At 37.7% G+C, this 72089-nt stretch overlaps 2 protein-coding genes and 1 pseudogene across 2 annotated transcripts; 2 read left to right on the top strand and 1 right to left on the bottom strand.

The window, feature by feature from the left end:
* Positions 1–2840: 2840 nt before the first annotated feature.
* LOC119807881 lies at positions 2841–3788 on the bottom strand (annotated as a pseudogene).
* Positions 3789–26155: 22367 nt separating this feature from the next.
* Positions 26156–26556, top strand: LOC119807690 (histone H2A.Z-like). The gene has a single exon (XM_038319783.1). It carries the CDS (start codon positions 26170–26172, stop codon positions 26554–26556), a length of 387 nt encoding a protein of 128 aa, XP_038175711.1. The 5' UTR covers positions 26156–26169.
* Positions 26557–62986: 36430 nt separating this feature from the next.
* LOC119807033 (vomeronasal type-1 receptor 100-like) lies at positions 62987–63904 on the top strand. Its single transcript, XM_038319174.1, has one exon. The coding sequence runs from the start codon at positions 62987–62989 to the stop codon at positions 63902–63904; it is 918 nt and encodes a 305-aa protein (XP_038175102.1).
* Positions 63905–72089: the final 8185 nt, after the last annotated feature.

Here is a 72089-nt window from a genome sequence, read left to right as displayed (position 1 = left end):
ACTTCCAGAGACATCACCATACCTGACATCAAGCTCTACTATAGAGTCATAGTCATATAAACAGCCTGGTATAGGCATAAAAACAGACATTTGGACCAATGGAAACAAACTGAATACCTTGACATTAAACCATACATGTATGAATGCCTGATTTTTGACAAAGAAGGCAAAACTGTTCAATGGAAAAAAGAAAGAAAGCATCTTCAACAAATGGTCCTGGCATAACTGGATGTCATCATGTAGAACATTGAAAATTTATCCATATCTATAAACATACAAAACTCAAGTCCAAGTGAATCAAAGTCCTCAACATAAATCCAGGTACACTGAATATGATATACGGGGAAGAGAGGTAGCCTTGAACACATTGGCACAGGAGACCACTTCCTATATATAATACCAGTAGCATAGATACTAAGAGCAACATTCAACAAATAGGACCTGCTGAAATTGAAAATCTTTTATAAGGCAAAGGAAACCATGAATAAGGCAAAATGACAACCTACTGCTGCAGCCAGCGCAGCCTGGATAGCTGAGACTGGTGGGGGGTGCCGGGATTGAGACAGGGAAGCTTCCTTTCACGTGGAAGAACAGCAACCTTTATTTTGCCCAGCAACCTTTTATACCTCTACTCCTTCTGTGGAGACCCCCCCCCACAAAGAACACAAACATCCTTGTCAATTACAGACCACAAGGAAGTTCTGCTGTGGGTCAGGGGGAGTGAAGGCAGCTAGATCACAACACCTACAAATTGGAAAAGATCTTCACCAAACCCACATCTGATAGAGGGCTGATCTGCAAAATATATAAGAAATCAAGAAACTCAACATCAAAATACAAAATAAACTTATTTAAAATGTGATACAGATCTACACAGAGAATTCTAAACAGAAAAGACTCAAAAGGCTGAAAGACATTTAAAGAATTGCTCAACATCCTTAATCATCAGAGAAATGAAAATCAAAATGACTCTGAGCTACCATCTTACACCAGAATGGTTAGAATGGCTAAGATCAAAATCACATCACACTTCTCTCACTTAAGCTGGTTCCACTCCCTGTTAGCAGCTTTCCTCAGCAGGTATCACATGACTCTGGCATCTCCAACACTCTTCGGTCTCTGAGGCAATCTAGGTTTGACTTTCACAGCTCCACACAATGGCCTCTCTAGGCCTCCATGCAGTGACACCTGTGCCTGGCCTCAATAGCTTTCCTCAGTCACAGAGGCAGATTCCATAACCTCTTTCTTCTAACCTTCATCTAAATTCAGAACCATGTGACTAAAGCTGCCAAGTTCAGCTGCTTTCTGGCGATGTAATATGGCTCCTTATCCAATGACATCTTCACCTGCTTTCTGTTTTCTATGGTTTCCTTCACTGCTTAAGCTCAGATTTCCTAGAACTAACTGACAGTGGGGAGAAACTCTATTCAAAATATAATCTGTGAAACAGAACTCTTATCAGTAAAAGAAAAAAATTTAAGTGGGGTGTGTATTGCATACTTGTAATCCCGAGCTGGAGAAGAAGAGACAGGAGAATCCCTTGGGACTATCATCTTGTCCTATTTGGCAATCCTCAGGTCACTAGGAGACATTATCAAAACCAAGGTGAGTGGTTTCTGAAGATAAACATCAAACGTTGCCTCCTGCCCTCAACATACACATGCACACACATCCTTCATCTGTGCACACAAACATGCATGCACATGTACACAAAAACACACTGTACATCATATATATAAGCAATTTTTATTATACCAATAATATGTGAGTAAGTATTGATGAAGTATGAATACACAGGCAAGTGAAAATTTTATATAAGGCTCATTAAGTAACTGTGGTAAAAAGGGCAAATTTAAATTCACAGTATTTTTTTGGATTCAGAGAAACTACACTTAGGAAAGAGAATTAAACCTACAATAGAATATTTAAACTACTTTCGATGACTGAGAGTAGATTAAATTTCCATCAAAAAATACATTAAAGTAAGTATCAGCAAGGAACATCCTTTGAGCAACCTCAGCATCAGGGAACTTTTATGAAATAAAGTAAAAGGAGACAGTAAGAGAATCCCTGTAGAAATTTCAAATCGTGGTGTATAATAAACTTAAAGGACTCTATAACTCTTGGCAGCAGAAATGTCACAAAAATGTACATTTATAATACCACAAATTTTATCTAAAATATGGAGAATCTTAATTTTCTAATTGAACTATTACAGAGTTTAAGAAGAGTATGATTTTTGGAAAAATTAATTGTGACTGCACCAGAATGACTACTCACAAACATCTGTCCGTCCAGCTCAAGGGGGCGGGAACAATGGCCTCTTCTGACCTTGTGGGCAACAGGAATTCACAATACATACATGCTGACACAATACTCATGAATATAAAAACAATAAATAAATCCGGAAGTCAGGACCGTGAGGAGTGTGTTTACCCATTGAGTAATGTGTGTGACAGAACTTACGGGAGACCACCAAGTCCAGTTGGAATGGGACTGATGGAACAGGGGACTAAACCGGACTCTCTGAATGTGGCTGATGTTGGAGGAGGACTGAGAAACCAAGGACAACGGCAATGAGCATGAACTCTACAACATGGATGGGCTCACTGTGAGCCTTGTCAGTTTGGTTGCTCACCTTCCTGGACTTAGGGGGCACTGGGAGGACCTTGGACTTAACATAGTGAAGGGAACCCTGATGGCTTTTTGTCTTGGAGAGGGGCGGAGTGGGGGTATGGGTGGAAGTGAAGGGAGGGAAGGGGGAGGAGGAGGGGAGGAGATGGAATTTTTTTTATAAAAAATGAGAAAAAAAATAAATCATTCTATTAAAATGAGAAAAATTATCCCTTTTTAAAAATAGTGTGGCACATAGACTGCATGCCTTTCAGCATATTGATTATCCTATTATCAGAACTGATTTGTATCAAAGAAGTAATTGTGGGATAGACATTAATCACAATCTTCTGAACACTCAGGATAACTGGGTCGTACATCCATAACATAACTGCTATGGATGAGATGATGAAATCCACCCAGTACATGACCACAAAGAAAGCCACCAGCAGCAAGATGGTCTGGGTGGCCTTTTTCTCAGGAGATGCTCTCAGGTGGCTGAGGCTGTGAAGATACCTGTGTTGCCTCTGATGTCTGAACAAGAAGATCACCATGTATGCACTTGTGGTCAGCATCACTCCTATAAGAAATACATCTCTGGAGGTTGATACTAGTAAAAGCAGTGCCCTGATGATGTAGTTTATGGAGAAGACTGAGCAGAATTTAGTGACCTTCATCTGGTTGGTCTCACTCACATTGGTAAAAGCACCAGTAGAGAAGATCCAGTGGCTAAGGAATAACAAGTTGAAAGACCAAATAAATAAGAAAGCATAAATCATGTATTGCTTTAGTTTATATTTAAAATTTGCCAAGAAAGAGGTACTGGGACTGATAGTGACAGCCTGGAACACACTCAGGAGTCAGGTGACGCAGATGGAGAGGGCTCTTGTTACCCTGCTTATGTAAAAAGTTGTCTTACATTTGAAGTTGTCCTCAATGTTCAGTGACTCATATATTTCCCAAATCCAAAGATCCCGTCCATTGATGATCAACAGTGTATGAATGAAGGCCAATTGACAGGAGATCATGTCTGTGAACTTAGGTCTGTGACATAGGATTATGAAAGTATAGAAAAAAAGGAGAAACATATTGGCCAGGATTCCAAGTCCAGCTTGGAAATTAAGGACATTGTTCAGTGAGAACATAAGTGGAAAATGTGTTCATCTTAGGAGCATGATATGAAAAAATGAAATTTATGCCCTGGCCATGCTGAAGCATGCATGGGCATCCCCATATAAGGTGGTTCTGTTGACCTTGTCCATTTTGGGTTTCATGGTTTAAATTGATGGTGATGACTGACCAGGTCTCATACTCAAGAGGGCACCAGATCCCAATACAGCTGGTTGTGGAAACTTATTTCATATACCTGAAAAAATTATGGATTATTCACCAAATTTGTTATTCACTGTATATCATCATTCTGTTTTACCTATTTATTCTTGATTAACCCATCTCTTTAATTTTTGAAACTCCACATTAGACATGGCCTATGTTCCTATATACCCTCAATATATCTCCTAGATATACAGCATTCTCAGCCACATCTGACACAGAATGCACACTTTATGCGTACCTAGACCTCATGCCTTAGAAAGTGAATCCTGCTGACTTGACTTACATTGCCTTGTTTTATAGTTAACACTGAAAACAGCAGTGGTAAGAATAGAGGAGCATAATTATATTTGTACAACTGATTAAAATTTATGTTGCTCTGGGGAGGAATCACAAAAAACTACAAAAGAGTAAGGTGAGTCAGTCTCATATTTCATAAATTTAATAAGCTCTATTTTACAACTATCCATGTTTTGTTCATAATTCTAATGGAATCACAGTTGATAATTCATAATGATCCCACTATTTTATTCAGTGGTATATCTATCTCAATTCACCTATTTTTCTTTTTCTTTTTCAATGAAATTACCATTCCAGAATCTTTAATTACAGACAATGATACAGTTGGAGTCTATTAGTGCACTTTCCACACTGTGTTAAGTTTATAACCATTATGGTTATAAATGCTTCTAGATGTCTCCCAGTTTACTTCTCATCCATTTAAAACTTGTGTGAACTCTAATTATGGTTTAAAGAACTAATTCCCAACTGTCAAGGCAAATCTTATTTTTTTTTTATTTTTCAGAGCAGGAGAGTAGTGGGGATGAAATCATTAATAGTATGATTCCTATGGGTTTTTAATCTATTCCTTGTTATTTTACCTGCCTGTTCCTTCTTCCATATTTATATTCCCCTCTTTAACTAAGAAACTTCCATTTTCTCACTTTCCTTATCAAATCAATGGTATCCTGCTGCTCCCCTTTACCTTCTTCCCACTTCCTTCAATATGTACTTCCCTCCTCTCTGCTAAGGAGCCCACTCTTTCGTATTTCCCTGAAAAGATCGCTTGTACCCCAAGGCCAGCTCGACTGGGACTGAAAAAGCATGGAATCAAACCGAACTCTCTGAACCTGGACACAATGAGGGCTGACTGAGAAGCCAAGGACGATGGCACTGGGTTTTGATCCTACTGCATGTATTGGCTTTGGGGGAACCTAGTCTGTTTATATATGCACACCTTCCTGGACCTGGATGGAGGTCGGGAGGACCTTGGATTTCCTGCAGGGCAGGGAAACCTGACTGCTCCTTGGACTGGAGAGGGAGGGGGAGGGGAGTGGAGGGAAGGGGAGGGAAATGGGAGGTGGGGAGGAGGCAGGAATTTTTAATAATAATAATAATAATAATAGTAATAAAAAATAAAAATAAAAGCCAGGCGGTGGTGGCACACGCCTTTAATCCCAGCACTCGGGAGGCAGAGGCAGACAGATCTCTGTGAGTTCGAGACTAGCCTGGTCTACAAGAGCTAGTTCCAGGACAGGCTCTAAAGCTGCAGAGAAACCCTGTCTCGAAAAAAACAACAACAAAAAAAAAATAAATAAAAACAAACCTAAATGGTCTGTGTTTAAAGATTTCTTTCTATTAATAGGACAGTCCAAAATAATATTGAGTCAATCTTTCCCTATTGGTTTTATCCTTTTGTGTTAATTTCATATTGTGTCTCTCTACCACTAACATCATGGTTAGAAGATACTCAAATGATTATATTTCATAAATTTTGTTCATTACAATAAAATGACATAAACTCCTCAAAAAAGATTGCTTATACCCTGTTATTCTTCTCTCCATTGCTACCCATGAACAACTCATCTTAAACATGGCCCCATTTTGCTTTCCTGATATCTGTTGTTTAAACAGGCTAGATACATCTGCAGATGTGGAGCTAGGAACCCCCTACAAAAGAGAGCATGTGACACTAAGAAAAACATTGCTTTCAACACATTGTGACAAATATGAACTTGCCAAAGATGACCTCATATGGATCCTGTTTTAGAATCTCTGTTTTTAAAAGAGATTCCTTACCCTGCAGTGGAAATCAAGGGCCCCAGTGTTCTCTTATCTCACCAACACACAAACAGTTTTTATAATTTCAACAAATAGTCTTAGCTTTGGTGCTTTTATAAGTTATTTAACCTGGTTGCCAATATGATTTTTTTTATCAAATTAACATAATTTGTTACTTTAAAATCAACTTGGTACTAAAGAACTAGAAAACTTATCAACTAAGATTCTTGTGAGAAAGAGTGGCCAACTGTATTTTCAAGTTCACTTGTATATTCTACATATATGTGCATGCATGTATATATAGAAGTAATCCAGAAGTCAATAAATGATACCACACTATATCATCCCCATGAATATGCCAACAAAAATCATACATTTTACATATATACATTATGTTTTCTCTTCAAACCTTTATATAATTCCAGGCAGTGCTGGTGCACACCTTTATTCCCAGCACTTGGGAGGCAGAGGAAGGCAGATCTCTGTGAGTTTGAGGCCAGCCTGGTCTACAAGAGCTAATTCCAGGGCAAGCTCTAAAGCTACAGCAAAACACTGACTTGAAAAACAAACAAACAATCAAAAAACAAAACAAACACAAAAAGGACACACAAAACAAAAGCTTGATCTAGTAAAGGCCTAGATTCAGTTTAATTGCCAGAGCCAAACACATGATTCTCCCACAAACTTACAGTTACAGTAGCTGCACAGTGGTGCTCTGTTTTTTTTTTTTAAGTTCTAGGATACAGGCTGGAAAGATGGCACAGTGGTTCAGAGCATGTTTTTCTCTTGCAAATGATCTGGGCTAGATTCCCAGCAATGATGTGGTGGCTCATAACCATCTGTAACTTTAGTAATAAGAATAGATTGCCTTCTTTGATATTGCAAAAAAGAGGTACACAGATGTACATGCAGGTAAAACATGTATATATGAAAAATAAAATATGTAAATATTAAAGAAAGAAAAAAGAAAGGAAGAAAGAAAGAAATAAAATGTGACATTCACCAGCTAAACTTAAATTTACTTGACATATAAAATGTGTTATCTGATTTATTAGGGAAAACAATTAATTCAAGCCTTGGTCTCTAAACTGAAAGAACTGTAGCACATTCCAATTTTAAAATTGCTATTGGAAAAACTCTACATAATAATAATTTTATTAAAAACACCTCTATAATTTATTAATAATGCAATGTATTGTAAATAAAATAAAAAGATGATAATAGATGTTAATGATGATAATTGAAATTTTTTATCTCAAGGCTATGAACTTAAACATCTCTACTTCACATCCTTTGCTTAGTAAATATTTGTCACCTACAGAAAATGATGCTTCTCCTCATTCTTTATGTGGTATCATTCTCTGGCGTGCACTGGAGCTGAGACTGGACCAGAAAACCACAGCTACCATGGCTATAAACTGAGTTGACAACATACCATAGACTGAGAAAAGACATTCGTTTTATCTGAAAAAAATGCAGTGCTTGGGTGTTCACAATAGTTTAAGTTGTACTTAGTTGTAAGGACTAAAACAGAAGTATATTCATAAACATTTGTAATAGTACAAATGCCATCACTATTAAAGGGATCCAGATCAATAGACTGGGCAGGCAGCAGGCAGCTGTCTGAAGAAACGTGCAACAAAAGAAACAATGATCTGTTTCCTCGTAGCTCAACATTGTTCTGAGAAAAATCACTTTCCCCCTTCATAATCACATGATTTGATTTTAGAGAAGTCTTGTTTTAGGAATTTATGGTAGTCTTTGCATTCTTCTCTGAGGAGATAATAATATAATGAATATACAAACATATTAGATCAAAAGTATCATTTTCATTTTAAGTTTAACCATATTTAGTGAGCAATGACCTAAAAGCAGTGTGACTGCTCAGAGGAAACATGGAGTGATTGTGTGACTTTCAGATGACAAGATACATGGTGTTGGCTGATGTACTGTCCACTGTCAGCAACATTAACAAGTCTTTGGGAATCTCAGGAAGATGAGGACCTTAGACGCTCAAATTAGGTCCATGAGCGGATCTTTATGAAATGATATGCCAGTAGGAATAAAGAGTGATTACTAATTAAAGGTATTAATTCATAGCACTGGCTTCATCTCTTAAACAATTTTAAAGTATCGGTTACTCTTTAGAAATTGAATAAAACTCACCAGCAACTGGAAGCACACACAGGCTCACTAGAACTTTGCAGTCTCACACTTTCAAGCCCGTTCCCCTGTGATGAAGCAGCAGCAGCAATGTCACTGCAGAGCCTGGGGGGAAGCAGTCAGACCCAGAGCTCGATCACAAGTCACATGATGGAAGTGTGGGAAAGACATAAAAATGTTCACTCGACCAGCGTGTGTGTGTATGTGTGTGTGTGTGTGTGTGTGTGTGTGTCTGTGTCTCTCTTTCTCACTCTGTCTCTCTGTCTCTCTCTCTGTCTCTCTCTCTGTCTCTCTCTCTCTCTCTCTCTCTCTCTCTCTCTCTGTGTGTGTGTGTGTGAAATGACTACCTGGAGTAAGAACAGATCAATAGCATACTGTGTGCTTCGGCTTCTGTCATGAATAAATGAAACAGCGTTGAATGAAAGCAGAGTTATATCAACTATATTTCTAAAATAAAATCTCTACTTCCTGGATGACTTGACCAAATCCATGAAGGTCCTGCCTACTGCATCAGCATCAGTGTAGATTCTTGAAGTGATTTGGACAAAATAAATTGAAAAATTTTTTAATGTTTGCAAACATAAATTCATGCTTCCATCATTTGGTTTTCTTGGAGTGGATGCTCTGTGTCTAGTGATTAAATGTCATTTATTGACATCGTTTGATTCCATTTTTAAAACAACAACTTTACAATTCCACATTATATAATATATATTATAATATATGTTATATATTATAATTTCACTGTATTTGTGTGTGAGAGAAACAGAGATAAAAGAAGAAGCTCAATTTTAGTTCAGACTGACTGCAATCAAACTCACGAAGCTCTTGTCTTAGATGCAAAGAGCTGAGTTCATAGGTGTATGCCACCACAGCTAACTTCACTATCCATTTGAGTCTCTTGTAAGTGTTAAAATGATATTACAGAAATATTAAAATGGACTTATGACATTCACCAGCTAAACTTAAGTTTACTTGACATATTTTCTGTATGCATATTTTAATCAACACTTGTATTTTGAAATATTAAAAAACTTTGGGTATTTTGACTTTAAATAATTGGATACTAATCAAGAACTGAAAATATTTCCCACTGCTAATGAAATTCTTACTCAATATTATATGAGTAGCAGTGTAACAATGTTCAACTTAGAAGACTTAACTATTGCAAAATAATTCATTATAATTAAACCACTGAAACTCCTACTGAAAATACTCACTTTACATTTTTGTAAGAATAACATTGAAATAATTTATATAGTTTGTTTTCTTTTTTAGGAAAATAAAATATGAAGAGAAAAAATAATTTGATGAAAAGTAAAGTATGAGTCTAGATACTTTAGAGATGACCAAAAAGATCTACTTCATTAGAAATTATTACAGTAGAATAAAAGAATCTATGAAAAATTTCAATCTTATTAATATAATGTTAAGACCATCTTACAATTTATTAAGTCATGAAATGAAACTTTACTAAGAATTCCTAAGTATACACAAACTTAACAGAACAGAAAATACTGATAAACACTAAATTAGTTAATATTTGTTGCATAGTCCTGATGAAGTTTTATATAAATCAATGCATAGTTTTGAGAAAAGTAAAAAAAGAGAAAATATAAAATTATATATATATATATATATCTTAATATTATAAATATACTCCTGCAGAACAATGAATGTGTGTTTTTGTTTCTCACCCTCTAAGCCATTTCAGGTGTTTTGTGAGAGGGTTGTAAATTTACCACAGTTGCCATTAGCAAGAAGGAACCATGTTTATAGAATATTGAGTACACTAGCAGGAGAATCCATAGTCAGATATGTGCATTAAAATACTCTATTTGGGGTCACTTTTTACATAGATATGAATGAACATTTACTGTAAAAAAGAGATTTCATTGTATCTTCATTCAATACATAATACCCATTGATCACCTTCACCCTGTTAGCCTTTTCTGTCTCTCTATTCACACTTCTTCTAAGCACTGTCCTCTTTCGAAAAGGCCACCTTCTACATCACATACCTGACAATCAGAAGTTATAGCAAGTGAAATCTATGTTCTTTTACAAATCATTACACTGATATTTTATGTCTACAGACATTTGTTGTGTTTGCTATTGATACAATTAGGCTTAAAAATAAATTCCAAACAGAGAATTCTCTAATCATTTTATTACAGAAAACCACTTACAGGTCTCACTATTACTGTAGAGAAAAAGAAACGCTCACCTGGCCGGAGCTTTGATAAACATCCATTTGGAATGGGGCCCTAAGAAGTACTTATAAGGAAGAAATGTCATCAGCTGATCTCTCTCTAGACCCATAATTATCATGTCACCTGGAAAGAGGAAAGTTCTGAGCTTGAGGTTGTTAGAACGAGGTAACATTAACTGGAAGAGTGAACTTCTCTAATTCCAGGACAACACTAGAGAAGGAGCACCTGAGCTCTGGCTTTCCCGTGTGTGAACTCTTCTCCCCAGTCCCTATCTGTCTGTGTGGATTAGTGGATCCCTGTCCATCTAGACAAAGCTAAAGTAAAAATAACATCACATTCATAAGAGGTAGAAAAACAGTTAATTCCTCAAGGAATCCTTCCTGCTTCCAAAATATTCCGTAATAGCCTCCACACTTACTTGACAGTGGCTTCATGACCTCACCAAGAAATTAAAAGCACTTTTGCTAAATTTAAGAAAATGTACATAATTCCATCTGAACTGGTGAGTGAATGCGGACCCTGGGGCAACCTGCCCTGGAAGAGAGCACAGACCCACTACCCCCACTTCCCTCTGCAGGCTTGTGTCAGTTTCTCCCTTCCCTGTGTGTCTCCCAAGCTTTCCCTAGTGTTCTCAGGTGTCCTGCTCCTGTTCTAAGGCCATCTACCCAGAGGAGTCAGACTCTGGCCTCCAGGCAGGTCTGAGGATTCCTGCAAGGGAGTGCGGGCTCCTTCAGATTGTGCTGCCAGGTTCGCTGTGTGGTATTCCATCCTGCCCTGCCCCCACCTTGGCCCTTTTGTCTGGGCTTTGACCCTGGGCTGCCTGGAATCCCTGATCCTGTGCCCTGACATTCCATCTGAACTGGCCATCCACCCAAAGTGGTCAGACTCTGGACTCCAGGCAGGTCTGAGGATTCCTGCGGAGGGGTGCGGGCTCCTTCAGATTGTGCTGCCAGGTTCGCTGTGTAGTATTCAATCCCGCCCTGGCCCCACCTTGGCCCTTTTGTCTGGGCTGCGACCCTGGGCTGCCTGGAATCCCTGATCCTGTGCCCTGACATTCCATCTGAACTGGAAGAGATAGGCAGGCGCCAATGCAGGAGCTCCTCCAACAACATGAAAGGCAACATGACATCACCACAAGCGAGACATCCCAAAACAACAAGAATTAAACACACTACCCCAGAAGATATAGAAGAAACCGACCTTAAACAGTACTTTATGAAAATAATAGAGGACCTTAAACAGGAGGTAAAAAACTGCCATAAAGAAATGGAGATGACAAACAAAAAGGTAGACGAAATAAATAAATCTCTCAAAGATACCCAAGAAAAACAAGAAAAACAAGAAAAAGCAATCAAACAGGTAAGGGAAACAGTACAAGACCTGATAAATGAAATGGAGGTATTGAAGAAAACACAATCTGAGGGACGACTGGAAATGGAAACTCTGAGTAAACGAACAGAAACTTCAGAAACAAGTATTTCCAACCGAATACAAGAGATGGAAGAAAGAATCTCGGACTCTGAAGATACTATAGAGGAAATAAACTCACAGATTAAAGAACTAAACAAATCTAACAAATTCTTAACACAACACATTCAGGAAATCTGGGACACCATGAAAAGACCAAACCTAAGAATAATTGGGGTAGAAGAAGGAGAAGAATTACAACTCAAAGGCCCAGAAAACATATTCAACAAAATTATAGAAGAAAACTTCCCCAACCTAAAGAAGGATGTTCCTATGAAGGTACAAGAAGCCTACAGAACACCAAATAGACTGGATCAAAAGAAAGCATCCCCACGCCATATAATAATCAAAACACAAAACATACAGAATAAAGAACAGATATTAAGAGCTGCAAAGGAAAAAGGTCAAGTAACATATAAAGGGAAACCTATCAGAATTACACCTGATTTCTCAATGGAAACCATGAAAGCCAGAAGAGCTTGGATAGATGTGCTACAGACACTAAGGGAACATGGATGCAAGCCTAGACTATTATACCCAGCAAAGCTTGCATTCACCATTGATGGAGAAAACAAGATATTCCAGGACAAAAACAGATTTAAACAATACGCAGCCACAAATCCATCCTTGCAGAAAGTAATAGAAGGAAAATCACAAACCAAGGAGTCCAACAATACCCACAATAACTCAGGCATCTAGGGACCCTTCACCAGCACAACTAGAAGAAGGGAAACACACAAACTCTACTACTAAAAATGACTGAAGTTAACAACCACTGGTCATTAATATCACTTAATATCAATGGACTCAATTCACCTATAAAAAGGCACAGGCTAAGAGACTGGATACAAAAACAGAATCCAACATTTTGCTGTTTACAAGAAACACACCTCAACCACAAAGACAGACACCTACTCAGAGTAAAGGGTTGGGAAAAGGTTTATCAAGCAAATGGCCCTAAGAAACAAGCGGGTGTGGCCATACTAATTTCCAACAAAGTTGACTTCAAACTAAAATCAATCAGAAGGGATGGAAAGGGACACTTTATACTCATAACAGGAAAAATCCATCAGAATGAAGTCTCAATCCTGAATATCTATGCCCCTAATATAAAAGCTCCCACTTATGTAAAAGAAACACTTCTAGAACTCAAGGCAGCCATCAAACCACACACACTAATAGTTGGAGACTTCAACACTCCTCTCTCACCAATGGACAGGTCAATCAGACAGAAACCTAACAGAGAATTGAAAGACTTAATGGAGGTAATGAACCAAATGGACTTAACAGACATCTATAGAACATTCCACCCAAATCGGAAAGAATATACCTTCTTCTCTGCGGCTCATGGAACCTTTTCGAAAATTGACCATATACTTGTTAAAAAAGCAAACTTCCACAGTTACAAAAAAATATTAGTAACCACCTGTGTCTTATCGGATCACCATGGATTAAAATTAGAATTCAACAACAATGCTACCCCCAGAAAGCCCACAAACTCATGGAAACTGAACAGTCAACTACTGACCCACACCTGGGTCAAGGAAGAAATAAAGAAAGAAATTAAAGTCTTTCTTGAATTTAATGAAAACAAAGACACAACATACTCAAACCTATGGGACACAATGAAAGCAGTGCTAAGAGGAAAGTTCATAGCACTAAGTGCCCACTTAAAGAAAACGGAGAAAGCACTCATTGGTGACTTAACAGCACACCTGAAAGCTCTGGAAAAAAAAAGAAGCAGACTCACCTAGGAGAAGTAGAAGACTGGAAATACTCAAATTGAGGGCAGAAATCAACAAAATAGAAACACAGAAAACAATCCAAAGAATCAATGAAACAAGAAGCTGGTTCTTGGAGAAAATCAACAAGATTGACAAACCCTTAGCCAAACTAATCAAACGGCAGAGGGAGAACACGCAAATTAATAAGATCAGAAATGAAAAGGGGGACATAACCACAGACACAGAGGAAATTCAGAGAATCATTAGATCTTACTACAAAAGCCTGTATGCCACAAAGTTGGAAAATGTAAAAGAAATGGACAGTTTTTTAGATAAATACCATATACCAAAGTTAAACCAGGACCAGGTAAATGCTCTAAAATGTCCTGTTAGTCGCGAAGGATTAGAAACTGTTATCAGAAACCTCCCTACCAAAAAGAGCCCAGGACCAGATGGTTTCAATACGGAGTTCTACCAGAACTTCCAAGAAGACCTAATACCTATACTCCTTAAGGTATTTCATAATATAGAAACACAAGAGTCACTGCCAAATTCCTTCTATGAAGCTACAGTTACCCTGATACCTAAACCACACAAAGACTCAACCAAGAAAGAGAATTACAGGCCAATCTCACTCATGAACATTGACGCAAAAATTCTCAATAAAATACTGGCAAACCGAATCCAAGAACACATTAGAAAAATTATCCATTACGATCAAGTAGGCTTCATCCCAGAGATGCAGGGCTGGTTCAACATACGAAAATCTATCAATGTAATCCATCATATAAATAAACTGAAGGAAAAAAACCATATGGTCATCTCATTAGATGCTGAAAAAGCATTTGACAAAATTCAGCACCCTTTTATGATAAAAGTTTTGGAGAGATTAGGGATACAAGGGTCATTCCTAAATATAATAAAAGCTATTTACAGCAAGCAGACAGCTAACATCAAATTAAACAGAGAGAAACTCAAGGCTATCCCACTAAATTCAGGAACACGACAAGGCTGTCCACTCTCTCCTTATCTCTTCAATATAGTGCTTGAAGTTCTAGCAATAGCAATAAGACAACATAAGGGAATCAAGGGGATTCAATTTGGAAAGGAAGAAGTTAAACTTTCATTATTTGCAGATGATATGATAGTATACATAAGCGACCCCAAAAACTCCACCAAAGAACTCCTACAGCTGATAAACTCCTTCAGTGACGTGGCAGGTTACAAGATCAACTCCAAAAAATCAGTCGCCCTCCTATACACAAAGGATAGGGAAGCAGAGAGGGAAATCAGAGAAGTATCACTCTTCACAATAGCCACAAATAGCATAAGATATCTGGGAGTATCTCTAACCAAGGAAGTGAAGGATTTATTTGACAAGAACTTTAAGTCTTTGAAGAAAGAAATTGAAGAGGATACCAGAAAATGGAAGGATCTCCCCTGCTCGTGGATTGGGAGGATCAACATAGTAAAAATGGCAATTCTACCAAAAGCAATCTATAGATTCAATGCAATCCCAATCAAGGTCCCATTAAAATTCTTCACAGAGATTGAGAGGACAATAATCAACTTTATATGGAAAAACAAGAAACCCAGGATAGCCAAAAAAATCTTATACAATAAAGGTTCTTCTGGAGGCATTACCATCCCTGACTTCAAACTCTATTACAAAGCTACAGTATTGAATACAGCTTGGTATTGGCATAAAAACAGAGAAGTTGACCAATGGAATCGTATAGAAGACCCGGATCTTAAACCACAAACCTATGAACACCTGATTTTTGATAAAGGAGCCAAAAGTACACAATGGAAGAAAGAGGGCATCTTCAACAAATGGTGCTGGCATAACTGGATGTCAACCTGTAGAAGAATGAAAGTAGATCCATATCTATCACCATGCACAAAACTCAAGTCCAAATGGATTAAAGACCTCAATATTAATTTGAACACATTGAGCTTGATAGAGGAGAAAGTGGGAAGTACTCTACAACAAATGGGCACAGGGAACCGTTTCCTATGCATAACCCCAGCTGCACAGACTTTAAGGGCAACATTGAATAAATGGGACCTCCTGAAGTTGAGCAGCTTCTGTAAAGCAAAGGACATTGTCACTAAGACACAAAGGCAGCCTACTGACTGGGAAAAGATCTTCACCAACCCTGCAACTGACAAAGGTCTGATCTCTAAAATATATAAGGAACTCAAGAGACTAGACGGTAAAATGCCAATTAACCCAATTAAAAAATGGGGCGCTGAACTGAACAGAGAATTCTCAACAGAAGAAGTTCGAATGGCCAAAAGACACTTAAGGTCATGCTCAACCTCCCTAGCTATCAGGGAAATGCAAATCAAAACAACTTTGAGATATCATCTTACACCTGTCAGATTGGCTAAAATCCAAAACACCAATAATAACCTTTGCTGGAGAGGTTGTGGGGTAAGGGGTACACTCATCCATTGCTGGTGGGAATGCACACTTGTGCAACCACTTTGGAAAGCAGTGTGGCGGTTTCTCAGGAAATGCGGGATCAACCTACCCCAGGACCCAGCAGTTCCACTATTGAGAATCTACCCAAGAGATGCCCAATCATACAACAAAAGCATATGCTCATCTATGTTCATAGCAGTATTATTTGTAATAGCCAGATCCTGGAAACAACCTAGATGCCCTTCAGTGGAAGAATGGATGAAGAAACTGTGGAATATATACATGCTAGAATACTACTCAGCGGTAAAAAACAATGACATCTTGAATTTTGCAGGCAAATGGATGGAAATAGAAAACACTTTTCTGAGTGAGGTAACCCAGACCCAAAAAGATGAACATGGGATGTACTCACTCATAATCGGTTTCTAGCCATAATTAAAGAACATCGAGCCTATAAATTTGGGATCCTTGAGAAGATAATAAGAAGGTGAACTCCCAAAAAAAGATATAGTAATCCTCCTGGATATTGGAAGTAGACACGATCGCCAGGCAAAATTGGGAACTTGAGGGTTGGGCAAGACTGGGCCAAGGGAAGATGGGGAGAGAAAAGTGTGAAGGGGAAAACGGGGGGAGCTCGGAGGAATGGGGTGCTTGGGATATAGGAAGGGTGGATATGGGAGCAGGGAAGCATATATCTTAATTTAAGGAGCTACCTGAGGGTTGTCAAGAGACTTGACCCTAGAGGGGTTCCCAGGTTTCCAGGGAGACGCCCCCAGTTAGTTCCTTGGGCAGCTGAGGAGAGGGAGCCTGAAAAGGCCAGTTGCCATAGCCATACTGATGAATTTCTTGCATATCACCATAGAACCTCCACCTGACGATAGATGAAGAAAATGACAGAGCCCCACATTGGAGCACCGTACTGAGCCCCCAAGGTCCGGATGAGGAGCAGAAGGAGAGAGAACATGAGAAAGAAAGTCAGGACCGTGAGGGAACCTCCATCTGGCGACAGATGGGGAAGGTGACTGAGCCCCACATTGGAGCACTGGACTGAGCTCCCAAGGTCCTGATGAGGAGCAGAAGGAGCGAGAACATGAGGGAGAAAGTCAGGAACGAGAGGGGTGCGTTCACTCATGGAGACGGTGGGACAGAACTAATGGGAGATCACCAACTCCAGTTGGAATGGGGCTGATGGATCATGCGACCAAACCCGTCTCTCTGAATGTGGCCAACAGCGGGGGCTGACTGAGAAGCAAAGGACAATGGCTCTGGGCTCTGATTCTTCTGCATGGACGGGCTCTGTGGGAGCCTTCTCAGCTTGGTCGATCACCTTCCTGGACCTGGGGGGAGTTGGGAGGACCTTGGTCTTAGCATAGAGTGGGGAACCCTGATGGCTCCTTGGCCTTGAGAGGGAGGGAAGGGAGGTATGGGTGGAGGGGAGGGGAGGGAAGGGGGGGAAGGAGGGGAGGGAGGGGGGAGGAGGAGGGAAGGAGATGGAAATTTTTAAATATAAAAAAAAAACCATGAGAAAAAAAAAAGAAAATGTACATAAATACACTTGGGAAAAGTAATCTTTCTTACAGGGGCCACAGACTTTAGATGATATAATCATCAGATAGTGAGCTGTGGGCCTGGGGGATGTAACTTAGTTGGTAGAGTGTATGTATAGACATCGTTGTTAATGTGGGATACCATGGAGAAATCAAACCTTGAAATTCTATGCACAAGTTAGTGAGAAAAATCCCAATTCAATGGCAAAAACAAGACCTTCAAGGTGATCTTAGAAAGAAACTGTCCCATACAAAGGAAAGACTCACCCACACATTTAGAAGAAGCACACAGAACACATTAAAACAAGAACTGAAAAGGAAACTTCCATATCATCTCATATTTAAAATGCTGAGGAGACAGAGCAATAAAGGCGCACTGAAAGTTGCAATAGAAAAAGTGCAAATCACGAGTAAAGAATACTTTTCAAAGAATAGCTGACTGCTCAAGGAAAGCTTTCAAAGAGAAAAGATATTGGAATAATACCACCCAAGACCTAAATGACAGCCAACTTAAAATTATATGGCCAGCAAAATTACTGCCATGATTAAAGGAAAAGGAAAAATATTACAAACATTTACAACCTAAAAATAATTTATATTTGACAAACCAAACCTAAGGTATTACAGGAAGCTTTATTTTGGGGTAAGCAGAGGGATAAGCAAAACATGGATACTTTAGGAAGAACATGAACCATATTTATTTAACCATAAAGACCAATGAGAACAGAACAACAAAAATCAACAACATGATGACCAGAGCTAGCACATACATTTCTATAACAATTCAAGCATTAATGGCCTCAATTCTCCTCTCAAAAGACAAAGAGTGATTGAATGAATCCAGAAATAAAATCTATCTGTTGCTTAAAAGAAACAGATTTCATTATGAAGATAGGCACCACCTAAAAAGTATTCCAATCAAATGGAATTATGCAGAAAGAAGGTTTCACCATCCTATTATCTAAGATAATACACTTTGAACAGAAACTGATCAACAGAAATAAAAAGGGAAACTTCATTCTGATCAAGGGATGACTTAACCAAGAAGATATTACTGCCCTAAACATATGCGCACCAAACTAAGAGATACAAAAACTCAAATATTCTATCTCTGTTTTGTAGAATGGAGCGATGGGGCTGTGTCCCTCCACCGGGCTAGCTTTACCCAAAATAATTACATGGAAACTGTATTCTTTTAAAACACTGCCTGGCCCATAGTTTTAGCCTCTTATTGACTAATTCTCACATCTTCCTTTTACCCATATTTAGTAATCTGTGTAGCACCACAAGGTGTGGCTTACCAGGAGAGATCTTAACCTGCATCTCCCCAACTCTGCTTCCTTTCTCCCACAATTCTATTCTGTCTACTCTGCCTTCCTAATTTTCTGTCTCTTAAAGGGCCAAGGCAGTTTTTTATTAATAATGAAAGTAACACAGAGACACTCCTCCATCACTGTTTTAAAAGACAGAGATTAACACTAATCCATTAATAGTAGAAGAATTCATAATCAACTTTCTCCAATAGACAAGATATCTCACAAAAAATATACAGAGAAACAACAAAATTGACTTCACATATCAAATGGACTTAAAATGCCTACAGAACAGTCCACCCAAATACAAAAGAGTACATGGTTTACTCTGCATTATAAAGAAACTTTTCTAAAATAGACCAAATATTGAAATACAAAACAAATCATTAGAAATGAAAAAGACTGAATTAATGTCCTTATAGCATGATTGAGCATTCTTTGGATATATGCCCAAGAGTGGTATTGATGGGTACTGAGGTAAATTGATTCTAAATTTTTTGAGAAATTGCCATACTGATTTCCAGAGTTATATAAATTTGCAGGAATGAATGAGTGTTCTACTTACTCCATATTCCTTCTAAGATAGATAGGCTATCATTAGTGTTTTTTATCTTAGCCATTTGAGTGGTGTCATATGATATCTCAGAGTCATTTTGATTTGCACATTCCTGTTAGATAAAGATGTCTTTTGACTATTTGAGATTCTTTTGTTGAGAATTATCGATTTAGTTCTGTAACACATTTTTAAATGGGTTATCTGTAATTTTAATGTCTAATTTCTTGAGTTCTTTGTATATTTTGAAGATCAGTCCTCCTTCTCAAATTGGCATGTTGGAGATCTTTTCCTATTCAGTAGGCTGTGTTTTTGTCTTTGTGACTGTGTCAACAAGTTTTACAGAAGCTTCTTAGTTTCAGGAGGTCCTTATATTAATTGTTGCTCTCAGTGTCCTTGCTACTGGTGTTATATTTAGGAAAGGGTCTCTTGTGCTCATGCATTGAAAGCTACTTCCCACTTCTATCAGGCTTAGTGTGGTCAGATTTATATTGAGGTCTTTAATCCATTTAGAATTGAGGTTTCTGCATGGGAATACATATCGATCTATTTGCATTATTCTACATGCTGATGTCCAGTTATGGCAGTATCATTCATTGAAAATCCTTTGTCCATTGTCTAATTTTAACTTCTTTGTCAAAAATCAGATGTTCATATATGTGGAGATTAATATCCAGGTCTTTGATTTGATACCATTTGTCAATCTGTCTTTTTTATGCCAATACCTAGCTGTTATCATTATTGTAACTCTATAATAGAGCTTGATGTCAATGCTGGTGATGTCTAAAGGATTGTTTTGATGATACATTTTTTGTTTTTCCATATGAATTTGAGTATTGTTTTTTTCAAGGTCTGTGAAAAATTATGTTGGAATTTTGATGGGGATTGCATTGAATCTATAGATTGCCTTTGGTAGGATTGTCATTTTTATTATGTTGATCTTATTGCTCTCAGCAAAATGTACAGGTTACACTTAACTGAGTGCTGCAGCTGGTTGGGGGGGGGGGCTTGTATCAGGTCCTTCACCTGCTGTAGTTAGCTAAGGGAATAGGGAAGGGTCTTTCCTTCACCACATAGACACATAGCAGGCTTGACCTGCTGTCCCATTCTCATGACCTCACCCATGCACATAAGGTCATCTCTATTGTGCTGTCTGGGGGAAGAGTAGGACTCTCTCTTCTGAGTGCTTCAGTAGGTGAAAGGCAGGACTAGTTTTCGACAATGTTGCAGCAAGTGAGAGGCAAGATCAATTCTATACAGCCCTATATAATTCTACCTAGGGCTTTGGTAGAATTAGGAGCCAAGGACATCAACACAAATCATGAATGCACTGAGCAAAGAACCCAGACATGGTTCCTGCAACAGGACAGGCACAGAAATCACCATGGCCCTGCATGGAAATCAAACCACATTAGCCTACTCTTCACTGTTTTCACATCTTCAGATATGCCTCTGCCCACACTATATATCAAGATTCACCATATTTTAGATAAAATTTGTGGTACTACACATGCACATTTTTGTAATATTTCTGCTGCCAAGATCTATAGGGTCCTTTAAGTTTATTGTACACCATAATTTGAAATTTCTACAAGAATTCTCTTACTATCTCCTTTTACTTTATTTCATAAATGTTCCCTGATGCTGAGGTTGCTCAAAGGAAGTTCCTTGCTGATACTGACTTTAATGTATTTTTTGATGAAAATTTAATCTACTCTCAGTCATTGAAAGTAGTTTAAATATTCTATTGTAGCTTTAATTCTGTTTCCTAAGTGTAGTTTCTATGGATTCACAAAAACACTGTGAATTTAAATTGTCCCCCTTTACCACAGTTACTTAATGAGCCTTATATAAAAATTCCATGTGCCTGTGTATTCATACTTCATCAATACTTACTCACATATTATTGGTATAATAAAAATTGCTCATATATATATATATATATGATGCAATATATGATGTACAGTGTTTTTTGTGTACATGTGTATGCATGTTTGTGTGCACAGATGAAGGATGTGTGTGCATGTGTATGTTGAGGGTAGGAGGCAACGTTTGATGTTCATCTTCAGAAGCCACTCACCTTGGTTTTGATAATGTCTCTCAGTGACCTGAGGATTGCAAAATAGGACAAGATGATAGAACCAGGGATTCTCCTGTCTCTGCCTCTCCAGCTCGGGATTACAAGTATGCAATACCACACCCCACCTAAGTTTTTTTTTCTTTTGCTGATAAGAGTTCTGTTTCACAGATTGTATTTTGAATAGAGTTTCTCCCCCCTGTCAGTTAGTTCTAGGAAATCTGAGCTTAAGCAGTGAAGGAAACCATAGAAAACAGAAAGCAGGTGAAGATGTCATTGGATGAGGAGCCATATTACATCCCCAGAAAGCAGCTGATCTTGGCAGCTTTAGTCACATCGTTCTGGCTTTAGATGAAGGTTAGAAGAAAGAGGTTATGGAATCCCCCTCTGCGACTGAGGAAAGCTTCTGAGGCCAGGCACAGGTGTCACTGCATGGAGCCCTAGAGAGGCCATTGTTCCGAGCTGTGAAAGTCAAACCTGGATTGCCTCAGAGACCCCAGGGTGTTGGAGATGCCAGAGTCATGTGATACCTGCTGAGGAAAGCTGCTAACAGGGAGTGGAACCAGCCCAAATGAGAAAAGTGTGATGTGATTTTGATCTTAGCCATTCAGACCATTCTGGTGCAAGACGGTATGTAGCTCAGAGTCATTTTGATTTGCCAGTTCTAGATGATTAAGGATTTTGAGCCTTTCCTTAAATGTCTTTCGGCCTTTTGAGACCTTTGTGTTGACAATTCTCTCTTTAGAAGTGTACCTCATTTTTAATTTGATTATTTTGTATTTTGATGTCTAGTTTCTTGATTTCTTTATATACTTTGCAGATAAGCCCTCTGTTAGTTGTGGGGTTGGTGAAGATTTTTTTCCCATTTGTGGGCTGTCATTTTGTCTTATTTATGGTGTCATTTGCCTTATAGAAGACTTTAAATTTCAGGAGGTCCCATTCATTGATTGTTGCTTTTAGTGTCTGTGCTGCTGGTGTTCCATTTAGGTAGTGGTCTCCTGTGCCAATGCATTCAAGGCTAACTGCACTTCCAGTTCTATCGGGTTCAGTGTACCTGGATTTATGTTGAAGTCTTTGAATATCTGGACTTGATTTTTCTGCATGGTGATAGATATGGACATATTTTCAATGTTCTAAATGATGACATCTGGTTACGTCAGCACCAATGTTTAAGATGCTTTCTTATTCCCATTGTATAGTTTTGGCTTCTTTGTCAATAATTAGGTGTTCATAGGTTTGTGGCTTGATTTCAGGATCTTCAGTTTGTTTCCATTGATCCATGTGTCTGTTTTTATTTCAAGAACAGGCTGTTTTTATGACTATGGCTCTTTAGTAGAGCTTTATGTCAGGCATGGTGATGTCTCTGGAAGTTCCTTTAAAGTACAGGATTGCTTTAACTATTCTGTGTTTTTTAATTTTCTGTATTGTCCTTTTGAGGCCAGTGTTTTGAGATTTTGATTGGGATTTCATTGAGCCTTTAGATTGCTTTTGATAAGGCTGTCATTTTTATTATTTTAATCCTACACATTAACAAGCATAGAATGTCTTTCCATTTTCTGATATCTTCTTATACTTCCTTTTTCATAGACTTAATGTTCTTGTCACTTTTGTCTTTCACTTGTTTTGTTATAGCTGATCCATAATATTTCATATTATATGTGGCTATTGTAAATAATGATGTTCTCTGAATCCTTTTCTACCCATTTATTATTCATATATAAGAGGGCTTCTAATTTTTTTAGTTAATCTTGTATTCTGCTATATTACTGAAGGTATTTGTCAGCTATAGGAATTCCCTGGTAGAATTTTAGAGTCATTAATGTATTCTATAATTTCATTTGCAAATAGCAAAAGTTTGATTTCTTTCTTTCCAATTTGTATTTAATTTTTCTCCTTTTATCATCTTATTTCTCTAGCTAGAACTTTTTTTATTAAAAAATTTCCACCTTGGGCTGGAGAGATGGCTCAGTGGTTATGAGTACCGCCTGCTCTTGCAAAGGTCCCGAGTTCAATTCCCGCAAGCACATGGTGGCTCACAACCATCTGTAATGAGATCTTGTGCCCTCTTCTGGCCTGCAGCCAGAGTACTGAGAATACTGTATACATAATAAATAAATCTTTTTTTTAAAAAAATTTCCACCTCCTCCCCTCCTCCCATTTCTCTCTGCCTTCCCCAATCCCCCTCCCACTTTCTCTCCAGTCCACAGAGCAGTCAGAGTTCCCTGCCCTGTGGGAAGTCCAAGGCCTTGCCCCCTCCATCCAAGTCTAGGAAGGTGAGCATCCAAACAGACTAGGCTCCCACAAAGCCAGTACATGCAGTAGGATCAAAACCCAGTACCATTGTCCTTGGCTTCTCAGTCAGCCCTCATTGTCAGCCACATTCAGAGAGTCCGGTTTGATCAAATGCTCCATCAGTCCCAGTCCAGCCGGCCTTGGTGAGTTCCCATTAGATCCACCGGATCAGTAGGTGGGCACAACCCTCGCAGTCCTGACTTCCGTGCTCATGTTCTCCCTCCTTCTGCTCCTAATTTGGACCTTGGGAGCGCAGTACAGTGCTCCAATATGGGTCTCTGTCTCTACCTCCATCCATCGCCAGATGAAAATTCTATGGTGATATGCAAGATATTCATCAGTGTGGCTATAGGATAAGGCCAGTTCAGGTGCCCTCTCCTCAGCTGCCCAAGGAACAAGCTGGGGACATCTCCTTGGACACCTGGGAACCCCTCTAGAGTCAAGTCTCTTGCCAATCCTAAAATGGCTCCCTTAATTAAGATATCTACTTCCCTGCTCCCATATTCACCCTTCCTCCGTCCCAAGCATCCCATTCTCATAAGCTCTCCCCATTCTCCATTCTCCCTTTTCTCCCCCCTCCCCTTAGCCTCACTCTACCCTCACCCTCGTGCTTCCAACTTTTGTCTGGCAATCTTGTCTACTTCCAGTATCCAGGAGGATAACTATACGTTTTTTGGGGGGTTCACCTTCTTATTTAGCTTCTCCAGGATCACCAATTATAGGCTTAATGTCCTTTATTTATGTCTAGAATATATCTATGAGTGAGTACATACTATATTCATCTTTTTGGGTCTGGGTTACCTCACTCAGGATAGTGTTTTCTATTTCCACCCATTTGCATGCAAAATTCAAGATGTTATTGTTTTTTAGCGCTGAGTAGTACTCTAAATAAAAAATACATATATTTCTATTCTGAGTAGTACTCTAATGCATATATATTCTATACTTTCTTCATCCATTCTTCTATTGAGGGGCATCTAGGTTGTTTCCAGGATCTGGCTATTACAAATAATGCTGCTATGAACATAGTGGAACAGTGGTTTTGTAGTATGATGTGGAGAGAGTGGAAAACCTGGTCTTGTTCTAGATTTTAGTGAAATTGCTTTGAGTTTCTCTTCATTTATTGATGTCTGCTTTTGGTTTGCTCTAAATTGTCTTTGTTAAAATTAGGTATGTTCCTTGCATTCCTGATCTTGCTAATATCTTTATCATGAAGTGTTGTTTTATTTTATCAGCACATTTTTAGCATTAAAAGAGATGATCCTAGGTATTTTTTCTTTTAGTTTATTTATATATTGGATTATGTTGAAAGATTTTCTATGGTAAACCATACCTGCATCTCTGAAATTAAGCCTACTTGATTATGCTTGATGATTTTTTGATGTGTTGTTGTATTACACTTGACAGTATTTTATTGAGTACTTTTGAATCAATGTTCATGAGTGAGACTGTAATTCTACTTCTTTGTTGTATCTTTGCATAATTTGGGTATCAGGGTAATTGTAGCCTCTATTGTTTGGAATAATTTGAAAACTGCTTTTTATTAACTCTTCTTTGAAATTCTGGTGGAAATCTTCACACAGTTCCCCCTCACTCTTCTCCTGCCAATTTCCCCACCACAACTTCCTTCTATCCCCCACCCACTCCTCCTCCTTCTCCATTCCAAAAGTGTAAGACAACTCATGGAAATCAAGGAGACATGACAAACCAAGTTGAGGCAGGATCAGGATCCTCCATTTTGCATCATGGCTGAGCAAGGCATCCCACCATAGGCATAATGTTCCGAATACCAGTTTATGTACCAGGGCTCCAGAAACAGGTCAACCTACACAGCTTTCACCCAAATACATTGGTCTAGGGAGCTCATTCCCATGCATGCTCCCTTGCAGGTGGTCTAGAGTCCATGAACATCTACAAACTCAGGCCAGCTGTCTCCATGGGGTTTCCCATCATGATCTTACCCCACCCTCTTGCTCATATAGTTTCTTCCCCTCTTCAGCTGTATTCCTGGAGCTTGGCCCGGTGCTTAGCTGTGGATCTCTGCATCTGCTATAGATGATCTTTTTGATGTGTTCTTGGATTCGGTTTGCAAGTATTTTTGCATCAATGTTTATAGTGAAATTGGTCTGTAATTCCCTTTCTTTGCTGAGTCTTTGTGTGACTTGGGGATCAGGATAACTTGGCCTTATATAAAGAATATTGCAATCTTCCTTCTTTTTGTATTTTGTGGGAAAAATTTGAAGAGCATTGCTATTAGCTCTTCTTTGAAACTCTGGTAGAGGCAGTTTGAATGGCAGTCCGACGGAGGAGTGGGCGCTGGGATCTCACTGCGCGTCTGCCTGGCCTCGACTCTTTCTCACTTCTCGGATCTTCAGCACGGTCTGAGATGGCTGGCGGTAAGGCTGGAAAAGACTCCGGAAAGGCCAAGACAAAGGCGGTTTCCCGCTCGCAGCGAGCCGGCTTGCAGTTCCCTGTGGGCCGTATTCATCGACACCTGAAATCTAGGACAACCAGCCACGGACGTGTGGGCACCACCGCCGCTGTGTACAGCGCAGCCATCCTGGAGTACCTCACCGCAGAGGTACTAGAGTTGGCAGGAAATGCATCAAAAGATTTAAAGGTAAAGCGCATTACCCCACGTCACTTGCAGCTCGCTATTCGTGGAGATGAAGAATTGGACTCTCTGATCAAGGCTACAATTGCTGCTGGTGGTGTCATCCCGCACATCCACAAGTCTCTGATTGGGAAGAAGGGACAACAGAAGACCGTCTAAGGATGCCTGGATTCCTTACTATCTCAGAACTCTTGTTCTTAACAGCTGGCCAGTGTTGGTGATATCAGTGGACTGATCTCTGTGAAAAACACAATTTTGCCTTTTGTAATTCTATTTGAGCAAGTTGGAGGCTTAGTTAGCCTTCCAAACCAACCAAATTTCTGCATTCGAGTCTTAACCATATTTAAGTGTTACTGTGGCTTCAAAGAAGCTATCAATTCTGAAGTAGTGGGTTTTGATTGAGTTGACTGTTTTTAAAAAACTGTTTGGATTTTAATTATGATGCAGAAGTTATAGTAACAAACATTTGGTTTTGTACAGACATTATTTCCACTCTGGTGGATAAGCTCAATAAAGGTCATATCCCAAATTAAAAAGAAAAAAAGAAAGAAAATCTGGTAGAATTTTGTGTTAAAACCATCTGACCCTTGTCACTTTTTGATTGGGAAACTTCTAATGACTCTTCCAGTTTCTTTAGGTATTAGGTATTAATGGTCTACTTAAATTTTTATCTGATCTTGATTTATCTTTAGTAAATGGCATCTATCTAGAAATCTGTCCATCTTTTATATATTTTTCAGTTTTATAGAGTACATCTTTTTGAAGTAGGCCCTAATGATTTTCTCTATTTTCTAGGAGTCTGTTGTTATGGCCCCCTTTCATTTTTGATATTGTTGAATTGGATACTCACTTTCTTCCTTTTAATTAGTTTGTATTTTGGGGACCAACCTCCACAAAAATACCACTTGCCAGTATAATAGTGTGGGAATTAGAAATATAAAGATTACAAAGATACAAAAGTAATAAAACAGAAAACATAGATTAGTACCTGCTGGGAGCTCCAGTAAATATTGAAATCACCTATGTTTATTTTCAAATTACTTTAAATACCCCAATCCCAATTGGTAGGAGTAAGATAAAAAATACTGCACTAATATGATACAAGGAAGTAACCAGACCAGTTCAAGGTTGTGGGCTACATTAATAGATAAACATTATGTTGCTATAACAAAAGAAGTCATGCTTGCACCCTAGACCAATACATCCTATATGCTAACCACTGCCTGGGTGGAATTCAATGTTATCTCCTTAAGAGAACTGAGATTTACTTGGATCCTTAGCTTTCTTTTTGGAGTAGAAACATATCTACTTCTCTATACTGAAGCACAAGGTCTGGATGTAATATTATTCTTGGGGTGCCAATGGAGCACCAATAGAGCAAACTGCTCTATCTCAGATCCCTCTCCCTGGGAGTTGCCTTGGCCTGGACTCCAACTCCCAGCATGCTAAGCACTGATTCCTCCCTGGAGAGGGATAGGACCATTCCCACAGGCTATTTAGGCTTGCACTGGAAAAGGGAACATATGGTCTCCAGGGTTTCCATGGGCTCCTCTCCCTGTCATGCTGTCTCGGTCCACGGGAGAGTGCTACATTTATTAAACATGGACATTTTTAGTTTGCTCTAATCTGGTCTAATTGGAGTTATTTTGTGTTGACAGAGCTTTTCTTAAGATTAAACCAAACACTGGATATTAGCCACACCTTTTATACTAACCTTGTGAGAGCAGAACTCTCTGATCTAAATCTATGTGGGTTTTTTGTTTGAGGTAAAAACACAATAATCTAGAAGAAATAGAGATAAGTTCCAACTCTCTGACCTTTGGTCCAGGTGGAAATAGGCTCAGATTTTGGGGCCTTCACATTTGGATAAAGGCTTATCTATGTTGTTGATTTGCTCAGACTCCGCTCATTTTCCATCAATTCTTTGTATTGTTCTCCTTGTTTCTATTTTATTGATTTCAGCCCTCAGTTTGATTATTTCCTGCCATCTACTCCTCTTAGGTGTGTCTTCTTCATTTGTTCTAGATCTTTCAGGTGTGCTGTTTATTCATTAGTATGTGCTCTCTCTATTCCTCATTAAGACTCGTAGTGCTATGAACTTTCCTTAGCCCCAGTTTCATTTTGTCCCATAAATTTGGGTTGTTGTGCCTTCATTTTTAATTAAATTCTAGGAAGTTTTTTTTAATTCTTTTTTCCTTTGTTCTTAGTGGTAAATAAATGAGAGTTGCTCAATTTCCGTGAGTTTATAGGTTTTCTGTAATTTCTGTTGTTGGTGAAATCCAGTTTTTATCCATGGTGGTCTGAAAAGATACAGGGGTTAGTTATTTCATTTTTTAGTGTCTGTTGAGATTTGTTTTGTGGCTGAGTATATGGTCAATTTTTTATAATGTTCCATGTGAGGCTCAGAAGAATGTATATTCTTTTGTGTTTGGGGGAAATATTTTGTAGAGCTAAGGTGATGCTGCCAACCAAAAATTCCAGACTCTTTGGATAAAGGGGTGCTGTCTTAAGTCTGGCTACTTCCTGCAAGCATAGGGTGACATGGAAGAGGGGAAGAGTTGGAAGTTGGTGTGGTGAGATGTGTGGCTGGAGAGGCATCCTGATTATTACCATCCTGTAGACTTCAGGCAGCTGTTCCTTGAGGGAAATGAGAAGGTGGGTCTATAAGAGAAAAAAATATATTGTTATTTTTGGTCCTATTAATGGGGCTAGCCAAAGGAAGGGTCATTAACAGCCAGAAAGAATGGGACACAGAAGTGCCATGGTAGTATAGGTGAGGCTGTGGTGAATAAGTGAGACGTGAGAGCAGATTTGTCCTTTTAAAACCAGATTTTAGTTTAGGTGTCCTTTTGATCCAGGTGAGTTGGTACCAATGGTGAAGTTGCAGGAGTTTGTGCATGTGTTTTCAATGTCTGGAGGGCCCTTTGTAAGTTGGTCTTGTCCCAGACAGTAGGAATAACTTGTAAAATATGCTTGAAAATGGGTTGGGTTAAGTTAGTTTTATTTTCTTAACCAGGCCTGATTTTTTTATACAGAAGCAGAACTCCTTTCAGGAACCTGCAGATATATATAAGGCAATTCAGACAGGAACATTTTAGAATACAATTAAAGGGAATTGAGTGAAAAGTCTGGATCTATGAAAATACAACTGAAACCTGTTAATCCTGGACTATAAAGTCTATGCCAAGTCTCAGGACTCAATGCCTACCACAATGCGTCCACTGCAATAAGACTCTTGAGTCAAAAACAGAGGGGTGTGAGAAGTGTATGGGAAAATGTCTCCATTCCATGCAATCCTACCTCAGTGAGCAGTGCCTTGCTGCTCGTGGGCTCAGATGCCTGGTACCACTGTAACCTCAACAGACAACCCAACAAATGTGCGTACCTGGACCAAACAGTCATGTACTTTAAAGGGGAACTCACGCAAACAAAGCTGATCTTAGCCTGGTAGAGAATATGGGTAAGAAGGGCATTTCCCAACAATTAGCCCTGGACCAGTGGGAAAAACAGCCACTCCCCCAGCCAGTGGGACCTCCAACTTTTAAGTTTTTCTTCTGGCCCAGTAAACCTCTCCACTGATGCAATAATCCAAATCAGACCAAATCAGACCAAATCAAACCAGATTAAAAGAAGCCCAGGTTTACTGGGTGCCAGAGCTTCTAGGTAGCCCTCCAGAAAAACAGAGAGATGGGAACAGAGAACTGGAGAGACCACTTATTGTTCTCTGGGAGGCAGTTTAAATAGTCTTCAGGGGTGGTTTTGAACCTCCATGGGGCATGGTCACTGTTTAGTGGACTTTGCCAGAGGTGGAGTCTGGACTATTGCAACTCCCAAGGGAGGGAGCTTTGAAATGGAACTTTACACTCAAAATTCCAAAGTGAATGCCAAGAGGCTGGGGTAAAGCCACTAAGTTTTCTTTTTCTATATTCTTTTTAAAATTGTTTTTATTGAGCTATACATTTTTCCCAGCTTACCTCCCTTCCTTCTATCTCCCATTCTGAACTCTCCTGTGATCAAGTCATTCAGGAAATCTTGTCTTATCCCCTCTTCCTATTTTTATCCATGTATCTCCCTTAGAAACCTTTTTGTTGTCTAGGTTCTTTGGGGTTTTGGATTATAGGCTGGTTTTTCTTTGTTTGCAGTCTAAAATCACTTATTAATGAATACATATTATATTTATCTTTATGAGTCTGTGTTACCTCAATGAATATGTTTTTTTCTAGATCCATCCATTTGTCTGCAAATTGCAAGATGTTATTATTTTTTACCACTGAGTAGTACTCTATTCTGTAAGTGTACCACATATTCTTTATCCATTCTTTGGTTGAAGGTTAGTTAGGTTGTTTCCAGGTTCTTACTATTACAGATAATGCTGTTATGAACATAGTTGAGCAAAAGTCCTTACAGTATGATTCACCATTCTTTGTGTACACTCAAGAGTGGTATTGCTAGGTCTCAAGATAAGTTGTTTCCCAATTTTCTAGGAAAATGCCATACTGAATTTCAAAGTGGCTTTACAAGTTTACCCTTCAACCAGTAATGGAGGAGTGTTCCCTTTACTCTGCATCCTATTCAGCATAAGCTGTCATTGGTGTTTTTGATCTTAGTCATTGTGACTGGTGTAATATGGTATCTAAGAGTGGTTTTGATTTGCATTTCCTTGATGTCTAAGGATGTTGAACATTTTTTAAGTGTCTTTCTACCATTTGAGAGTCTTTGGTTGAGAATTCTCTTTTTAGATCTGTATTCCACTTTTAAATTGGTTTATATGGTATTGTGACATCCAGTTTCTTGAGTTCTTTATGTATTTTGTGGGCTTGGTGAAGATCTTTTCCCATTCAGTAGGCTGCTTTCTTGTCTCATTGACTGTGTCCTTTGGTTTACAGAAGTGTTTCATGCTGTGGGAACTCCTTCTGCTCCTTCATCCAATAGCCTTTAAGATACAAGCCCACTTGGGCATGGCCTCTTTTGCTTTAAAAGTAGCAGTAGCCCTGCTCTCGTTCTCTTGCTTCAGGCTCTGCTTCCTACCACTAGACTCTGTTCCTGGTCATTCAGAGGGCTGTTGTATAGGACAGTGATCTCTAAGTTCTTCCCCTTAAATAACCCTTTTATTAATCATAATTCCAAACTGGTGTGGGATTCTTTTGTGACTTACATTAACACCTGGAGCCCACATGGATTTAATCTCCACACCTCCCAGACTTCTCAAGCCCAGACAGTCTCTGCCCACCTGGTTTGCTCTTTCCTGAGCAGTTTTTAAATCCCTGGCACACTGCAGTGCCTACACAGTGTGAGTCAGAGCACAAGTGGTTGCTGAACACTGCAACCCCTCGGGGCAACTCTTTGTCACATGGCAGTATATGCAGCTTTCGTGTTGCTGTTCTCTGCCCCTGGATTCTTGGTTTCTGACTCCGTGTATGGAATTGATTTAATTACATTTCCTTTGTTGAGGAACTCATGTTTCCCAGTCTTTAACAAAACCATGGCAGACACTGAAACAGGACCATTTCTGGCACCTTTGCACTGATTCTAGTTGTGACTAGGCAACAATGCCACCTGCTGGATAACAGGTAATATGGCTGTCTTGTATTTCCAATGCAAATTTTACTGTTTCTTTACTAACACAATGGATTATATCATGCGAGGCTTATATGACTATGGAGATACCTCAATTTACTGGTTATAGGTTTCAGTCTTCTCTATATTCTATCATTAAGGAAGAATATGGCACTCCTAGGAATGATGCAGTTTTTATAGACTAATAATGAACAGCTAGTTGACAGGACTGAAATAATTGAAAATCAGAGGTTATCTGAACAAATGGATACTATGATAGACAGAATTGACTCCACATCTAAGCGTACTAGGAGATATCTGAAGGAATTCATACTGTTGAGTTTGACATTCAAAAGTTATCAAAAAGCATTGATAAAGTAACAGACAGAATGTACCTCTAGGATGGCAATCTACATGATATTCAAGAAAAGTCTAAGGAGGAGATGTTATCTTTAAAGGAGAACATTAAAACCTTGCAATAAAAGGTGCAGAATGAGAATCAGAGACTTAATGCCTCCATAAAATCACTAGAAATACATACAGGCCAGGAGATTCAGGCTTTACAAAAAACAATGATAAAAAGATTAGAAATGATTGAGGAAATTATTGGAGCTTATGAACAGAGAAAGAAGGCACAAAGACAGGATGCAACATCACCAGTGGCTCTCAGAACTGGATTACCCAGGATTTTAGCATCCTACCCTGTAATTGACTCTGACAAAGCATCAACTTTTAAAGGCTCAAAGGGAACCAAAGATTCAGGAACTAGGGCAAAGGTTTGAAACATATACCAGGATTAGGCAGGGACAGAGAACACTTTACTGACTTTTTACAGAGATTAATTAAGGCTATACAAATAGGAGTAACAGACCCAGATGCTAGACAAATAATTCTTGAATCTCTGGCTTTTGAAAATGCAAACTTAGAATGCAAAAAAGATAATTGGGCCTTTAAGGTCTATATCAGCACCTATGGATGAATGGATTCAGCATACAATGAACGTTGAGACATTTGACTATAACGAAGAATCTTGGGTAGATGAAGCAACATCTAAAGCAATGAGGAGACATCAAACTGACAAATGTTTCAATTGTGGTTAAATAGGACATATGAGCAGTGATTGTAGGCAAGGAATTTCTAGGAATAATGTCTCCTCTGGGAATGGCAAAAATAGGAGTCCTTGATCTTCAGGTATGTGTAGAAGGTATGGTAAAGGCCGACATTGGACCAATGAATGCAGGTCAACAATATACAGACAAGGCAACCTGATACACCAAAAAACTCCTTGAGGGACCTCTCACATGGCCCCAAGCCAAAAGTGGCCCAGTCATTCCCAATTACAGTGGAGAACGTGTCTCACCATGAAAACTTAAAAATCCAATGCCTGCTGTCAAAAGCAATACTGGACTGAATGATGGGTAAATGTGGAAGATGAGTCAATAAATCCAGTAGGACCGATGAAACATATATTTTGGCAGACTACTATTAACAATCAGAGACCAAAGCTAAGAGTTTGTATAAATAGCACTTTTATTGAAGGCTTATTAGACATGGGTGTGGATGTAAGCACTATTATTACTCCAGAATTTTGGCATCCAAATTGGCCTCTTCAAGAGGTAGATGTTCCATTCCTGGAAATTGGAACCCTATCTCAGTTAAAAAAAAGCATGAGATGGGTTGAATTCATAGGGTCTGAAGGGAAAATAGGAAGACTAAGGCCATACATAGAAAATATTGCAGTGAATTTGTGGGGTTGTGACCTTTTGCAGCAATGGAATACCCAGATTAATATTTCTGCAACCTCAAAAACTTATGTTTCTGAGGAAAATATTAGGAGATATTATAGATGGCAGACACCAACCATTTGGGCTGTACAAGAACACAAAGCAATTGATAAACCTTCAGAGGTACCAACAGCCCTAACTTTAAAATGGTTAACTGAGAAATCAATATGGGTTAAGCAGTGTCCTCTAGCTGAGGAAAAGTTTCAGGCTTTAGAACAGTTGGTACAAGAGCAACTAGATGCTTGATATATAGAATAATCTACTAGCCCTTGGAATTATCCTGTATTTGTTGTTAAAAAAGAAATCCAGAAAATGGAGAATGGTGACAGATCTAAGGGCTATCCACAAGATTATTCAATCTATGGGCCCTCTACAATCTGGAATTCCTCTGCCTTTCCTGTTACCAAAGGGAAGGCCTCTAATTATTATTGATTTAAATGATTGTTTCTTCACTATACATTTACAAGAAAAGGATAGAGAAAAGTTTGCCTCCACAGTACCTACTTATAATAATTCTCAGCCTACTAGAAAATATCAATGGACCATCCTCCCACAGAGAATGATAAATAGCCCCACTCTGTGCCAGTAATTTGTCATGCAGGCATTGAATAATTTGTAAGCAATTTTTTAAGTCTATATTCTAAGATTACATGGATGACATTTTATTATCTGATTCAAATATAGATACTTTAGAAAGGATGTTTGAATATGTAAAGAGTGTCTTGCCTAAATGGGGATTACAAATTCCTCCTGAAAAGATTCAAAGAGGAGATTCTGTTAATTACCCAGATTACAGAATAGGTTTACTGAAAATTAGAACACAAATGGTACAAATTAGGAGAGACTGGTTATAGCCTCTTAATGACTTTCAAAGATTGTTAGGAGCCATTTCCAGTCTATGACCAGCTGTTGGGCTAACACCTGGTTTAATAATTCATTTAAACAAAACCTTAGATGGTGATAAAGATTTGAACACTCCCAGAAATTAACAGCTGAAACAGAAAATGAACTGACAATGGTTGAGGAAAAATTACAGGAGGCAATGTGAATAGGGTGAATCCAAATCTTATTTTTATCCTAGTCATATTGCTTTCCAGAATTTCTCCTATGGGATTTTAATGCAGAGGGAAGATATTATTTTAGAATAGATCTTTATAAAATAAAATCCTATATGGAAATAGTCTCTGAATTAATTATAAAAGGTAAACTGAGACTTCATCAACTAGCAGGTATCGACCCAGCAGAAACTATAGTGCCTTTCTCTACTGATGAAATAAAAAGTTATGGGAAGACAATGAACCATGGCAAAGAGCTTGTGCTAATTATTTTGGGAAAAATTAATAGCAACTATCCAAAAAGTTATAGACTTAACTTATAAAGAGAACTTCTTGGTTTCTTCCTCAAATTGTACATGATGCTCCAATAATTGGAGTCTGTACATTTTATATTGATGCAAATAAATCAGTGAGCACAGATTACAAATCAGAAGAATTGAGTAATGTGGAACAAAGCCTTTATAATTCTGTTCAGAAGGCAGAATTATATGCCATTCTTATGGTATGAAGGGATTTTAAAGAACCTCTTAATATATTTATTGATTCACAATGTGCAGAAAGAGTTATCTTGCATATTCAAACCACTGAATTGATACAAAATTGACTTCATTGTTTATCCAGATGCAAGATGTAATCAGGAATAGGCTTTGTCCTATGTATATAACACATATCTGATCATATACGGGTCTGCCAGGTCCTCTAGCACAAAGTAATGCAGAAATTGATCAATTATTGATTGGAAGCATGTTGCAGGCTTCAGAATTTCATAAGAAACATCACACCAATAGCAAAGGTTTAAAGAAAGAGTTTTCTATTACATTGCAGCAAGCTAAGGAGATTATAAAGAGCTGCCCTACTTGCTCTTTCTATAATCAAACACCATTGCCTCCAGGAAGTAACCCAATGGATACTCAAAGGAATGAAATCTGGCAGATAGATGTGTTCCAGTTTATGCGTTCCAGTTTGGTAAATTAAAATATGTATGTACCAGCTGCTGGCGGTCGGAGGGGTTAGGAAATAACCAAGATAGTCCTTTTATAATAAATCAGTTTTAATAAAAGGGGAAATAAGGGAACTTACAGAACCAAGGGTCCAGCGGAGCAGAAGGTACGCAGGGGAGAGCAAAAATGGGGCTCCTTCCGGCGCCCCAATCCTATTTAAGGGGTATCCTACTCCGCTGGGGCAGCCACGCCCCTGAGCGCAGGGATTGGGCCAGCTGCCCCAACATCTCCCCCTTTTGTCTAAATAAGACAGATTCAGAAACCAAATACAACTATATACAATGGGAACAGATCATATAAAATTACAAGAAGTAAACAATATCAGGCGAGGAGTATATAACAAAAAATTTTTCTAATCACTCTACTTTGGGAAGTCTAAATAATCTAGAAGGTAGCTACCATTATCTAATCTTCAACCCCATCAAAGATCTGAGAAGGAAAGTAATATTACCAAAGCAACCAGGAAGCACAAGCAAGAAACTTCCAAAATGTGCAACAGAAGACAGAGACAATTGACTACCTGGGCAACCACACGAAGTGTTGATAGCAATGTTGAGGCAACCAACTTTGGCTGAGGCCTGAAAAAACCTGACATACCATTATACAACGGCAAGGAACCTTTAGTAGAACAATCCTATCCTGTCTTGGCAAGATAAGACAATTCTGTTTTATCCACTTATGGATATTTCGTAGTTTAGTCATTAATGGAGGTATGGGCTTTTCTTTGCCCCAAGGCCAGTTCTGCCAAGTAGAAGACAAACTCCCAGTGGAGTGTCTTAGGTGCTCAACGTTCTCTCGGGAGTAGAGCATTGTTGCCAGGAGTGATTGTGTCTCATAAATACAAAACTGTAGGTTAGATTAAAGGCCATGTTCTACAGTTCTTCAAAGAGGTTGAAGATTATGCTATCTATACTAAATACAACCTCTATGTGTCTAAAAAACCTGATTGTCCTAAATATAAATATGACCAACATATAATTCTCAACACTTATGTAACTGTATGACTAATAGAATAAACAACTGTGCAAAAAATGAAGACAATGATTTCCAAATGTAAACAGGGTCCTTACATAAATAATATCTGAGGTAGAAATGTACAGTGCAATATGGTAAACAATGTCAATATAACAATTGTTTCAAACAGAGGTAGTATCATACTCTCATACAATGTTCAATATATCAATATACAAGAATCAACACTCATATAGTTTTTTCTTTTAAAAAAAAGGAAGAAAAACAATAACTCACAAAAATCAATTATTCCTTCAGATCACCAGTTAATCCCTCCCTCCCCCCCCTTTTTTATATAAATACATATAGATATACACATAATTTATACCCCTGAGTCCATATAAAGCCTTCCACAACCCGACCACCCTATACCAGCCACCAATTAGTGTCCCTAAATCTGAGGGTAAACTTTGTTGGGAGGGGGGGCGTCGTCATCCAAGATTGCTTCCAGCTGACATAGGGGCGACTTTTCTTCCCAGGGGTTCCTGTGAAAGCAAATGATGGTAGAATAACCAGGGTAACATTTCGTCTAGGAAAAATGTGTCCAGCCTCTGAATTTTTTTTTTTTGAAAAATGAGGCCAGAATGTTGTCAAAAATGTGCACCATTCAAAAGTGTTCTGTGCAATTGGTACCAAAAAACAGGCCAAATATTAGCGCTACTAAAACATGACATCATAATAACCAGTTGGAGTTGATGTTGCGGGGCCCCGTCTTCATCCTGGAAACTGCAAAGATTACTGAAGAAAAAAAAAATTTTGTCGTTTGTTGCGAGAGAGATAAGCATTATCTACAAGGACACATACAGACATATACGTGCATATCTTCAATGAAAGGTGCATTAAAAACAACCATAGATATGAATGAAGGCAAAGAAGGCAAATATATTGGTACCATTATCAACATTATTGTTATTAATATTCTGTCTCATAATTTTACTCCTAACCTGAGACAGAAACTCTGAGAAATCTCTTATAAACAAGCTTGGAATTGGAGAGGGACTGGGCCAGAGTCCAACTCCAAGAAACCAGCTCTGAATATCTATGAAGAAATGCATATTGACACACATACAAAAATTGTTTTTTATACTCACCGAGCTTACCCAATGTTAATGCTGATCCTTGTTGGGTTGTAATTGGTTCCAATTCATCAATATTCAAGGTATGCAGGGTCCCTCAGGTCCTTTGAAGGTGAGCGTCTTCCTGTGGGGATAAGAAAAGAACCCTGCCCCCGTACTATAGGTTTCTTACCATCAGTATGGTCACCATCCTTGTGCATGAATTGTTATTTTTCTTTTCCAAGGGGCTTCTCCTCTTCAAACCGAACCTTTATTAATTTTGATGGTATCCACGATTTTTCTTCTCCTGTGGAGACAAGAGCAAAACCCCTTCCCCAGCGCAGCACATCCCCTGGCTTCCATTGTGAGGTTAGCACATCCTTGAAATAAACTGGTTGATTTAATTCAACAGACTTTTCCATTATCCAATGTCTCTCTGCAGCCATTGTCCCCTTTTCATTAGCGTTGAGAAAATTCAAAGTTAGTAAAGCATTATGTAATCTATTTCTGGGGTTATTCTCCACCCCCTTTTGCTTGTTTAACATTTCCTTTATCGTCCTATTTGATCTTTCAATGACTGCTTGACCTGTAGGATTGTAGGGTATGCCTGTAACATGCTTAATATTGTAATAGGCAAAAAACCGTTTCATTTTTCTAGAGACATAAGCTGGACCATTATCCGTCTTTATTTGCGCAGGTATACCCATGATGGCCATGACTTCTAATAAGTGAGTGATTACTGAATCGGCCTTTTCTGAGCTTAAAGCAGTTGCCCATTGGAATCCTGAATAAGTGTCAATGGTATGGTGTACATATTTTAATTTTCCAAATTCTGCAAAATGGAACACATCCATCTGCCAAATTTCATTCCTTTTGGTGCCCTTTGGATTAGTCCCTGCAGGCAGTGGTGCTTGGTTATAGAAAGAGCAAGTAGGGCATTTCTTTACAATCTCCTTAGCTTGTTGCCATGTAATAGAAAACTCTTTCTTCAAGCCTTTGCTATTGACATGATGCTTTTCATGAAATTCGGAAGCCTGCAGCACACTACCAATCAATAACTGATCAATATCTGCATTGCCACGTGCTAAAGGACCTGGCAGACCCGTATAGGATTGGATGTGTGTTATATACATAGGGCAAAGTCTGTTCCTGATCATTTCTTGTACCTGGATAAACAATGAGGTTAGTTCAGTATCATCAGGTATGAATTCAGCAGTTTCAATATGTAAGATAACTCTTTCTGCATATTGTGAGTCAGTAATAATGTTAAGAGGTTCCTTAAAATCCCTTAGCACCATAAGAATGGCAAATAACTCTGCCTTTTGGACAGAATCGTAAGGACTTTGTTCCACCTTGCTCAAGTCTTCTGATTTGTAGCCTGCCTTCCCTGATTTATTAGCATCAGTATAAAACGTGCGGGCTCCAGTTATTGGAGCATCACGGACAATTCGAGGAAGAATCCAAGAAGTTCTCTTTATAAAGTTAAGCCTTTTGCTTTTTGGATAGTTGTTATTAATTTCTCCTAAAAAGTTAGCACAAGCTCTTTGCCATGGTTCATTATCTTCCCACAATTTTCGTATCTCATCAGCGGTGAAAGGCACTATGATTTCTGTTGGGTCTATGCCTGCTAGTTGACGAAGTCTCAATTTGCCTTTTATGATTAGTTCAGAAACCTTTTCCACATAGGTTTTTAATTTCTTACTTGGCTTATGAGGTAGAAAGATCCACTCTAAGATAATATCATCTCTTTGCATTAAAATTCCTGTAGGAGAAATTTTTGAAGGCAATATAATGAGAATACAACTGAGTTCTGGATTCACCCTATCCACATGTGCTTCTTGCAATCTTTCTTCAACCATTGTCAGTTCTTTTTCTGCTTCAGCTGTTAATTCTCTGGGACTGTTTAGGTCTCTCTCCCCATCTAAGGTTTTGTTTAAGTGAATTATCATATCAGGTGTTATCCCAACAGCCGGTCGAAGGCTGGAAATGTCTCCCAACAACCTTTGAAAGTCATTAAGAGTTTGCAGTTGATCTCTTCTAATTTGTGCCTTTTGTGTCTTAATTTTTTGCAAACCTATTCTATAACTTAGATAAGCAACTGAATCTCCTCTCTGAATTTTTTCGGGAGCAATCTGTAATCCCCATTTAGGTAGAACTATTTTCACCTCTTCAAACAGTCTCTCTAAGGTATCCACGTTTGAATCAGACAATAAGATGTCATCCACATAATGATAAACAATGGATTTGGGAAACATCTTGCGTATTATTTGTAATGGTTGATTCACAAAGTATTGGCACAGGGTAGGAGAGTTCAACATGCCCTGTGGGAGGACGGTCCACTGGTATCTCTTGGTAGGTTGAGAGTTATTATAAGTAGGCACTGTGAAGGCAAACTTTTCTCTATCTTTTTCTTGTAAAGGTATGGTGAAGAAACAGTCCTTCAAATCAATAACTATGAGAGGCCATCCTTTTGGTAATAAAGAAGGCAAAGAAAGTCCAGATTGCAGAGAGCCCATAGGTTGAATAATCCTGTTTATAGCTCTGAGATCCGTCACCATTCTCCATTTACCAGATTTTTTCTTAACCACAAATACAGGAGAATTCCAAGGGCTGGTAGAGTCTTCTATATGTTGAGCATCCAATTGCTCTTGTACTAGCTGTTCTAAAGCTTGCAACTTTTCCTCAGATAAAGGCCATTGTTTTGTCCATATCGGTTTCTCAGTCAACCATTTTAGAGGTAGGGCCGTTGGTGATTCTGGAGGGGCATCCATTGGTTTGTGTTCTTGTACAGCCCGAATGGCTGGTTTTCGCCATCTGTAATACCTTTTGATGTTTTCCTCAGAAATATATGCTCTAGAGGCAGCAGGAATGTTAATTTGAGTATTCCATTGCTGCAATAGGTCACGACCCCATAAATTTACTGCAATATTAGCTATATATGGCCTTAATTTTCCTATCTGTCCCTCAGGACCGATGCATTCGACCCATCTCATGCTTTGCCTTATTCGAGATAGGGTCCCAATTCCCAAAAGTCGAACATTTACATCCTGTAGTGGCCAATACGGATGCCAAGATTCTGGAGTAATGATACTAACATCCGCTCCTGTGTCCAGCAGGCCAGTAATGAAAATGCCATTTACACACACTCTTAACTTCGGTCTTTGATCACTTATAGAAGTTTGCCAAAATACACGTAATTCATCTTTTGGGCTATTTTTGCTTCCAACAGCAGACATGGGGATTTCTAATTGTCCTGACAAGGCATGTTCTCCGTTGTAGCTGGAAATGACTGGACCACATTCGCCATGGGGGCCTGCGAGAGGCCCCCCATGGCGTTTCCCGCCTGCAGCGGATTTCCTTGCCTATCTCTTGACGATCTGCATTCGCTGTCCCAGTGTCTCCCTTTCCCACATCTCCTACATAACCCTGAAGGCTGAGGCCTCCTATTCCTGTTATTCCTGGAAAGGGCATTATTATTATTATTATTCCTGTAAATCCTTTGTCTGCAATTCCGTTTCATTTGTTCCATTCTGCCACAATTAAAACATTTGGTATTTTGATATCTCCTTTTACCGTTGGCAATGGCTTCTACCCACGTATCGGCTTGAAGCTCATTTGATTCAATATTCATTGTATGTAAGACCCATTCCTCCAGGGGTGCTGATCTGATCTTTAGAGGCGTCAAAACCCTTTTGCACTCTACATTGGCATTCTCATAAGCCAAGGACTCAATTATTACCTGCCTTGCTTCTGGGTCAGATATCCCTATTTGTACAACTTTAGTTAGTCTATGTAAAAAGTCAACAAATGGTTCTCTCGGACCTTGTTTAACTCTGATATATGATTCCGTTCTCTGTCTTGGGTCTTGAACCCTGTCCCAAGCCTTCAAGGCTGCGGTAGTACATATGGATAGAGTGTGTTCATCATAATTAGCTTGTTCTAGAGGATCAGAATAAAGTCCTTCACCCATAATTTGATCTAGGGTGATGTCAACTCCCTTTGATCTTTCCTGCTGTTCTAAAAGCCTAGCCTCTTGTCTAAACATGCACCTCCAGCTCAACTGATGTCCGTTCTCTAAAACAGCTGAGACTAGGTCCAACCAGTCCCTAGGGGTGGGGTTAATTGTAATGGACCAAGACTTTAGCATCTCCTTAAGAAAGGAGCTATGCATCCCAAAATTCATAACAGCTTGTTTAATTTCTTTCAGATCATTCATACGGATGGGTTCCCATGTATATTCCTTGGTGATCTTAGGGTTTTTAGAACCAGTCACCTTTTCTGTAGTTATCACTGGGAAAATAGGTAGAGTTCTATTGAAGCTATCCCAGAGAGTTCTATTTATCGATGGGGTTGGGACTTTCTTTTGTACTATTTGCTCCTGTTCATGAGAGTCCATAATTTCCTCGATCTTTTCAAATCTATTTACCATTACCTTCTGCAATGCCTCAATCTCTTGCCCAGTATTATGTTCCAAGGCTTTCATAGAGGATTCAAGGGTATGAAGTTTGTCCAACACCGATAACGTCTCATCCTTGGACAGAATTTTTATGGCATGAATGGTGCCATCTTGTATTGAAATTCTGTCCAGCAATCTTTCATAGCTCTTTGATAAAGTCTTGTTAATACATTCAACGGTTCAAATCTTCTCAGATAATGTTTCAGTTTCTACCGACAGGGATTGTAACTTATGATTCAGATCCGCTGTTCCTGCCTCCATACCTTGCATTTTCCTCTCAAGTGATAAAGCCATCTCAGAGAGAGATCTGTTATTCCTTTCCTCATGAGATTCAAACTTCTCGAAAGTTTCAAATTTCTCAAGTAACAAAGCCATCTCAGAGGAAAGTCTATTATTCCTTTCCTCGAGAGCTGCAACCGTCTTTTCAAGCTGTTTATTAGGGTTTTCCAAACCAGTTATGTCCTTGTTTAGTTTTTTAGCTCCTGCCTGTAAGGACTCTATCTCTTTTTTATCTTCCAACCACGTTGTAACGAAACAAACAAAAATAAAGAAGATACCAAGCCCTGTAATTATCCAGCCAAAGGAAATCACATCTGTATCGCTCAAAAATTCAGTCATCGTGTAATTAAACAAATTATAGAATCCTTTAATAGTGATATTATCAGACGTTTTCAATCTAAATGCTTGATTTCAATCAAATGAAAAATTACCTGTAATTACTGTTGTCTGCCACTAGATGGCGCAGTGCACCGAGTTTCACGTGTTTTGGGCAACCAAAGATGGCGTCCCTCGCAGAGCACAGTAGCTGGGGAAGCAGCGGAGATGTTCCGGTAGCTTAAAATCAAGGATGAACCTCTGCAAAACTGCACAAACAGCTGGCGCGCGAGCGGGTAGCGAACCGCTAGCTTAATATCAACGTTGAGTATCTACAAGAGCTTCACAAACAATTTGGCGGGCAACCCGGCGCCCTGAGGTGGGGGGAGGGGGGAGGCAGATCGCGCGCGGGCGTGCGCGCGGCTCTCAACGGCCGGTGGCTGGACCTGGCTGAGCGCGTTAGTGGCTACGGCTATGGGGACACACGCGGAGCGCAGGAGCGAGCCGCGGTTTTGTCTGGTCCCGCGGTGCGGAGCGGCCCGTGAGGCCGGGCAAACAGCTCCTGGGCGGAGCAAAGCAGCAGGCCTGGCACAGTAAAGGATATTGCGTCACTCCGAATGGAGGCGTGGGAATAATAATAATAAAAAAAAATGCGTGCTCCGGCTCAATCAGCTGAATTAAAGTTGAGCTGGCTCCGCCCGCCTGTGAATTTTGAGCAGGAATCTGCCGACCGCAGCAGACTGTGGGGTACCGGTGGTTTCAGGTGGCTTGGCTGCCCGGTGTTCTGCCCCATGTGGGAGCGCCAAATGTACTGGCTGCCGGCAGTCGGAGGGGTTAGGAGTTTTGGTCTTATTTCCACAGTAGAAGAAAAATTATGGATACCATCAAAATTAATAAAGTTTTGCTTTGAAAAAGAGAAACATTGAAACAGAGAAATGACAGCTCATCCACAATGGTGACAACCATAGAGGTGGTAAGGAAAACCATTATGGTTGAGGCAGGGTTCTCATCTTATCTTTGCAGAAAAATACGCATCATCAAAAATTCAAGAGACCCTGGATATTTGAATTCTGACAGAGGAAAAAATAACTATCCACTAAGATGCATCTGGAAAACAGAATATGGTTTATGAATCCAGAAATGGGTTACACTTACATTTACACACACAGACACACACACACAGACACACACAAACACACACACATGTACTAATATATTCAGCTGGTTTTGGAGTTGGACAACGGTTCTGTACTTCTCTAAATCCGAGTGTGTTGTTAAAAAGAAAATTCAGAGTTTCTGTCTCATATTGGGAGCCATCTGATATGGGACAAAAGAAAGATTTAAGAAAAATTTTTACTTTCTCCATGCCTTTTCTGTCTATATCATATTCTTCATTGAATGTATGTATATATGAATGATGTTTAAGTTTTTCATGATGAACAATAGATTTTCCTCCAGATCCTTTTCCTACAGTAATCTTTGAAGTTTCCAGGAAGAAGATGGGGTGTCACAGCAACAACTCTATCTAGTTGAGATGACATTGTGATGCAGACAGTGTTACTATTAGACTGCTTTTTTGGAGGTTACCAGCTGCTGAAATGGTGCACCTTCTCATGACATTATTGCCAGAACTCCAAATAAGAACTTTGAAAAAAATACCTATCGACTGCTCGAAAATTGTTTGTAACTATACTAGACAGTAAATTTGGAACTTAATCATCACTTTAATTTTGCAGGATTCCATCAAGAGAACATTGCTCCCATGACAGCAGGAAGCAATTTTTCCATAGGGTTGGGAACACTGTTTAGGAGTTGTTGATTATTACTTGTATTAGATAGAGGTTTGGGGTGAAAACTGTTTGTTTTTAAAAAAGGTGTGGGATAGTAATAGTGAGTAATAGAGTGAATACTCTTGAACTATTATTCATGGGTAATTTACATTGGTATAGTTCTTGTATATTGATACATATTCAAATTATATTTGTTACTTTTGTTTACATTATTTGTATACTTATACAAAGTCATTTTGTCAGATTGTATATCTGCATGTTGTTATCTATGTTGAGGACATTTTGTATATTGATACAACCTTTAGGACATATTTTCATATTGCATTATATATTACTCCTATCTATGATCAAGATACTTATATAATGTTTACATTTTGAGATCATTGTCCTAATTTTTTGCACATTTGTTTATAGGTTATTTAATACTCTGACATGAAGTTTTAGTCTTTAAGTTATACAGGTATTAATTATTATAGGTCAATAGTTGTTCATGCTTGCTGTACATACAGTCAGATCAATTAGGTTCTTTAGATACAAAGATATTATATTCTGTCTAGATAGGTAATCTTCAACCACTTTAAGGATCTGTGGAACATGGTATTTAAATAACTTAGGGTTCTGTTGACATGAGACATGGGTGCTTCTGACAACACCAATCTATTCCCAAGAGAATGTTGAGCACCAAAGACACTCCACTTGCAGCTTGTTTTCATCTTGGCAAAACTGGCCTTTGGGCAAGGAACTGAAAATGCCTCAACTACAAGTTACATAATATCTGGAAATGGATAAGCAGGACTGTCAAATCTTGCCAAGACAGGATAAGACGGTGTTGAAAAATTTCCTGCCTCTGAAAATGGTCTGTCAATTATACTAGGCCATAGCCAAAGTTGGTTGCTTCAACATTGCAAAATGAGACTTTGGATGATTGCTCAGGCAGCTAGTTGTCTCTCTCATATATTGCTCACTTTGGAAGCTACTTAATTGTACATCCTGCCTGCTCAAGTAATATTATCTGCCTTTTCAGGCTTTTGATGGAGTTGAAGATTAGATAGTCATAGTTACCATCCTCTTATGATCTAGCCAAGCTATTTCCAATATAAGACTTAGACTCCTTAGGATAGAATGTTTATTCTCTGACCCAGAGAGGAGAGGCATAGCGATTGCCCAAGGCATCCGCCTCACTCCCAGCATCCTGTTCTGTCTACTCCACCCACCTAAATCCTGCCCTATCAAAAAGCCAAGGCAGTTTTTATTAACCAATGAGAGTCCTCCATCTTGAGTCTTTGATAGAGTTGAAGAATAGATAGATAGTTATAGTTGTTTTCCTTTGTTATGATAAAAGATAAAATAGATATAAATATTGTAACTGTAATTCTTACTTGATAACTGTTTTGTTAAATGTAATTTTGCTATGTTAAAGTTAAAGCCTTCTTTTTTTGTTTAAACAGAAAAAGAAGAAATGATGTGGGAGAGTCTTCTGTTTATGTTGATTTCATTGGTTAATAAACAAAATGCCTTGGCCCATTTGATAGGCCAGCCCTTAGGTGAGTGGAGTAGACAGAACAGAATGATAGGAAGAAGGGAAGTTAGGCAGATGCAATGAAGCTCTGATACAACATGGACATAGGCTGGAACCTCCCTGGTAAGCCACCCCTCTTGGTGCTACACACATGACTAAATATGGGTTAATCAAAATGTGAGAGTTAGCCAGTAAGAGGCTGAAGCTAATAGGCCAAGCAGTGTTTAAATGAATATAGTTTGTGTGCTGTTATTTCTGGGCATAAGCTGCCAGGCAGCCAGGAGCCGGGCAGGAATGCAGCCTGCCACTCATCGCTACAAATATTGTTTATGCTGATTGTAATTCTAATCTTACACTTGATATTTGTTCCTAATGTAAATTGTTTTGTAACAGGATTGGAACTCTCTTATTTAAACAAAAGGGGGAGTTGCTGCAGGAGCACCTTCCACTCCTTCAGCCAATAGCCTTTAGGATACAGCCCACTTGGGCATGATCTTTTTGCTTTAAAATGCAGAGGAAGCCCTGCTCTTATTCTCTTGCTATCAGCTCAGCTTCTGGCCACTAGACTCTGTTCCTGGTCATGCAGAGGGCTGTTGTCTAGGACAGTGATGTGTAAGTTTTTCCCCTTAAATAAATAACCCTTTTATTAATCATAATTCCAAACTTGTGTGGGATTGCTTTGTGACTTACGTCAACAGTTTCAGTTTCAGAAGGTCCCATTTTCTATTGTTGTTATCAGTGTCTGTGCTACTGCTATTATATTTAGGAAGTGGTCTCCTTTGCCTGTGTGTTGAAGGCTACTTTCCACTTTTTGTTCTATGAGGTTCAGTGTGACTGGAGTTATATTGAGGTCTTTGACCTATTTGGACTTGAGTTTTGTGCATGGGGATAGATATGGATCTATTTGCATTCTTCTACATACTGACATCCAGTTATGCCAGCACCATTTGTTGAAGATGCTTTATTTTTCCAGTATATAATTTTGACTTTTTTATCAAAAATCAGGTGTTCATTGGTGTGTGGCTTAATAACCACATCTTTGATTCAATTCCATTTGTTTACCTGTCTGTTTTTATACCAATACAAAACTGCTTTTATTACTGTAGTTCTATAATAGAGCTTGATGCCAAGAATGGCAATGCCTCCAGAAGTTCATTTATTAAAGAGAACTGTTTAGACTTTCTTTTTTCCCAATATGAATTTGAGTATTGTTCTTTCAAGATCTGTAAAGAATTACATTGAGATTTTGATGGGGATTGCATTGAATCTCTAGATTGCTTTTGGTACAATTGAGATTTTTATTATTCTGATCTTACCTATTCAAGAGCATGAAAGATCTTCCCATTTTTGATGTCTTCTTTAATTTCTTTCTTCACTGACTTTCAGTTCTTTGCTCAGTGTTACCCCAAGATATTTTTTGTTATTTCTGGCTATTTTGAATGGTGATGTTTCTCTGTTTTCTTTATTAGCCCTATTATCACTTGTATATAGGAAGGCTACTAATTTTTTGAGTTGATCTTGTATCCTGCCACATTACTGAAGGTATTTATCAGCTGTAAGAGTTCACCCCTCAGATTATTTGGGTCACTTGTGTATATTGGCCTTTAACCTACAATTAGCACATATTTGACTTCTTTCTTTCCAACTGTATCCACTTGATATCCTTTTGTTTTCTTATTGCCTTAGGTAGAACTTTGAGTGCTATGCTGAATAGATATGCAGAGAGTAGACAGCCTTGTCTTATTCCTGGTTTTAGTGAAATTGCTTTGAGTGTCTCTTTAGTTAATTTGATCTTGGCTGTCGTCTTTCTGTATATTGCTTATATTATGATGAGATGCATTCCTTGTTTCTCTGATATCTCTGTGACCTTTATCATTAAGGGGTGCTGGATTTTGTCAAATGCTTTTTCAATATCCAGTGAGATGATCATATGCGTTTTTCTTTTAGTTTACTTATATAGTGATTTACGTGGATAGATTTATCATATGTTGAACCATCCTTACACCTCTGGGATAAAGCCAACTTGATTATGGTCGATAATTCTTGGAATTCAGTTTTCCAAGAATTTTATTGAGTATTTGTTTTAATATTCATGAGGGAGATTGTTCTGTAATTCTATTTCTTATTGGAATCATTATGTAGTTTCTGTATCACATTAACATCATTAAAAAGTTTGGCATTGTCCCTTCTGTTTCTATTGTGTGGAAAAATTTGAGAAGTATTGGTATTAGTTCTTCTTTGAAAGTCATATAGAATTCTGAGCTGAAACCTCCTGGTCCCAGGCATGGTTTTTTTTATGATTATTTCTATTACTTCGGTAGTTATAAGTCAGTTTAATTTGCTTAGGTAAGTGATATTTATCCAGAAAGTTGTCCATTTCCTTTAAGTTTTCCAATTTTGTGGAGTACAGGTTTTTGAAATATGACCTGATAATTATCTGTATTTAATCTGTGTCTGGTGTTACGTCCCTTTTTCATTTCTGATTTTGTTAATTTGGATATTCTTTTTCTGCCTTTTAGTTAGTTTGAATAAAGTTTTGTCTATTTTGTTGATTTTCCTCGAAGAACAAACTCTTTGTCTACTTGATTCTTTGTATTGTTTTTTTGTTTCTATTTTGTTTATTTCAGCTCTCAATTTGATTATTTCCTGACATCTAGTTCTCTTAGGTGAGTTTTCTTCATTTTGTTCTAAAGTTTCAAATGTTAATTCATTAGTGTGTGATTTTTCCAGCTTCTTTATGTACGCATTTAGTGCTATGAACTTTCCTTTTAAATTAATACTGCTTTCATTGTGTCCCATAAATTGGGGTATGTTGTATGGTCATTTTCATTGGATTTTACTAATTCTTTATTTTCTCTCTTTATTTCTTACTTGACCAATTGATGATCCAGTGAGCACTGTTTAATTTATATGTGTTTGTGTGCTTTCTGTAATTAGTATTGCTGTTGACTTCTAGTTTTAAACCAATGTGACCTGATAAGATACATTGGATTATATCAGAATACATCAGAACCATCATCAAACCATGATCAAGTCATCTTCTTCCTAAAGATGCAGGGATACCTAAACATACAAAAATATGTCAACATAATCCACTATATAAACAATATAAAAATAAAAATCACATAATTATCTCAATTGATACTGAAAAAAACTTTCAACATAATTCAACATCCCTTCATGATAAAGGTCTTAGAGAGAGCAGGAATACAAAGAACATACCTAAACATAATAAAGGCAATATACAGCAAGAAAATAGCAAACATCAAACTAAATGGAGAGAAACTTCCAGTGATTCAACTGAAATAAGGAACAAGACAAAAGATTGTCCACTCTTTCCATATATATTCAATGTAGCTCTTGAGGTCCTAGCTAGAGCAATAAGACACCAAAAGGGGATCAAGGGGATACAAATTAGAAAATAAGAAGTGAAACCCTTACTGTTTGTTGATAATATGATAGTTTACATAAGTGATCCCAAAAATTCTACCAAGGAACTTCTACAAATCATGAACACTTTCAGTAATGTAGCAGGATACAAGATTAACTCAAAAAAATCGGTAACCCTTCTGTACACAGATGATAAAAGGATTGGGAAAGAAATCATAGAAACAACACCATTCACAATAGCCACAAATAGCATAAAATATGTTGAAGTAACTCTAACCAAACAAGTGGAAAACTTGTATGACAAGAACTTTAAATCTTTGAAGAAAGAAATTGAAAAAGACAGCAGAAAGTGGAAAGATCTCCCATGCTCTTGGTTAAGCAGAATTAACATAGTAAAAATGGCAATCTTACCAAAAGCAAACTACATATTCAATGCAATGCCCATCAAAATCCCAGGAAAGTTCTTTACAGACCTTGAAAGAATGGCACTCAAATTCATATAGAAAAGCAAAAAAACCCAGGATAACAAAAATAATCCTGTACAATAAAAGGACTTCTGGAGTCATCACAATCCCTGACTTCAAATTCTGCTATAGTTCTACATTATTGAAAAAAGCCTGGTATTGGCATAAGAACAGACAAGAGGACCAATGGAATCAAATAGAAGACCCAGATATTAATCTACACACCACCTTTGAACACCAGATTTTTGACAAAGAAGCAAAAAATATCAAATGGAAAAATGAAAGCATATTTAACAAATGGTGCAGGCATAACTGGATATTAACATGTAGAAGAATGAAAATAGACCCATATCTTTCATAATGTACAAAACTCATGTCCAAATTGATCAAAGACCTCAACATAAAGCCAGCCACACTGAAACTTATAGAAGATAAAGTGGAAAGTACACTTAAATACATTGACACATGAGACCACTTTCTAAAAATGACCACAGCAGCACAGACATCGAGAAAAAAAATTAAGGAATGGGACCTCCTGAAACTGAAAAGCTTCTGTGAAGCAAAGGTCACAGTCAAGAAGACAAAACAACAGCCTACAAAATGGGTTAAAATCTTCAACAACCGCACATCAGACAGAGGTCTGATCTCCAAAATATACAACAACTCAAGAAATTGATCATCAAAAGAACAAATAAACTAATAAAAAATGGTGTATAGACCTAAATAGAGAACTCTCAATAATGGAATCTAAAATGCCTAAAAGACACTTAAAGGAGTGTTCGACAGCCGTAGTCATCAAAGGAATTCAATTCAAAACAACTCTGAGAATCCATGTTACACCTGTAGGAATAGCCAATATCAAAAACTCTGATGACAACTTATGCTGGAGAGGTTGTGGTGGGAAAGGGAACACTCCTGCATTGCTGATGGGCATGCAACCTGGTAAAGTCCCTTTGGATTTCAGTGTGGTGATTTCTCAGAATATTAGGAAACAACCTTACTCAAGACCCAGTAATATAACTTTTGGGTATATATCCAAAGGATGCTCAACCATGCCGCAAGAACATGTGCTCAACTATTTTCAAAGCAGCATTGTCTGTCATAGCCAGAACTTGGAAACAATCAAAATGCCCCTCGACCAAAGAATGGATAAGGAAAATGTTGTACATTTACACAATGGAGTACTACTCAGCAGAAAAATTAATGATATGTTGAATTTTGCAGGAAAATGAATGGAGCTAGAAAATACTATTTCAAGTAAGGTAACCTAGACACAGAAAGACAATTATCACATGTAATCACTCATAAGTGGTTTTAAGGAAAATGTGGTATATTTACACAATGCAGTACTACACAGCAGAAAAATTAATGACATGTTGAATTTTCCAAGAAAATTGATGGAGCTAAAAAATATTATTTTGTGTGAGGTAACCCTGACACATAAAGACAATTATCACATGTACTCTCTCATAAGTGGTTCTTAAACATAAAGCAAAGGAAACCAGCCCATAAATCACAATCCCATATAAAACAGACAACAATGGGGATACTAAGAGAGACATATATAGATCCAATCTACATAGAAAGTAGAAAAAACAAGATATCCTGAGTAACTTGAGAGAATGGGGACCTTGAGAGAGGGTTAAAGGTGAGGGGACAGATGGGGGGAGCAGAGAAAAATGTAGAGCTCAATAAAAATCAATAAAAAAGTAAATATTTAAAAAAATCTTTAAAGAGACACTAAAAGTTATATAAAAGAACACAGATAGTTATAGACTAAGGTGTAAAAACTAAGCCATATAAAGATGGAATATACACGGAGAGTCATATATAATTTTGCTTCCTTTGATATTTTTTTTTTGACTTCTGAGAGATATTTGATTCTCAGGGCTGCCAAAATAAGCCAACAAAAATGTATGATGACTTCAAAATTTGAGTTGAAAAATATGTTACTTTGGTAAAGAGGTGCTGCTTTTATTTCCATAGAAGATAAAAACCTGTGGATTCCTTCTAGGCTAATGTGGTTTGATGGTAAAAGATTCTCTGAAAAGTCTCCATGAACCATAAAAATACTTTACTTAACAAAGAGCAGGAGGGAAGTTTGGAGAAACCAAAGCCAAAATTCCCAACTTTATTGTTTATAAATGTTTGTTTTCATTTAAATGGGTTGATCATAAGTGTGTAATGGTCACAGTCTATTTCAAATAAAATAACAAGGGAGATCTGATATAGAGATGAATATTTTTCTTTGTTATGGAATTTTGTTTATGATGCAACTTTAAGGTCAAATTTGTTGTATGAATATTTCTAGTCTTGTTTATGGTATTATGTTTAAGCAACTCCTTTAAAATGTAAAATATAATTTAAAATTATAATAGACAGTCATCTATAATAATCAAACTTTTAATTATATTAGTTACATTTTATAAATATGCAGAGATATAGTCTAGTCAAATAGATAATCTTCAATATGTCAAAGACCTACAGAATTTGGCACTTAAATGTTTTAAGAACTAAGACTTTTCTCAACAGTGAGGCATGTCTGCTTCTGACAGCACCAATTACTACAAGAAGATAATGTGTATCAGAGCCTCCTTATGGGGTTTCCTAGCCATTTGGGGAAGAGACTGCTCTTGCCTGAACTGCTTGATGGTATGCTGTATAAATTGGACATGCAGGACCCACAGAAAAATGGCTGCTGAACTTGCCAGAGAAGGTGAAACAGTCCTTAAAGATTTGTGCTTCTCTAAAGAGTTTAACAGACATTCTTCAGGACACAGAAGAAAGTGACTGAACAGTGTTTCAAATTCCATGCTTCTTGGAAAAGTCTGTGAGACATTATGGGCCTATAGTCTGAAGATGGATGCTCCAAAGTTACAAAGAACTTTGATTGACTGTTTAGGCATCAAGATATCTCTGTCATTCTAGAATTTTGGAAGTTGCTTAAAATGCACTTTCTGTGTACTTATGAAATATCATGTCCTTCTGGGGTCTTTGATGGAGTTGAAGACAGATAGTTATAATTTTCCTTAGTTATGATAAAAGACAAATTAGATATGAAACCTTAGACTCATAAAAATATTGTAAGTTAATTTTTGCTTGATACCTGTTTTGTATATGTAATTGTACTATATAAAAATTAAAATCTTCCTTTGAATTTAACAGAAAAAGGGAAATTATGTGAAATTTCCCTCTGTATGCTATGAATATATTTTATTACCATTGGTTAATGAAATAGCTGCTTTGGCCTATAGCAGGACAGAATGTAGCCAGGCTGAAAGAGATATAATATATAGAGATAGTAGGTAAAGTCAGAGAGATGCCACATAGCTACTCCAGGAGACTGACATCAGAGAGATTTACCAGTAAACCACAGGCCTCTTGCCAACACATAGATTAATAGAAATTGGCTAGTTCAAGATGTAAGTGTTATCTAATAAGAAGCTTGAGCTAATAGTCCAAGCAGTGTTTTAATTAATATAGTATCTGTGTTATTATTTGGGTATGGGCAACAGGAACAAATGAGCAGCCTCCTACTACAGGAGATATTTTCCAGTTATGGCCCACTATTGGGATAGAACTGATCACATGATTAATCTAAACAAAACCTTAGATGGTCACAATATCTTAAATAGTCCCAGGAAACTATAAACTGAAGCTAAGTGGCAATTGGCTTTGATTGCAGAGAAAATACAGGAGTTACAAGTGGATCTATTGGGTCTGAATCTTAACTTCATTTTTGTCATATTACTTTCAAAACATTCCCCTACAGGAACTGTAATGCAGAGGGAAGATGTTATCTTAGAACAGATTTTCTCACCACATGAACTGAGAAAAAATTAAATACTTATGTGGAAAAGGTCTCTGAGTTAAATATAAAAGGAAGATCGAAACTTTCTCAATTAGCAGGAATAGACTTAGAAAAAATTGAGGTACCATTCATTAATGCTGAAATTAACAAATTATGGGAAGAAAGTTAATCCTGGCAAAAAAAAAAAAAAACTTGTAGTAACTATTTAGGAGATATTTTACAACAACTAGCCCCAAAGTGAGAGAATTTGAGTTATAATGAGAACGAATTGGATTCTTCCTCACATTGTATGGGATACACAAATAATTGGAGCTCCTACACTCTATGCCGATACAAATAAATCAGGAAAGGGAGGTTACAAATCTGAAATTTTAAGTAAATTGGAACAAAGACCTTATGATTCTCTTCAAAAGACAGAATTATATGATATTCTCATGGTACTATGGAATTTAAAAGAACATCTATACATAGTTACCAATTCACAATATATAGAAAGAATTATTTTGCATATTTAAACCACTGATGTTAAGCCAGATGGTACTGAATTGACTTGATTCAGGTACAAGATATAATCAGAAATAAACATCATCCCATGTACATAGCACACATATGATCCCAGATGAGTCTGCCAGGTCCTCTAGAACAAGGTGAGGCAGAAATCAATCAATTATTGATTGGAAAAGTGCTTAAGGACTCATAATTTCATAAAAAAAATCCTGTCAATAGCAAAGGTTAAGTAAGGAAAAGAAATGATGAATATCCCTCGAAACAGATTGCATAATGCTTTATTAACCCTGAAATTTTTTAATGCTAATAAAAAAGGAACAATAGCTGCAGAGAGACATTGGACAATAGTGAAAACCTCTGAATTAAGTCAGCCAGTATAGAACTAGAATGTGTTGACCTCAGAATGGAAACCAGGAGATGTGCTACACTGGGGAAGGGGTTTTGCCTTATATTCACAGGAGAAGAAAAGCTGTGGGTATTATCAAAATTAAGCAAGATTAGGTTTGAAAAGGAGAAGCCCCTTGATAAAGAGAAATGACAGTTCATTCACAGAGGTGATAATCCTACAAGTTGTAAGGAAACCTCACAATTATTGTGGCTGGCTTCTGTTCTTTTCTTTGCAGGAAAATAGAAAATACCCATATTCAAGAAGTCAAGAGACCTTGGACATCTAGACACTTAAAGAAGAAAGAATAGTTATCAAGAAAGACTCTCCAAACAAAGAAAAATCTGACTTACGATACAAATATTCTCTGCAGGGCAAAATCGCACTACTTCTCAATATAAGGGTTGTCCAAGGTAACTTAAAAATCAAAACTGTCTTTGTAGTTGGACTGTGGTTCCCTTCTCTAATCCAAGTATTCAGTTAAAAGAAAGATTCAGTTTCTTTGTCATATCAGTAGAATTACCTGGTGTGGGACAGAAGGAAAATTAATATCTATGGACTAAGGTTATCAAAACTGTGCTTTAAAAAATTCTATTCTCCCCATTCCAATTTTCGTATCTTTGGTAGCTATCTTTGGATATATGTCTTTCAAAATTTAAAATTTTCATTTTTATTTGAATAATGTTCAAGTTATCTGCAGTGAACAATAAATTTTCTTACAGTAATCTCTGAAGTCTCCAGGAAGAAAACAGGGTCTCACAACAATGATTCCACCTCTATTATGCCATTCAACTGATAGCACCCCTTCAAACTCAACTTTGGACTACAATCTGCTCAGGACAATTTAAGGTGGCTAAATGAGAGTATTCTGCTTAACAGACTACTCTAGCCAGGATTTATGACAAGTCCTTCGGTTTCCTATGCAGAGACTGAACAACAAATGATAAAGCTATCTGTCTCAGGACTTGATAATTAACCAAAAAAAAAAAAAAAACTTCTTTTCAGGATTTCCTAAAGATACTATCACCCCCAAACAGCAGGAAGTAAAAATAAAAGTTTTATACCCACCTTCTGAAGAGATAGGGTGTGTGGTTTTTAATCACTCAATAGAATGTGAAACAATATTTATCATTGTTTAGGGGGTTGGTTATAAGTTATTGTTGGTAATATAGAAAAACCTAAACAAAGAAAATTAGATTCAAGTTTCTTTTTTTGAAAAGAAAGAAAAGAAGATACAGATATGATAGGATAAAAAGGTAGATTATGGAATCTACTCTAAAATATAAAGGGGAGGATATAGATAGGACAAGATAAAAAGTACATTATTGATTCTACTTTTAGAAAGTAACTACTGGCTTTAAATATTTGACATTGGATTGGACATTTGTATATTGTATACATACGAAGTATGTTGACATGAATTTAAGATTAATTTTGTTAAAGCATACTATACATGTTTCTAATCTTGTTCAAAGTATTTTACCCGTACAGTTCATTCAACAATATAATGCAAATTTGTAGTCTTTAAAGTTATTATTGATAACTGTTTAGGATAATAAATGAATTCAGAGTAGTAATTAGTCATTTATTATAATAGAATTTGCAGTTCCATTAGGTATTTTTCTGTTCTTTTTATTACTTTTAATTCAATTGTTTTTATTAACATTTTTTCCATTTTCTGCTCTTCATCCCTCTCCCCTTCTACTCTTCTGTGACCCCAAGCTTCCAATTTACTTAGGAGTTCTTTTCTTTTTCTCCTTCCTCTGTAGATCCCTATACATCTCTCTTAGGATGCTCTTTGTTGTCTAGGTTCTCTGGGATTGTGTACAGTAGGCTTGTTTTTCTTGGCTTTATGTTTAAAAGTTATTTATTAGTAAGTAAATATTATATTCATCTTTCTGGGTCTGCTTTACCTCATCCATTTTTCTAGATCCATCCATTTGCCTGAAAATTTCAAGATATTATTATTTTTTATCACTGATTAGTACACCATTGTGTAAATGTACCACCTTTTTTCTACCCATTCTTCAGCTGAGGGGCATCTGTGTTGTTCCCAGGTTCTGGTTATTACAAATAATCCTGCTATGGACATAATTGAACACAAGAATGGAGGCTACCAGGAATGTTTTGGAAGCAGGAAGGATACTTTAGGGAAGCAAAAATGTTTTTCTTCTTCTTTTATTTCTTTTATTTATTTTTATTTTACTTTTGTTTTGTTCACAAGGACTGTGATCAGCTAATGTACACAGACGTGTAGGGCCTGGGGAAACAGCTCACACACGGGAAACTCAGAGCTCAGGTGTTCCTACTGCACTGTTTTCCTGGAATTAGGAAAGTTCACTTTCCCATTTGATGGTTGCACTTTCTAACAACTTCAGAATCAGAACTTTCCTCTCTACTGATGACATAAAAATTATTTTTCTAGGGGGAGATGAGCTGATGACATTCCTTCCTTATAACTGCCTCTTAGAGCCTCATTCTACATGGTGTTTATCAAATGCCTGGCCAGGTGAGTGTATTGGTTTTTCTGTACTTTAATAGTGAACATTTTAAGCAGGTGATGAGTGAATGTGGGTTTTCTGTGATGAAATTATTAGAGAATGCTGTGCTTATCATTTTAATTTTGATCCACGCTGTCATAAGCAAACACAACAGATGCTTGTAGACATAACATATCAATGTAATGATTTGTAAAAGAACATAGATTGCACTTACTATGACCTCTGACTATAATATTTGTGACAGTAGAAGGTAGGGCTACTGGAGAGGACAGGGCCTAGCAGAAGTGTGGAAAGAGAGACAGGAATGGCTAACAGTGTGAGGACAATCAATGGATGTTATATATTGAATGAAAATGTAATGAAATCCTTGTTTTACAATGAATGTACACTAGTACATATGTAAAAAGTGACCCCAAGTAGAATATTTTAGTGATCATATCTGACTATCTATTTTCTTGCATGTGTTCTCTAATCATTCAGAGAACACGGTTCCACCTAGTAATGCCCACTGTCTTAGTTTTCCATTCTTGTCACAAAACACCTGAAATAACTTAGTGTGAGAAAAACAGAGAAGACACATTTATTGTTTGCAGGAGTACATTGATAATACTAAATCACATTTAAATGGTAGGTTATTTTTGTCATTTTTCTGCTTTTCTCAAGTTAACTGACCATGTGTTTATTTGTATGAAACTTAAGACAAAAATGTACAGCAAATATTAAGTGATTCAATGTTTATCAGTAAGTTTTTGATATGTTAAGTTTGCTTATACTTAGGAATTCTGAGAAAAGTTTCAGTTTATATCTTACTAAAAATAGGATGATCTTAGACATTGTATAAATAAGATTTAAAATGTTTACATATTTACAATGTTTCTATTGCAGTGATTTCTAATAAAGTAGATTATTTCTGGATTTATCTAAAATATTTCTGGAAACGTCATCTCATTTATTTATTTATTTATTTATTATTTTATAATTTTTTTCACTTATTTATTAAATACTTATAAAGTTATACTTACAAAAGTGTAGACTGGAAAAATTTCATTTGAATACTGAGTGTTTTATTTTAAATAAGTTAACTTTAATATTTCAATCTTCTAAATTGAAATTTGTAACATTGTTTCTGATACAATATTGAATAAGCTTTTCATTAGCAGTGAGAAAGTAATTTTAATTTTTGCAGAGAATAAAATTATTTAAAGCCCAAATCCCCAAGGCTTCCTCTAATAGTAAGAAAATACAATTGCTCATTAAAATATATATTCATAAAAAATGCCCAGTAAATTGAAGTTTAGCTGCTGAATGACTTGGGCCAGTTTTATGTTGCTGCAATATCACTTACTAATGTATACATAGTTTACATGGAAAGTAAAGCCAGGCATGGTAGCACACGGCTCTAATCTCAGCACTTTGAGGGCAAAGGCATGAGCATTGTGAGTTTGACTAAATCCAGTCTGGACTACAGGTCGAGACAGCACCCCACAGACACACAAAAATACAAGAAAATTACACTGGAAATGAGAAAATGTACAATTTTGTTTAAGGAATGGAACAAACTATGCCAGTAAATGCCACTCAATAACTGGCCGCGATTATGAGTAGCATGAAAGCAAATGATGGAAGCAGGAGTTTATGTTTGCAAGCGTTACAGAATTTTCAATCTGTTTTGCAGAATGCACATTAAAAGTCTGCACTGATGCACTACGCAGGACCCTCATTGACCTGATCAGGTCACAGAGAAAAGAAAGGACACACTCCATTTTCCTTAAAGTTCATTATTCCATGAACATATGTGATATAACTCTTAGTTTTGCATTCAATTGCTGTAAACCTATTCATGACAGCAGCCCCAGAACAAAATGTGCTATTGACCTATTCTTAGTCCAGGTAGTCATTTTAAATACACACATACACACACACACTAGGACAGAGACTTAGACATACACAAACTCAGACACAGCACACACACACACACACACACACACGACAGACAGACAAACATACCCACATGCACACACAGACACACACATTTCCAGTGAACACTTTCATGTCTTTCCCAGACTTACTCCTTGCGACCTGTGATCAAGTTCTGGGCCCCACAAGCTCGCAGGGACACTGCTGCTGATTCATGTCAGGGGAACTGGCTCCTAACTGTGAGACTGTAAAGTTCTAGTGAACATCTGTATGCTTCCAGTTGCAGGTGAGTTAAATTCAATTTCATAAATAAAAATTTATGCATTTTAATTATGTAAGTGTATTAGGTAATAGTTATCGATTAATATCTTAATAAAAGATAGTCGCTAGTTATTCCTGAAGGCATCATGTATTTCCTAAAGATTTCCTCATGGAACTAGTTTTTGTGGCTAAGGTCTTCATCTTCCTGAGATTTGAGAATACTTTTAATGTTGCTGACAGTGGACAGTACATCAGCCAACACCATGTATTTTGTCATCTGAAAGTCACACAATCACTCCTTGTTCTCTCTGAGCAGTCACACTGTTTTTGGGCCTTACTCACTAAATATGGTAAACTTAAAATGAAAATGGTACTTTTGATCTTGTATGTTTTAATGTTCATGTTATTAAATCACTAAGAAAAATACAAAGACCACCATAAGTCTTAAAACAAGACTGTTCTAAAATCAAGTACTGTGATAATGAAGGGGTAAAGTGATTTTTTCTTGTAAGAATGTAGAGCTATGCATCCATGAAGCAGCCCGTGGTTTTTATTTTGCACATCTCCTCAGACAGCTGCCTGCAGACTGCTTGGTCTCTAGGTCTGGGTCAATTAAATCTTGATGGTTTCTGCATATTGTGAATGTTTATGGCTACACTTTGTGTTTTAGTACTGACAACTAAATGCTGTAATTGAAATTGACGTAAAGCCCCCAGCACTGCAATTTATTCTTCCAAGTAAAACAAATTCCATTTCTCATTGCATTTATATGTTAAGAATTCAGTTTGAATATTTGGTTAAATCTCAGTCAGTCAGTTTGTGTTCCACAGAAAGATGACACTGACTACTTAAGAGGTGTATGAAGTTCTCTAAGTCATAGATATTTACAAGTCATTACATATGAAATTTATAGATTTTAGAACATAGTTTTGGGATAAGGCAAAAATTTATTATTACCTTTTTTTCATATTATCATCTTTTTTATATTGCATATATTAGATTTTCTATATAGATATATTACAGATGTACAATTAATGAAAATGATTTTACATATATGGTTTGTACATTTTCAATTTTGTAAATTGCATTGGGCTACCATTCTTTAATTTTGGAGATTACATTTTGAATTAAGTGCTATCCTGGAACATATATGTGTTTATTATTCATTACTTACTTATTCTTTATCTCTCCATCTATTTATTTATTTAATATTTATTATTTAGGATTTACTTATTTTATTTTACATATATGAGTTTTGCCTGCATATGTGTCTATGTGCCACTTGCATGCCTGAGTCAGAGAGGACAATGGATCTCCCAGTGCTAGAGTTACAGATGGTTCTGAGCCACCACGTCATTGCTGAGATGGAACCCATGTTCTTTGCAAAAGAAAAAAAGTGATTTGAATCACAGAGTCATCTTTCAGCTTGTATCTTGAAATTTTAAAAAAGCAGAATAGCACTGTGCAGCTACTGTATATGTATGTTGGTAGGAGAATCAGATGCTTGGCTCCTGCAATTGAAATGAATTTATATCTTTACTAGATTGAGCTTTTTAAGAGCAAAAGTCATGTAAATATAAAATGTGTGAATTATGGTATCATATTCATGGGGATATTATAGGTTGGGCTCATACACTAACTTTGCATTATTTCTACACACACGTACATGCCTTCATCTATATGTGTGGAATATACGAGTGAACTGGATAATATAATTTGGCCCTCATTTTCTCTTAAGAGTCTCTGCAAGTGTAGTAGCTTTCTATTTCTTTATCACAAAGCCATTTGAAAGTACTGAGTTATTGTAATTTGACAAAATGCAATATTGGTACCAAGTTCAAATAACTCACATAAATACCAAAGGTAAGACTGTGGATTGAAATTATAATAGTATCTGTGCATTGATGATTGATACTGGGACCCTTGATTTCCACTGAATGGAAAAAAACTGTCTTAAAAAGAAAAAAAAACAGAAATTCCAAAACGGGGTAACTATATGGTCATCTTTGGCAAGCTCATGTTTGTTATAGTATATTGAAAAAAGTGTTTATCTTAGTGTGGCATGTTCTCTCCTGTTGGAGGCTCCTAGCTCCTCATCTGCAGATGTGAATGTGTAGTTTGTAGTACCGAGAGATAACAGAACAAACTGGGGCCGTGGACAGGACTGGGGTGGTGTGGGGAGCATTATAGATGAACATAGGAACATAGCAGGGCACAAATGAACTCAGGAGGATAATGAAAAAGGGGACATCTTTAGGGACAGGATCGACAGAGGAAATTATGGCAGATGGTGGGAGGAAGTTATAGGGGAGTCACAGATTACAATTGAGCTGATTGGGAAAATTTAATGGGGAGTTCTTAGGTAAGGTGTAGAGAGATAAATACAGAAGAAGGCGGTAGGTGAAATAATGATATGGATGACTGAAAAAATCATAAGCCAAAAAGACAAAATTCATAAGGAATCCTACTATTAATCATTTTCTCACATGCCTCAATAAAAGAAAATCCAATGTTTGTCTTGATAGCTAGTTCTTTAAACCTGAAGTGAACTGTTCCAAAAAGTGATGGATTGGAGTTAAACTGGTAGATATTTAAAAATAATTCCTAAACATAATTAATGGCTATGCAATTAATAAGGTATGGAAAGTGCAATAATGGCCTCCAACTGTGTCTGTGTCTTTAATTCCGGATCCAGGAGATGTAAAATTTCACAGAAAAAGGAACATTAAAAAAACGAAAATATGAACAAAGGTAGACATTTTAATGACTAGAAGAATGGTATTATCATGAAATCACTGTGATTCAATTAGAATTATGATTGAAAACATAAGATAGTTGCAAAACGGAGCATAGTAAAATTATGCAAAATCAGACTGACTCACCTCACGCTTTTGTATTTCCTTCGTGGATATTTTCCACATCAGTGTAAGTTTTGCTCAGTTGTAAAAAGGTGACTAATATTCTGTGCTCATCACTACTGCTCTAGTTGTTAGCTCTAAAATGAAGCACTGTAAATCAATGTGATTTGGCTTTTAAGGCACCATCCCTAGGTGAATAGCAGGGCCACAAACTGTTCATTCTGTATAGGATGTGACTGTGAATGCCTTTATCATCTCTAGAATGCTATACACATAGGCAGATACATGGAGAAGTATATAGAAATGTGGTCTATGATATCCAGACTGAAATGTCAAAACTTAAAGAGAAGCCGGGCGATGGTGGCACACGCCTTTAATCCCAGCACTCGGGAGGCAGAGGCAGGCGGATCTCTGTGAGTTCGAGGCCAGCCTGGTCTACAAGAGCTAGTTCCAGGACAGGCTCCAAAGCCACAGAGAAACCTTGTCTCAAAACCAAAAAACCCCAAAAAAAAACAAAAAAAAAAGAGACAGGCTAATTGAGAATAAGTAGGGACAATTGAATGATAATATAGACACACTGATCAGTGAATCACAGGTCTGATATATACTCTATTATCTTTCAGGTATATGAATTATGCTTTTAATATGATGTAAGATGAATACAATTTCTACATATGTCATCATTAAGGAATGTCCTTAATTTTCAAACTGGACTTGGAGTTCTGGCCAATATGTTTCTCCTTTTTTTCTACACTTTCATAATCCTATGTCACAGACCTAAGACCACGGACATGATCTCCTGTATATTGGCCTTCATCCACATAGTGCTGCTCCTCACTGGAACGGATATTTGGCTTACAGACATATTTGAATCACTGAACATTGAGAATGACTTAAAATGTAAGACAACGTTTTATATAAGCAGAGTGATGAGAGGCCTCTCCATCTGTGTCACCTGCCTCCTGAGTGTGTTCCAGGCTGTCACTATCAGTCCCAGCACCTCTTTGTTGGCGAAATTTAAATATAAACTAAAAAAATACATGATTTGTGCATTCTTATTTATTTTGTCGTTCAACTTTTCATTCATTAGCCACCAGCTTCTCTATTCTGGTGCTTTTACCAATGTGAGTGTGACCAACCAGATGAAGGTGACTAAATTCTGTTCTCTCTTCCCCATGAACTTCATTATCTGGGCACTGATTTTAACAGCAACAATGTCCAGAGATGTATTTCTTGTAGGAGTTATGCTGACCTCAAGTGTATACATGGTGATCATCTTGTTCAGACATCAGAAGCAATGCAAGCATCTTCACAGCCTCAGCTACCTGAGAGCATCCCCTGAGAAAAGGGCCACCCAGACCATCTTGCTGCTGGTGGTTTGCTTTGTGGTCATGTACTGGGTGGACTTCATCATCTCATCTTCTGCAGTCATGTTGTGGATGTATGACCCAGTGATCCTGAGTGTTCAGAAGTTTATCATGAATGTCTATCCCGTAATTACTCCTTTGGTACAAATCAGTTCTGATAATAGAATAATCAAAATGGTGAAAAGCTTGAGGTCAAAGTCTCACCAGATTTTTTATAAAGGGTAATTTTCTCCTTTAAAATAAAATGATTTATTTATTTTTATGAGTATTGTATCATCACATATGTATGTGTGAATTTATAATACCTACAGAAGTCAGCAGAGGCTATTGTTCCCCCTTGAACTGGACTTACAGATGGTTGTAAGGCATCATTCTGGTGCAGCTGCAATTATTTTTTTTACAAAATACTGATTTTTCTTAAATTGTTTAATAGTGCAAGTAACAATTCAATATTCTTCATATTTTAAGTAAAATATGTGGTATTACAAATGTACATTCTTGTGACATTTCTGTTGCCAGATAGTATAGATTCCTTTAAGTTCATTTTACACCATAAATTGGTTTTTCCACAAGGATTCTCTTTCTCTTTCCTTTTTAGCTTATATCATAAATGTTCTTTTGATGCTGAGGTTACTCAAACGAAACTCCTTGCTGATACTGAATGTTAAGCTTTTATTTTGAGGGGATTTTTATCTACTCTCAGTCATCAAGGATAGTTTAAATATCACATTGTAGCTTTAACTCTCTATCCTAAGTATAGTTTCTCTGCAGCACAAAATTAATGTGACTTGAATTTTCCATTTTTGACCAAGGTTAATTAATAGGTTCTATATGAAAATTTCATTTGTCTATGTATTTTCACTTCACTTCCTTCACACTGATTGAAATGTTACAGGTAACTAAAAATTGTTATATAGATGTCCATTTTGTGCAGTGTGTTTTTTGTGAATGTACATATGCATGCATGTGTGCTCATATTAAGAATGTGTGTGCATGTGCACATGGAGGCCATGAGACAACTTTGCCCTTCTTTCTTCATGTGCTGTTCACTTTCTATTTAGAGATAGCATCTCTCACATACATAGGTCAAGATGGGAGCACTACTTATTCTCCTGTCTGTCTCCCCAGCTCCAGCATTAGAATTGTCCACCACCATACTCCGCCACTGAAATTTTGTATTTTCTTTTATAGGTAAATGATTTTTTCATATAATATATTCTGATAAGGGTTTCCTGTTACCCTTCTCCTCTTAGTTCTTCCTCTCTCTCCCATATGATCCACTCCCCTTCTGTCTCTTCTTGGAAAATATCTAAGCCTTATAATAAAACAAACAAGTTAAAACAAAAATGAACCAATTAGAATAAAGCAAAACAAACAGAAGAAAAGGAACTTAAGAAAAAGCACAAGAAACATTTATTTATAGAAACACATATAAGGATTTCATAGAAACACAAAGCTAGAAGGCATAATGCATGTGCAAAGAACCTGTAGATTCCATTGAGTTCATTTTGTGTTGACTACCTTTTGTTGGGCATTGGGCCTACCCTTCAGAGTGTTTTTTTTCCCCAGTGAAAATCACTTGGTGAAAACTAATGTTTCATATTCATGGGACTGTGAAATGGAGATGCTTCTGGATTTTGGATGGGGCCATGTAATCACTTCTCCTTTCTGTCTAGAAGACCATATGGTGTAGACACGTGCATGCTGGTACAGTCTCTGAGTTTATGTGCCTGCCCATTGTTCTTTGTTTAGCAGCCCTTGTTCCCTTGGTGTCCTCCATTGTGCCACTATTGTAGCAGAATACATTACAGACAGGACACGATTGTAGATGGAAGGTTTTGTAGCTGAGTTGCTGTTTGCTTTTCTCCTTTTGTAGTGTGCATGTTACCTTACAGTCCCATGAACTCTAATCTGCTGGGGTGAAGCCTTTTGATAAGTGCCAGCTTTAATTATTCATGTTTAACTAGTTATGTAAGTATTGTCTTCAGGACAGTAGGTGTTGTTTATGATTTTGTACAGAACAAACAATAGCCTTGACCATACCCTGGATAGTTTTTTGGTTCTCATGGAGCCTCTTTGCCCAACAACTCAATTAGCTGTAACCAATACCTGGTACTGGAATCTTCATTTGGTGATGAGATATTTTGATTGGGATTCTACCACTTAGTTATTCTCTGATTTCACTTAGATTGCTTTCTTATCTGTGTATACTTTAGGAAGTTTCTGCTGTGTTTGTAATATGGAAGGCCTGCTTGTTGGGGTTTCTGTCCTGCCCAGTTCCCTCAGCCAGTAAGCCCCAAAGAAAATCACACAGAGGTCTCCATAAGCTATAAACTCATTGGCCCATTAGCTCAGGCTTTACATTCCCTCTTATAACTTGTATCAACCCATCATTCCTATATGTGTTAGCCACATAGCTCAGTATCTTTTTCAGCAGGGCAGGTCACATCTTGCTTCTTCTGTGGTCTGGGCAGGACTGCAGAAAGAGCTTCCTTCTTCCCAGAATACTTCTGAATTCATTGCCCCACCTCTACTTCCTGTCTGGTTTTCCCACCTATACTTCCTGCCTGGCTACTGGCCAATCAGCATTTATTTAAAATATAATTGACAAAATACAGACAATTCTCCCATACCACTTACCCCTCTTTTTTTAAACAAATGAAAATATCCATAGTCAATTTTGGGGGAATATGGGTGTAGTATTTCAGGCTACTTCTGACTGGTTGGGGACACTGATAATCTTATGGGGACCTAAAGAAAATTTAGAGTTATGATCATGTCCTGACTGGAGTATACTGTGAGGCTTGATCATCTCAGGAAGCATCTTGAATCTGTTCTGGATGAAGAATTCAGACATCTGGACCATCTGTTCCTACTGGAGATTTCTCAGGTGGTCTTCTTTGATCAAACCTGATTTTTTTAAGTCAGAATAAATCTACAGTCTCTCATTTCCTGTGGAAACAATAGCAAATTCTCTCCTCCAAAGTAACATCCTTTTTGACTTCAATTTTGAAGTCAGGGTATTTTCAAAATACCTATCTTGGATTAATCCATTTATAAGCAAATATGGTTAAGCAGCTGTTGCTTCGTCCTCAGCATTCAAACAATTCAAAGAGAGCATAATAATATACAGTATCAAGATTCTCTGTGTATTTTTCATCTTTATGCAGCTTTATTTTAAACTCAGTTTCTTTTATTTTTACTTTTAACTTTGGGCTTTTTGAGAAAAGTTCTCTGTGTATCTTTGTCCTGGAACTCCCTCTGTAGACCAGGCTGTCCTTGAACTCACAGAGATCCACTTCCCTCTGCCTCTCAAGTGCTGGGATTAAAGGTGTGTATCACCACACCCAACACTCTCCTTCTTTCTTTTTTATTTTAAAGACTTTAACCTTTTTCTTGTTTTCCCAAGTCAGCATATATTTTTTTTTCTCATGGTTTATTTTTTTTATATTTAAAAATTTCCATTTCTTTCCCTCCTCCTCCCCCCTCCCGCCCCTCCTCCTCCCCCTTCCCTCCACTCCTTCTCCCCCTTCCCTCCCCTCCCCTCCACCCATACCTCCCCTCCCTCCCTCTCAAGGCCAAGGAGCCATCAGGATTCCCCACTCTATGCTAAGACCAAGGTCCTCCCAACTCCCCCCAGGTCCAGGAAGGTGATCGACCAAGCTGAGAAGGCTCACACAGAGCCCGTCCATGCAGAAGAATCAGAGCCCAGAGCCATTGTCCTTTGCTTCTCAGTCAGCCCCCGCTGTTGGCCACATTCAGAGAGACGGGTTTGGTCGCATGATCTATCAGTCCCATTCCAACTGGAGTTGGTGATCTCCCATTAGTTCTGTCCCACCGTCTCCATGAGTGAACGCACCCCTCTCGTTCCTGACTTTCTCCCTCATGTTCTCGCTCCTTCTGCTCCTCATCAGGACCTTGGGAGCTCAGTCCAGTGCTCCAATGTGGGGCTCAGTCACCTTCCCCATCTGTCGCCAGCTGGAGGTTCCCTCATGGTCCTGACTTTCTTTCTCATACACACAGTAAACCATTTAGAGGTTTTTTCTTTGAATCTCTTTTTACTGTACATCTCTCTTTTTCTGACTACGTGAGTCTTTACCAAGCAATATGGGTAAGATTAAAGCTGTAGCTTTGATGGCTGGATCCAGCCCATCCCTTAGCTGTCTGCTATTCCAGCCTCATGGTGGAGGTACCAGCGGAAGCCATGTTTATTGCCACAATTCTATTGCACTTCAAGGTCCTTGCCAGCAAGCATGCTGCAGCAGTGTGCTCACAAACCACACTCAAATGTTCCATAGTCAGACCGTCTGCCTGACAGAGTCAGAGTTTGCCCTGGCAGGACAGCACAGAATGCCAGCATTTTAAAATGGTGCAGCTTTTTTCCTGCTATGGCTGAAAACCGAAAAGCATGGGTCAGCTTTTTATCAACACTATTTAAGTGTTTCATGGCAGGACCTCTTAAAGAGCTGCAGGGTCTTACAGCTAAAGCTAAGTCAGGAAGCCTTTCTTAAATGAGAGTGCTTGCTTGCCTCTAGCAAGCAGAGCAGACCTGAGAAATTGCTGCTACCTAGAAACCACACAAAATGCTGTTATTTTGTTCTAGAATTACTTCCCAGGCTGTCTCAGGTTTTATATGGATGCAGTTGTTCATGTGGCACCATTCTGTAACATGGAGGGCCTGATTGCTGGGATTTCTGTCCTGCCCATTTCCCAGAGCCTGCAAGTCCCAAAGAATACCAAACCGAGGTCTCCATAAGGTATAAAACTGCCTTGCTCATTAGCTCATCACTTATATTAATCCATTATTTTTATCTGTGTTAGCCACATGGATCAGCACCTTTTTCAGCAGGGCCGATCACATCTTGCTTCTACCTTGGTCTACACAGGACTGCGGAAAGAGATTCCTTCTTCCCAGAATACTCCTGTTCTTATCACCCCACCTCTACTTTCTGTCTAGTTGATCCACCTAAACTTCCTGCCTGGCTATCAACCAATCAGTGTTTATATAAAATATAATTGACAGAATATAGACAATGCTCCTGTATTATGTAATGTTTTCCACATGATCCCTTAAGTGTTCCTTAAAATTAGTTGTCCCTACCTGTATAAAATCCAAACAAAATCCAACACCCCTTAATGATTAAGATCTTGGAGAGATCATAAAACAAGGAATATATCTAAACATAATATAAGCAATATACATCAAGCCAACAGCCAAGATTAAATTAATTGGAGAAACTAGAAGTGATTCCACTAAAATCAGGAACAAGACAAGGCTGTCTACTCTTTACATGTCTATTCAACATAGTTCTCAAAGTTCTAACTAGAGCAATAAGAAAACAAAAGAGATTGAGTGGATCCATTAGGAAAGAAATAAGTCTAACATTTCTTATTTGCAGATGATATACTAGTATATATAAGGGACCCCAAAAATTTGAGGAGAGAACTCCTACCGCTGATAAATGCCTTCAATAATGTGGCACAATACAAGATCAACTAAACAAATCAATGGCCCTCATATACACTAATGATAATGGGTCTAAGAAAGAAAACAGAAAAACATCACCATTCAAAATAGCCTAAAATAACATGAATATATTGGGGTAACAATAATCAAAGAACTGAAAGACCTGTATAACAAGAACTTTAAGTCATTAAAGAAAGAAATTGTAGAAGACATCAGAAAATAGAAAAATCTCCCATGCTCTTGGATATGTAGGGTCAACATAGTAAAAATACCAATCATACCAAAAGAAATCTACAGATTCGATGCAATACCCATCAAAATCCCAATGAAATTCTTCATAGACCTTGAAAGAACAATACCCAAATTCATATGGAAAAAACCAAGAAAGCTTAAATAATTCTATACAATAAAGAAACTTCATCATTCCTGCCTTCAAGCTCTATTATAGAACTACAGTAATGAAAACAGTTTTGTATTGGCATAAAAAACCAGACATGTGGACCAATGGAGTCATATCAAAGATGTGGTTATCAAGCCACAAACCTATCAGCACCTGATTTTTGATAAAGAAGCCAAAATTATACACTGGGAAAAAAGAAAGCATCTTCAACAAATGGTGCTGAAATAAAATGATGTCAGCATATAGAAGAATGCAAATAGATCCACATCTATCCCCATGAACAAAACTCAAGTCCAAATGTACCAAACACCTCAATATAACTCCAGTCACACTGAACCTTCTAAAAAAGAAAGTGAAGAGTAGCCTTGAATTCATGGGCACTGGAGACCACTTCCTAAATATAACACCAGTAACTCAGACACTGAGAGCAACAATAAATAAATGGGACCTTCTGAAAATGAGACATTTCTCTAAAGCAAAGGACAAAGTCAATGAGACAAAAAGGCAGCCTACTGAAAGTGAAAAGATCTTCACCAACCTCACATCAAACAGGGGACTGATTTGCAAAACATGTAAAGAACTCAAGAAAATTGACATCACAATACCAAATAAACCAATTGAAAATGGGGTACAGAAATAAACAGAGAATTTTCAACAGAAGAATCTCAAATGGTAGAAAGACACAAAACACAATGTTTGACATCCTCTCCAGCTAAAACTATCATCAGTGTTTGTTATCTTGGCCATTCTGACAGGTGTAAGATGGAATCTCAGAGTAGTTTTGATTTTGCATTTCTCTTATTCCTATGTATGTAGAGCATTTTCTTAGGTGTCTTTCAACCATTTGACATTCTTCTGTTGAGAGTTCTCTGTTTAGGGCTGTACCCCATTTTTTACTGGATTATTCGTTCCTGGGATGTTAAGTTTCTTGAGTACTTTCTGTATTTTAAGATCAGTCCTCTATCTGATGTGAGGTTGGTAAATATCCTTTCAAATTGTGTAGGCTGCATTTTGTCTTGTTGATGCTGTTTTGCTTTACAAAGCTTCTCTGTTTCAGGAGATTCCATGTATTAATTGTTGCTATCAGTGTTTGTGCTACAGTGATTATGTTAAAAGTGGTCTCCTGTGCTAATGTATTAAAGGGTACTTCCTACTTTCTCTTCTATGAGATTCAGTGTGGTTAGTTTCATGTTGAGGTCATTCATCCATTTGGACTTTGGTGCATAGTAAGAGATATGGATCTATTCGTATTCTTCTATATGCTGACATCCAGTTATGCTAGCACCATTTTTTGAAAATTCTTTTTTACATTTTATATTTTTAGCTTCTTTGTAAAAAATAAGCTGTTCTTAGGCATGTGGATTGATAAACCAGGTCTTTGATTTAATTTCTTTGGTCCTCCTGTTTGTTTTTATGCCAATACCAGCTGAAGGAAGCTAATTCATACTGCAACGACATGTGCCTAACTATGTTCGTAGCAGTATTATTTGTAACATCCAGAACCTGGAAAAACCTAAATATTCCTCAACTGAAGAATAAATAAAGAAAATACGGTACAGTTATACAATGGTGTGCTGCTCAGTGTTAAAAAATAATGGCATCTTGAAATTTGCAGGCAAAAAAATGGATCTAGAAAAAATATTGAGTGAGGTAACTCAGACCCAGAAATACAAATATCATGTATACTCACTCATTAGTGGTTTTTAGACATAAAGCAAAGAAAAACCAGCCTACAATCCACAACCTCAAAGAATCTAGACCACAAAGAAGACCATAAGGGAAACATATATGGATCAAAATAAGAAGGGGGGAATGAAAAGATGTCCTGAATAAACTGGGAGTGTGGGGATCATAGGAGAGGCAAGAAGAGGAGAGAGGAGGAAGGTGCTAAAATACCATTTACTAGTAAACGTCTTGGAGAGACCAGAGAAACAAGAAATGTATTTGAACATAATATAAGCAATATACATCAAGCCAAGAGCCAAGATCAAATTAAATCGAGACAACTCAAAGCAATTCCACTAATATCAGGTTCAAGACAAGGATGTCTACTCTGCATATCTATTCAACACAGTACTCAAATTTCTAACTAAACCTATAAAACAACAAAAGAAAATCAAGTGGATTCATTTGGAAAGAAAGAAGTCAAACATTTGCTACTTGCAGAAGGTACTTCTGTCTTTGTGTTTCTTTCATTGGTTATAAAATAAAGAAACTGCTATGGGCCTGATAGGGCAGAACTTAGGTAGGAGGAGAAGACAGAACTGAATTCTGGGAGGAAGAGAGCAGAGTCAGAAAGAAGCCATGGATGATCTGCCTGAGATGGATACCAGTTAGAATCTCCAGTAAGCCACTGCCACTGGTGATACACAGATAGTGAAGATGGGTTAAATAAATATGTAAGAGTTAGCCAATAAGAAGTTAGAGCTAATGGCCAAGCAGTGTTTTAAATAATACAGTTCCTGTGTGGTTATTTTGGGTGTAAGCTAGCAAGGCATCTGGGGCAAACAAGCAGCCACTTCTTGTAACAGTCATTGAATAAA

This window comes from Arvicola amphibius, chromosome 2 (assembly GCF_903992535.2).
Source record: "Arvicola amphibius chromosome 2, mArvAmp1.2, whole genome shotgun sequence".
NCBI classification, from domain to species: Eukaryota; Metazoa; Chordata; class Mammalia; order Rodentia; family Cricetidae; genus Arvicola; species Arvicola amphibius.
This window is presented reverse-complemented; position numbering and strand designations above follow the sequence as displayed.

What these genes read in the sequence shown, in the direction of transcription:
- LOC119807033 (XM_038319174.1), top strand. Translation starts at nt 62,987, where the DNA reads ATGTCATCATTAAGGAATGTCCTTAATTTTCAAACTGGACTTGGAGTT.
- LOC119807690 (XM_038319783.1), top strand. Translation starts at nt 26,170, where the DNA reads ATGGCTGGCGGTAAGGCTGGAAAAGACTCCGGAAAGGCCAAGACAAAG.